At 47.2% G+C, this 63,486-nt stretch overlaps 1 protein-coding gene across 1 annotated transcript; it reads left to right on the top strand.

Annotated features, from left to right (window-relative positions):
- The first annotated feature begins 2,769 nt into the window (after window positions 1–2,769).
- CUNH1orf94 (chromosome unknown C1orf94 homolog) lies at window positions 2,770–38,890 on the top strand. Its single transcript, XM_024765318.1, has 7 exons — window positions 2,770–3,098; window positions 19,770–20,467; window positions 23,488–23,748; window positions 25,024–25,199; window positions 29,610–29,687; window positions 33,314–33,513; window positions 38,815–38,890. Exons 1-7 carry the CDS (start codon window positions 2,770–2,772, stop codon window positions 38,888–38,890), a joined length of 1,818 nt encoding a protein of 605 aa, XP_024621086.1.
- The last annotated feature ends 24,596 nt before the right edge of the window (window positions 38,891–63,486 follow it).

Below are 63,486 nucleotides of genomic sequence, written 5' to 3'. Positions count from 1 at the left end.
TATATATATATATATATATATATATATATATATCTTCTTTATCCATTCATCTGTTGATGGACACCTAGGATGCTTCCATATCTTGGCAATTGTAAATAATACTGCTATGAACATTAGGGTGCATGTATCTTTTTGAATTAGTGCTTTTGTGTTTTTGGATACATATCCAGGAGTGGAATTGCTGGGTCATATGGTAGTTCTACTTTTAGTTTTCTGAAACACCTCTATACTGTTTGCCACTTAAGTTTTTTGCAGACTCTTCTAGATACCTCAGCTCTGTGTTCCAAGAAACACACCCCTGTCTTTGTTCTCTATCCCTGGTGTATTTCGTGTTTTGTTTTGTTTCGCAATCCTTGGCCCCTGTTGCCTAGTCTCCTGCCGAAGGGGAGAAAGAACAGAAGGAATGAGTGAGCTGGCTAACTTTCCAGAATCCTGTGGCCTGGGTAGCACAGGGTCGTCGGTGTTCTGCTCTAAGCATAGGTGTTAGCCAACCAAATGCCAAGCAGCACAAACACTGAGTGACATTTTCAGAACTATTAATATTTCATCAGAAGTGATCACTTTGCCTTTAAATGCACTATCTTAAAAGGTTTTCTACATTCTTAACTATAATTTTATTCAGTCTAGGTCCTCAGAATTTTCCCCAAAGGAACACATCTTCAATTTTATAATGAAAATCAAAGGGGAATCAAGCTCGGATTTCAAAACTTAGAGTCAACATTTCCAGGAACTCAGGCCCTCTGTAAAGAGCAAGGTTGTGTATGGGGCACCTATGGTATGCCAGGCACTCCGTACAGTATGCCATGAATTCATCCAACACAGATTTATGAAGTGCCTACTATGTACCGGAAGTGTGATCTTCCTAATAATTTTAAACACCATTTTACTAAAAAGGACCCCTCTCGTCCTTCTGCTTCATCTCCAATGTTACCTTACCTACCCTAAGTGGCCTGCCTGCATGGTCATCTGATGCTGCCTCCTCTTCTCTCCCCATTGCCTCACTTTGTTGGTTAGTTTCCATCAGAGCCCTTATTTCATCTGTAATTATTACTTACTTACTTGCTCTGCTAGTTGGCAATCTATCTCCCTCCACGAGAGAATATAGGGTCCATGAGAACAGGGACCATGCCAGTTTCGTTCACCTTCATGCTTTCTCACTGTCCCGCAACTCACCAGCACAGATACTCATCAGTATCTGGGGAATGAATGAAGGATGGGAGAAGCGAAGACAGTTGTTAGGGTCACACAGCTAGTAAGGGGCAGTGTCAGGATTCAACCCTACATGTACAGGCTGCCATCTCGTCTTTTCGCGTCCAGGCTTCTTTCTTCTTTCCCGTCCGTCCTCTTGCTCATCCTTTACTGGGGAAACATTGGAGGAACAGCCATTGACTCCTGGGGCTAGAGAGCCCCGGGCAGACGGAGGTCCCATGTTGGTTCCGAGTTTAAGGAAGCCCCTCCAGTGTGGGGCGGAGCCCACTGAGCAGCAAACAGTTAGGTTAGTCCTTCTCTCTGCACCTCCGCCCACCCTGGGGACCGCTGAGCCCAGCGCTGGAGAAACCAGTCTGTATCAGTAGCCTGGGGTGCCTGGGTTTGAACCCCCGCTCCCCGCTTCCTAGTGGGCCTTGGACACACCCCTCTAGGACCTTGAGACTCGGTTTCCTCAAATGTAGAACAGTAATACATAACGATACTAAATTCAAGGCCGAGCGCTTGGCACATGGTAAGCGCCTGGTCAAAGGGCAGTTAGGGGTGAAATCAGTGATCCCCGGGCAGGGACCGGCAGGCGTCCAGGTGGGTACTGAGGAGCCCGCGGCGGGGCGAGCGGGGCAAGGTGCCCTTGACCTCTAATGGGGGAAAACGCTCTGGGGTCCTCTGGCCCCCGCCCCCACCCCACCGGAGGGCCTGGGGCACAGAACGAACGCAGGGCGCCCCGCGCACCGAGCCGTTGAGTTTCAAACCCAGCGAGGAATTCCAGCGCTGGATGGGAAGCGGGTGGGAGCCACCGGCACTGCAAATCGGCCCCAGCCCCCCGCGGAGACAGCACCCTTTTAAGGCTTTGGGACCCTTCCCCGGTCCACCCCGCAGCCCAGGGAAGGGACCGTGGCAGGTGTCTGCTGGGGGCGCCGGGACGGGCGCTGGGCACTCGGGACTGTTCCCGTGGGCAGTGGAGCGGCCAGGAGAGGGGGACTGGAGGGGGCGTTGGGGCGAGCAAGGCGGGGCTCGGCCGGGCGGGGGCCGTTGGCCCTCAGTGGGCGCAGGGTCCCTGGGAAGGCCCAGTGAGAAACCGATGGCGGGATCCCGGATCCCGGTGCCTAGCAGTGTGCCAGACCCTCACCAGATCATCCCCCAGGCTTAGCCAGTGATGATGAGCTGAGCCCCGGGCGCTGCCAGGAGTCAGGGGCCGGTGGCAACGGGAGAGTGCCAGGGACTGTGGGGAGAGCCAGCCCTCCCCTTCCAGCTGTTCCCAGATGTCATTCTGCCTGCCCAGGGACCTGGCTCCTGAGCTCAGGGGGATTCCACGGTTACTAAGCTACTGTATTTTATTGACTTTTAAATATTTTCTTCTAAGGGAGAAGGGGATGGGGGGCAAAAGTCAAGAAAGAACAAATAAAAACAAATCAAAATAAGTACCCCCTCCCCAAAAGAAAGCTGTCCTCCATCCATCACTTACACACAAATCGAAGGCCTCTGAGCATAGTCACCTTGCTGGACCGGCAGCTACACAGAACTGACCTCCTGCTGCCCCATCCTCATCTCCCTTTCTGGTGAATGAGGGGTGGTGGTAGACGGTCCCCCTGTCTTCGAGCCCTGGGTGGACAAAGGGGCTTCCGAAAAGAGAGGAAGAGGATGGCCAGCGGGAATGGTCTGGCTTCGTCCTCAGCCCTGGTGGCCAAGCGCCCCTCCGCCCTGGGCCCGTTCCCCAGGTACATCTGGATCCACCAGGACACACCCCAAGACAGCTTAGACAAGACTTGCCATGAAATCTGGAAGAGAGTTCAGGGCCTGCCCGAGGCCTTGCAGCCCAGGACCTCCAAGGAGCAGCTCTCTGCCCCCATGGCTGGCACCCCAAGAGACAATGGCCTCAGCTTCCAAGAAGAGTGAGTGTCCCCTTACGTGACCCAAGGGAGGGGGGAGGAGATGAGGTCTAACCCTCTGGGGGAGTGTTTTGACCTGTTGTTCAGTCTGGTTAAACCCTAAAGGCTGTGTACTTTTCCTCCACCCACCATGGTCCTCTGTCCAATAGAGCGTTGACTGGGATGCTGAAGTTACCTGAGTGAAGGGCCAGACCAGGGCTGTATTTCTGCTGCCTCTGTACCAGCCCACTCAGGGGACATTTCTTGTCTAAAGGCATTGGCAACTCCAAGGTAGATCTGAGGACCTTGAAAAACCACCCTAGCCAGGGCTGAAGGCTAGAAGTCCGTGGCTTTCCCCAGAGGCAACTAGAAGATCCTTCTCCCCTGCCGCCCTCAAAGGCTAGGCATTGGCACAGATGAGTCTGATGGTTTTAAACCACATCTGGGATTCCCTAATACAGGGAGCAGCTGTCCCATTCAGCCTGCATAGAAAGCCGCTGCGAGAGCGCACATCAAAATATTTACTGGGAAGGCGCTGACATATTCAGAGGACATAACAGAAAATTAAAGTGCAGGAAGATGGCTGTAAATAGCCCATTTCCTGGATGGGAAATCCTGTGTCTGGGAAACACAGAGCTAAAAGTTTCTCCACCAGGGCAAAGTTGGGTAGATGTTGTTGGGGACGGATATTAGAAAGGAGACGGAGGAACAGAGAAGACGAAAGGACCTCGTTAGGAAAAGTGAGTAAATCCGGCGAGTTATTAATGCCACCCTTGAGCACTTGTTTACTGCTTTGCATCTTCAAAGTGGGCTGCAAACATTAATTAATCCTCCCAGAGTCCCTATGAGGGAGGTATTCACATCCCCATTTTACAGATGGATTAAGTGTTAATAATTAAGTGCTAATTAAAGACTAAGTGATAATTAAGTGTTGCCTCTTCCAACACATGCTCCAGCTCAGCTCAGAGATGATCTGGAGTGGGGCAACCCTGCAGGCAATTATGAGCTGAGTCTGGTTTCAGGGATTTCTATGCAAGAGCTAAGAAAGGCAAAGCGTAACTGCTCCCCAGTTCTGCACTCCATGCTGACCCTTTTTGGGCTTATTTACTTGCTACACATGAAGGCGAAAGGCACTTTGGCTGTTATTGCCTCCCCTGCCCCCTGCTCAGCAGTGCACAGCTGGGACGGGAATGGCCTGTCTACAGCCAAAATCCTGCTGTCCTGCCCTCCGGTGGCACTGAGACCCTCTCCGCTGCCTACTGCCATCTGCTCTGGAACAGGGCCTTGGAGTGGGCCTGTGGGGCTCTGCTCAGCTCTCAATGGCCAGGGAGCTGATTGGCCACTTTGTGGACCAAGGGTCAGTGGCAATTTCCAGTAGATTGCACCCTCTCTGCCAGGTCACACGGAGTTAATGGAAACAGACTCTACTTCCAGTCTGCACTTGGCCGAAAACTGAACTGGCACACCTTTGGCCAGTCGCTTAACTCCATTTGGCCTTAATTTTCTCATCTGCAAATGGAGGATGATATGCCCTGCCTTGTCCATCTCAGAGCTGATAATGAGGATCGAATATAAGGGGGACAGGAAACTGAAAGCTACATTATTCCAGTGAGGCTGTCCCTAAATGCAATTCTCAGGGTTCAGGGGTTTTGGTTGCTGTTTTTGTTGCCTTCAATCTGGGGTTTTCACGTGATGCTCATAGACCTTAGGGTGCTTCAGGGGCAACCTGGAGTCAAGTGTCCTGGTTGCTGGGTCCCGATCCCCACATCAGCCAGAGCTGTTCCGCTTTTATGGGTTTTTACTTACAGAAGTTCTGAGTAAAGTCTGCATTTGAAAAAAGGGTTCTGCCATGAGAAAAGAGCTAGGAAACCATTGCCTTAGATGAATAAACGATATCATAATCGTGCAGATATCAACCAAGTAGAGCACAGTGAGCTGTTCTTGAAATAAAGGCAGCTGCAATGGTGGAATCAGATAACTCTGGTTGTAGATCGCATTTCAGCCCTGTGCCAGCTGTGGGATTTGTTTAATTAATGTGAGCTTCAGTTTCCTCATCTGCCAAGTGGAGATGATTGCTATGCATTTCGTCGGGTTGTTGGGACAATTAAATGGGATATTTAAACATTCCCGGTAATAACTAGGATTTGTAAAAATTCCGTGTAATAATGATGATGATGATTTCCTTAAGCCCTACAATTATTACATGAAGTGGGTACTATCTTAAACTCCCCCTCTTTTCACTGTTTGTTATGCAAATGTTCAAACACATAAAATAGTATAATGAATGTCTGTCAGTCAGCTTCATTAATTATTGACTTTGGGCCATTCTTGTTTCAATTCCTCCCTCCCCTATTTTTCAATCAGATCCTTTTTACAGGTGAGGTAACAGGTTTGGTGGGGTTCATTTCTTTGTCCGAGGTCCTACAGTTAGGAAGTGGTGGAGTTTCAGGAAACAAACCCAGGACCATCTTAGCCACTACGTGATAGAGTTAGCTGCCTTCTCCTAGAAATTAAAGCATCTTTTTGGAGACTCAAAATATTCGGCAGTCCCATGTTCTGAGTGATCACACATAGATAACAGATTTCAAATCCGGGGAGCTGTCCAGCATATATGTGGATGGCTTCAGGCCCACAAGATAACCTCTCAGCTAATCTGCCTACTGTTTAATTTTGTAAACCCAGTTTGGGTTTTGGAGATGCTAACTGCTATCAGGGCAGGTAGGTAAGTAAGCTCTAGAACACTTGTTAGCCAGATTTTTTTTGTTTTTTTGTTTTTTTTTACTTTGTCCCCATATATCATAGAAACCCAGACATTTCAAGTTTGAAAGGGATCTTGAAGGCTATCTTCTGCTGCTTGAATCCCTTCCTCGACATCCTTGCCAAGTGGTTATCCACTTGTACACTTTCTTAGATGCAGAGCTCACCACTTCCTAAGGTAGCTCCTTCCTTGGCTATGAACCCTGACTGTCCAAAACCCATTTTCTTCCTGTGCTGAAATCTGTCTCTATCAAACTAAGACCCATTGATCTGGAGTCTGCCCTTAGGGCTCCAAACCAAATCTATCCCCGCCTTCCTCTCAATAACCCTTTAGATATTAAAAGATGGCAAGAACACTCCTCCTAGGATTTCTTGTTTTCACAAGCTAAGTATCTCTGTTTTTCTAAGTTTCCCTTCGTGTACCAACTTGGTCAGTTTCTTGCCCACACTGCTGGTCCCTGGGGCAGTGCAGCAACCAGAACCAAGTACAGTAATCCAGGTGTGATCCAATCCAAGCAGGATGGATACTCCCCATCTATACTCTGTATTCCTGTTAATGGCAGTTAACACCACATTCACTTTTTGCCACAAGCCAACTTCAGCCTATGGACACATTTTGAGTTCATTCATTCATTCACTTATTCATTCAACAAGTATTTACTAAGCATCTACTATGTGCCTGGCTCTGTGCTAAGAGCTAGTGGGATAGAGCTGTAAACCAGATGAGATCCTGCCTTCCTAGAGCTTACATTCAAGTAGGGGAGAGAAACAGAAAATAAGTAAATAAAAGAGTATGATCACTGCAGAATGGGAAAAGAACTGGTATTCTAGTTGGAAGAAACCAATAATAAACACATAAAAATAAACCAAATAATTTCAGCTAGCAGAGAGTGCTCTGATGGAAATAAAACTGACTAAAGTACTAGGGGGACCTCCTTTAGACAGGGTGGTCAGGGAAGGACTCTCTGAGTAGAGGCGGTCATTTGAGCTGAGACCTGGATGCCAAGAAAGAGCCAGTCAGGTGAAGATCTAAGGAAAGATGTCCAGGCGGAAAGGAGAGAAACCACAGAGACTCTGAGATGTGAGTGGGCTTGGAGAGGGACAACGCGGCTGGGGTGTGGTGAGTGATGCGACGTGGCACAGGGTGACACCAGAGACAGTCAGGCAAGGTCTCAGAAGGCCTGGAGGACCACAGTAGGCAGTTCACATTTGATTCTCCATGCTATGGGAGACCTTTGGAGGTTTTTAGGTAGGGGGTGTAACACGATCACATTCACTAGGTTTTAAAGATGTCTCCAGCTGCTGTGTGGAGATGATTTGTTAGACAGGTGAGAGAGCAAGTTGGGAGACCTCTGGGAAGATGCTACAATAGTCCAGATGAGCACGATGGTGATGATGGCTAGACCAGAGTGATTGCAGTGAAAATGGAAAAAGTGGGGGATTCAGCGTGTTTTTTTTTTTAAGTCAGGAGATGTCACATTAAAGTCTCATTTTTTAAAAAAAAAATTATTACTTATTTATTTAATTTATTTATTTTTGGTTGCGTCGGGTCTTAGTTGCAGCACGCGGACTCTCTAGTTGAGGCGCGCGAGCTCAGTAGTTGTGGTGCATGGGCTTAGTTGCCCTGCAGCATGTGGAATCCTAGTTCCCTCACCGGGGATCGAACGCACGTCCCCTGCATTGGAAGGCGGATTCTTTACCACTGGACCACCAGGGAGGTTCCTTGGCATGTATTTTGAGAGGAGTCAAAAGAGCCTGAAGATGGTTTTGGGCACACAGATAGTGACATCACAGCTGAATTGAGGTTTTTGGCTTGAGCACTGGTTGGACGGTGGTGCATTTGTTGAGGTGGGGAAGAAATGGGGAGAAATGGGCTATGGGAGAGAAATCAGTAGTTCTGTCTAGTGTCAATTAAACTCCAGACCCTTGTTCAGTTACCTTTTAATTAGTCTTAAATTTGGGCTGAGAGAATTGTCGAAAGCCGCTTACTGACTCACATTCTAGGATTACCTATTCATTCAATCCCCCTGTTGCTAAAACTTCACAGCCTTAGAATGGGGGTTTTGGATTTGCTGTTGACTCCATTGCGCTGACTGTGAAATGGCATTTGTTCATTCCCTCATTTATGGATTCATTCAACAAGCATTCACAGTTGCCTTCTGGGTGGCGGGCCCTGTGCTGGGTCCCAGGGATACAGAGATAAGTAGGACAGAAGCCCATCTCTCTGAGAGCTCCCAGTCTAGTGGGTGGGACAGACACAGGTCCATGTGACAGCAGTGATGTTCAAAAAATATTTATTGTGCATGCCTGACAAAGTGTGAAAGCAATACAGTGGTGAAAAAGATGGGCACAGTCTCTGAGCTCCTACCTGGACCTTCAGTGTCTTGAGGAGGGCAGATCACGCATATTAGGATAAAAGTCGGGAAGAAGTGCCAGTGCTGTGGGAGCACAACGAGGGGACACGTGACCTGGGCTTGGAGCTCAGGGAAGGCTTTCTGGAGGAGGCTGGGGGAGGCGAGCTGGAAGGTCATCCTGAACCAGACCCAAGTAGGAGGATAAGTCTACAGAAAGAAAGGAAATCTATTTAAGCATTTAAAAAACAGAAATGATTTCCCGACTGGCAGCCTTCTGAGGTATTATCGGTAGCATGAAGGGAGAAGGCTGTTTTGCACTTGCTCCAGTAAATTTTCACTGTTTGCACCCATCGGCCGGCCCTCCAGGCAGGAGAGCCACTGGGACTCGGAACCCAACGTGCTGCCTTGTTTGAACTGTTCTCCCAACAAACCAGTCCTTTGTTGCTACAGTTATTAAAACAGTAAGAGAGCCACCTTTCCGCTCTCATCCAGCCCCACGCGGTTTCCTATCATCCCAGGGAGCTTCCCGTCCTTCCCTGCGCTTACAGGACTCTTTCTGGAGGCTTTCTTCTCAAGACCCAGCTCAGGAAAAAGGGGACGAATCCTGCTTTTTTGGAAAAGTTGCTTGGACTACATCCCCACTTTTATTTATTAAAAAATTTATTTTTTAAAAAACTTGAAACCTAGTGATGGGAGTGATGAAGACAAGACTCACACGTGGAAACTCGGACCGATGCCCTAGAGCAGAAGCCAGTTCTGGAGACCCTTGGAGTCTAATGCTCACTCCAGGCTAGCATTTGCTCCCCTTGGAGGGGTCAAACCCCTCTTTGAGAATCTGCGGGAAGCTACCATACACCATTTTGCCTGAAACACATCCTCACATCCCTTGACACTTTAGAATGTCAGAAAACCCCAGGCCCCGGGTTGGAATGCTTTTCTCATGGACACTTAAGTGTCCCCTTCCCTTAAGCTTCCCAGGGCTGGGTCTCAGCAACTACTATGACCCCAATCACATTGACATCAATGCATCCTCCATCCCGGTTGTCAAGTGAATTAGTGCACAAATAGTGCTGCAGACAGAGGTTCAAGGCCCTTGACCCTTCTCTCCTCCAGTCTCCTCACACGTCTGTCAGTCGCCTTCATGATGGTTTTTGATTCCCTGCTTCCTTGCAGGTCTCTCTTCTGCCATTTTCAGATCGTCTCCTCTTACTGTGCCTGGTTCCTTTCCCTCTTGGGTGTCCCTCGCCCTTTACCAGCTTCATCTCCCTGAAACACATCAACAGCACTGCTCAGCCATCTTCCACGGCTTCCTCATTGTCTTCTGAACCCCCTGACCTGGTCTTGAAAGAGTCTCTGCAGTTGGCCCTACCTACATCTCTAGGTGCACACCTGGCTGCTTTTCTCCAGACCCTCTGTAAACCAAGATGTGCCACAAGCAGGTGCACATTCCCTTACCTTTGCTCAGGTTATTTCACTACCAGGAATGCCTCTCTTCCACCTCTCTCTGTCTACTGAAATCTTCCCCATCCTTAAAGACCTGGAATTAGTGTATCATTCTGTAAATTTTTCACTGCTCACCCCATTTAACATTTCTCCTTCCTCCCTCTTCCACATTCCTTTTTTAAAATTTAAATAAACAATTATATCCCCTCTCTTTCCTAAGAGTTTAAAGGTGGCTCAGATAACAATAAAATAAGGAGTATCCCAGTATACTTCCTAGCTGTCACCAAGTTGCTCAAACTTTCTGTGCCCCATTCTCCTCACCTGAAAGATGGAAAAAGTCATAGTGACCAGCCTGAAGGACTATTGTGGAGGTTAATGAAAGAATGTGTGCAAAGTTCATACAGCAGCTGGCAGAAAATAAGGACTTCAAGTTCATCATCTTCGCCATCACCCTATTATCATTACTATCGAGGACAAAATGACAAGGGTTAAGTAATCAAGAATGGTATGGGGAGAGGAGACTTATATACCAGAAAAGCTAAGCTAAGGAAAAGTATTCAGTGGAGGCCAGCATGTTGCTTTGAGACTCTAGGCAGCTGGGGCAAAAAGTGGGAATATACCAGTTAGTTTCCGTAACTCATATCATCTAAGAAGAGAAAGCAGAAGAGGTCATCAGGAGAGATAAATCCTTCCTTAGCTCTGAGGACCCAATGGTAGGGGTCTTTATAGGTGGGTAATAGAAGGGAAGAGTCAGTTTATAACCAGCTCTTGTGTTGACCGTTGGCCAGAGGGGAGGAAACAAAGTCCCAGTGGGATGTGTCAACGCCACTCTGGCATAGGGTTTCTGATGGGGTGGTCATCTGGCGTGTATTGTACACTGCCGGTGGCGACAGTCTTTCTTCCCCCACCTGACCACGGCTTCTTAAGGGCAAGGGCTATGTCTTACTCACCATTGTCTCCCCAGCGCCCAGCCGAGTTCCTGGCACTCAGTGGCAATGCAGTGTGTATGAATGAATGAGTAAGTGAATGATGGATGAACCATAAAAATGCCACTGCAAGGAGAGTGAGGCCCAGAGGTTGCCAGGATCCAAACCAGACGTCACAATCATCAGAGGAAGCATCAAGTGACGTAGGGACGGGATATCAGGAAGCCAAGACATTGCAAGGTCTTTTCCTCCTTCTGCCTTAAGCTTAAGAAGGCAACTAACATTTTCTTGAGCACCTAATATGTGCCAGGCTCTGTATTTCAATTTTCTGTTTATCACATTGTCTTAGCAACCCTTCCCAGTTGATGGTCAATATTATTCCCATTTTACAGATGAGGAAGCTGGGGCTCAGAGAAGTTAGGCAACTTGCCCAGAGTCATCCAGCTTGGAGGGGGCAGAACAAGGATAGGGACCTGGTGAAGCTTTAAGACCAGAGCTCTTTCCCTACCCCAGGAGCCATTCAGAATAGCCCTTCCTCCTTTTGCTTAATACCGGGAGCCATGAGCAATGAAGGGAAGATGAATCATGATTAACATCCTACGTCCCGTGTCCCCCTTTTTAATTTAATTTTATGGTTTTGGGAGCCGTGTCACAGGTTGTAGGAGCCTGCAGAGATGGGCCACCGGTGGTTTGGTTTAATCCCCTTTTTAATATCTTTGTTGCAATGTTCTTTCCAATTCAGCTCCCAAGTCACATTTAAAAAATACCTCTTCCTTAGGGTAAGCCTCCTCTTATTAAACAGATTCAAATGAAAAGTTTTCAAGATAATTTGAACAATAAAAATCACTCTGTAGCTCCCAACCGAAGCTCCTTTATTGTTGTATTTATTCCTCAGTATTTCTTGTCTCATTCCCCAGCTCACTGAATCCTTCATCCCCCCAGACCTTCCAGTCCGAGGCTCAACCCCTGCCTGCCTCTGTGTACTCCTTTCTCTCCCCTCCAGACAGATGGAGGGTCAGGGAGGGGGCAGAGTGGGAGGTCTCACTTCCACCTGCCAATCTGTCTTAGAAGACTGTCTCCGCTGCCCTGAGGGACAGGCGGGGGTGGGGAGGGGAGCTGAAGTGTCTGAAGGGAAATTCACACCTGGATGTGTGTCCTCAAGTGCATCATTTGTACCAGAACTGCAGGCCTTGGGGCAGAGGGTGGAGGAGGGATCCTGGCTCAGAATGCAGATGTCTGGGCCCCATTTTTGACCAACTGAACTGCCATTTCCCCAGGAGTGCCCAGGGAATCGGCATTTGAAACAAGCACCACAGGAGATTCCTGTGCATATTTGTAGGAAGTTCTCTGATACTTTGGGGGTCAAAGATGATGGAACCTTAGGCTTCAAAGGGATACCGCTTTGAGAAAGAGGTGTTCCAAAAAAAGCATGAAGGAAGGAGATCGACCGTTTTTGTGCTCTAAGAGGATGCCAGGGACATTGTAAAAATGGACTCTACTCTGTGTGAAGGCCTTTGCTAAGAAATGAGATGAACTTCTAGCCCAGGCGTGGCATTCGGGCAGCTGAGGGATTTCAGTGTCCTCTCCCTTAACCCCGGGCGATGTCAGCATCCCCACGGTGCAGGTGACCGCAGTTTCAGCCACTTCCCGGCTTCCCACCCCCAGCCGGCCAGGCCCTGGGCTGTGAAGGGTCAGCGGGCCTCTGGGCACCGCACATCTCTCCGTCAGAGCCGCTAACATTTGCATAGCGCCCGTTACAGTTTACCAAGTGCTTTCACATTCATCATCTCACTTAATCCTCACGCAGCCTGGAAAGCGGAGGAGGGAGGGGGTGGGAATCAGAGTTTTCTGAAGGCCCGCTGCCCACCACACCCCCACCAGAGAAGGGCCAGCAGGTGGAACTCAGTGGCTTTCCAGGTACCTTTGGGACACAGGTGCACAGTCGCCTGGGATGGCGACTGAACCTGCAGTTTCTCTCAAATGCCCCTCCCCCCTCCCCCCCCAGACTGAAAACAGTTGGCCCAGTCCCCTCAGGCTGTGAGGTAGGGGAAGCCGCCCTCCTTCCCCCTTTCTTTCTTCCCGCTGGGTTTCTACAAAGCGATGGCGGCGGTGTGTGTCTGGGCGTATGTGCACGGTTGTGAGGTGTGTGGGCATGGCTGTGGTGTGTTTGCGTGTGTGGGTGTGTGCACGTCTGTGGTATGTGTGTGGGCATGGTTGTAGCATGTGTGTGTGTGCACACAGGTGTGTGTGGTTGTAGCACAGCTGTGTGCCTGGGTGTGTGTATGTGCATTGGTGTGTGTGTGTACATGGCTGTGCTTTATGTGTGTATGCGTGTGTATGTGTGCACAGCTGTGGTATGGGTGTGTGTGTGCACATATGGACTGGGATATGTGCACGTGCATGTACGTGACTGCTGTGTGTGCGCACATATGTTGGTGTGTATGTGTGTGCATGGTATGGTGTGTATACCCAGGGCAGTTCAGTGAATCCTAGCTCTGGAGGAGAGGAAAGATGAAGACACCAGGTAGCTTTGACAGAGGTGGCTGTGTCCCTTCCCTCCACGTTGGGCAGGGACCATCCTGGGTGCTGTGACATAAGCTCCAGGGGCATTGAAGTTGGGTCCCTGTTCCCCAAGCAGACAGGAAGACCCAGAAATGTCCACCAGCCTTGGTCAAGTGAGGATGGGGGCCAATCGGGGGACGATGACTTTAGCTTCTTCATTTAAAAACTGTATCTCTCTGTGCCCGTTAGCTTTTGATAAACAATAGTCCCTTGGTATCTACAGGGGATTGGTTTCAGAATGTCCATGGATATCAAAATCTGCGGATGCTCAAGTCCCTTACATAAAATGGCGTCGTATTTGCATGTAACCTACACACATCCTCCCGTATGCTTTAAATCATCTCCTGATTACTTATAATACCTCATACAATGTAAATGCTATGTAAAGAGTTGTACAGCACAATGTAAATGCTATGTAAGTAGTTACCAGTGTGCAGCAAATTCAAGTTTTGCTTTCTGGAACTTTCTGGAATTTTTTTCCCAGTATTTTCCATCCACAGTCGGTTGAAGCCACCAGTGTTGAAGCTTTGAATACGAAGGGCCGACAGTGTAACAAACCACATCAAAGTTTAGCAGCTCAGCACCACAGCTTCCTACTTAGCTCCCATTTCCGTAGTTGAGCAGTCTGGGCTGGGTTCCGCTGGGTGGTTCTTCTGGGAGAGGCTCGGGTGGGCTTGGCGGGACGTGCCTCGTGCCCACCCAGACATCTGCAGTGTCTGTCGTCACCCAGGTCTGGCTAGTCAGCTGAGGACCTTGAGGTTTTTCTCCATGGGATGTGTTATCCTCCAGCAGACTTTCCTGGGTTCGTCTATGTGGAGGTTGCTGAGTCCCAAGAGAAACAAGAGGTTAAGCCCTAATGCCCAAGCACTTTCCAAATCTCTGCTGAACCTTGGTTACTGAACCAAGGTGCGTGGGAACTACCATAGGGTCAAAACTGTAATTGGTCCTCACACCACCCCACTGGGGCTGTTGTGGGAATTAAAATGAGAGTTTTGCATGGGGACCATTTTGCACAGTGCCTAGCTGGTTAGGTCATTCTCCGTAGATGCTCATCCTTCTGATTTTGTGAACTAGAACCTGAGGTTTAGACATATTAGACAGCTTGCTTGAGGGCTGGCCTCCATCAAGCAGTGGGAATCCAGTTTCTGCCTCCTTGCAGGCGCTGAGCTTTTTAGCCGCTCTGCTCTGCTGCCCCACCCACGCAGACACGTGAAGTCGGCCTCACCCCCAGCCAGGAGGTCAGTCTCCCGATGGAGCCAGAGCCCTTCCCTTGCTTCGGTCTTCAACCACCCATGTTGCCTGGGCACCGGGCCTGGGTACCGTGTTTGTCATCAATCTGAAATGCCATAGTGGGAAGAAAATAGTTGTTTTGGTGTCCTCTTCCAGCACTAACAATTTTCTGCTTGCATTTTTCTGTTGTTTGGCTCAGATGAATAGCAGTTTTCATCTTTGCTCTGTGTTATCATGAACACAGAACTGCTGTCGGGGAGCTAACAGCATGCTTGCTTAGTCATTATTCTGGGAAGGGGTGCCAGCTAGTCAATAGCCTTTATTTTTATACGACTCTATACACTGCAAATGCAGAAATGATGTGTGGTGCCCGTGTACAGAGTCGTCATCAGACACCCATCGTTTCTGGAGGTGGGCAAAGCAGAGGTAGTGGCAGCAGCTGGAGCCCCAGCACCAATTCTGACTAGCTTCCTTTGTCAGCGCCCGGGAGTTGGGTTAACGGCCCTGAATGATTCACTGTGATAGAGTCTGTGGCAGATTTTACGCCTTTTACCAACTCAAAGCAGAAAGCAAATAGCACGGGAGAGGTGCCAGCATCGGCAAAACTTCTTAAGAAGAGAGGAAAAAAGATAGATACCAGGAAATGCAGGCGGGCAGGCTCGATGTGGAACCCAGCAAAGTTGTTGGGAGAGGGAAAAATCTGTGAGCCCCAAAGTGGTCGCTAAGAGTTGGGCGGGGTCTGTGTGGGTTCTGCTGTGGGACTGACTTACAGGGGTTGAGAGTTCTTAGGACGTTGCCAAGAAGGCTGGTCAGTGTCATCCGGTCAGCTCACAGGGGTGCCAGGCCCAAGGTGGGAGGGACATGAGATGGAAGGCCAGAAATAGAATCAAATCCAGGCAGGTTGCAACCATTGAAGGAGTTGGGCAGTCTTTGGCCACACAACTCTTGATTTCAAGAGTTTCAAGAAATGGACAAGGGTAAAGACAAGTTCATGGACCAGTTTATTCATTTATTCAACAAATCCTTACTGAGCTGGAGGTATGTGCCCAACACTGCTCGAGGTCCTGAGGCCTCCATGGTGAACAAGATACAGTCCCTGCCCTCAGGGAGGATGAGTTGTTGTAGGGAGTAAAGACATAAAAAGGTACTATATGATGGTGATAAACACTAGGAAGAAAATAAACAGATTGATGGAGCATAGAGTGCCTAGTAAGAGTCAGTCAAGGGATGACCTAGCATCCAAAGGAAGTGCAAAGGCCCTGGGGTTGGAATGAACTTGACATACCAAGGCATATTTATAAGACCAGAGTGGCCGGAAGAAGAGGAGTCAAAGCAGGAGGGGGTAACAGGGCCACTTTGTGGGGTGCCCTGCGGGGTCAGAAAGGAGTTTGGATTTTTAGTCTATGTGTAGTGAGAATTCACATAAGGGTTTAAGTGGGGCAATGGTTTGATGTAAGTTCTAAGAATGTCTTAGCTCTGCAGGCATGCAGTTTTCTAGAACAGAAAAGAGCAAACGAATCTTGTTTTCTTGGGGGTGGAGAGGGCAGTTAGGGGAGACCCTTGCTCAGAGACTTGTAATTGTGTGCTGAATCTTGATTGCAGCAAGGTATTTGATAAAGACTGTCTTGGAGAAGTGGAGATGGGATGATAGTAACTGGATTGATTTATTCCCCCAAAGTGTTGATCCAGGATTACTGTCAGAATGGGGGGAGGGGAGGGTTTCCAGCAAGGTGCCTAAGGCTCAGCCCTGGATCCCCTCCCCTTCAACATTTCTATCTATAAATTGGTGGGGGACCCAGAAGGCGTGCTCATGAGACATGCAGCTGACACAGAGCTGTCAGGGACAGCTAATGCCATGGATGACAGTCTCAGGATTCACCGTGATTGTACTCCACAAGCTGGAGTGATGGGATGATCCTAGCAATATCCCTGATCGCATTCAGATTGGGGAACAAAGCCCAGCCACGGAACAGGGGCCGGTGGACCTCCCTGGAGAACCATCCCTGGAAAAGAAGCCGGGTTGGGGTAGGAGGAGGTCAGGAAGTCAGCAGGACCTGGCAGCATCCTCACACCAGTCTCTTCACTTTCTCAGCGACAAGGTCCTTCGCCTCTTTCAGGCTCACTTTTCCCATCTGTAAAGTGAGAATGATATTGTCTATTGCCCAGGGACGTGGAGAGGATTAAATGCAAGCATATATATGGATGCCTAGCTTCCAGTCCGGCCTGTAGTGGATTCATGGCAGATGCAAAGGAAATAGGAGTTTGTAGAGGCTGTCTCGGGGAGGGCCGGGTGCTCCGGGCCAGCCTTTCAGGGACACATGGGGGACCCACAGCCAGGGTGGGCCCCTCTGTTCTTAGCACTGCCCTGCCCCTTCTGGGAATGCCAGCTTCCTAAGAGGCCCATTGACCCCCATGATGTGTCCGGAGGAGAATGACCGGGGAATATGAACAGGGGTTCACACTCAGCCCCTGCTGGGTCCTCTCTGCCAGCCTGGCTCCCGGGTGGGGGAGGAGTAGGAATATCCTCTCAGGTGCAGAGAAGGGACTGCCTGTGGGATGGCTTTTGGTACAGGGACCTCGGGCCCTGTGGGTCTTTTAGAAGCTGCTTTGACTTCTCCTTGGAGCTGATACTTTAAAGGATTCAGTGGTGAGACTTTTGTGTGTACGTCTATTATAGAACGTTTTTATTTTAGAAAAAAACAACAACGAGAAACCAAACACAGACAAAAATAGAACAACTAGTATGTGATGAACCCATGTACCCCTCACCCAGCCTTAGCCATGATCAACATAGGGCCAATCTTATTTTATCTATTCCCCCCCGCCCCCATCTTTTCCCTCCCCTTGCTAGATTAAGTTTAAAGCCAATCCCAGACATAATGTTACCTGTAAATACTTTAGTATGTATCTATAAGAGATAAGGACCCTTTTTGTTGTTGTTTAAATATAACCACAATACCATTATCCCAATTTTTAAAAATTAACCTAGTTGAGGAATTCCCCGGCTGTCAGCGGTTAGGACTGTGCCCTTTCACTGCCGAGCACCCGGGTTCGATCCCTGGTCAGGGAACTAAGATCCCGCAAGCCTGGCGCAGCATGGCCAAAAACAAAAAACAAAAAAATAACATAATTGTGGTGAGTCTTTCCAATTCAGAAGATCTGTTGGTACATAACTTGCTTTGCAAGTTTTGGGGCAGGCACAGGAGAGACAAAAAATGGTCCCTCAAGTATCTGGTTTCTGTGACTCGAGACTCCCCTGTTCCCTTTGAGGGTGATGATGAAGAGGGAGACAGGGGATCAATAACTCGGGGCCATGGATTGGCAGTCTCTTTATTCCAGGTGTTCCCAGGGACACGGCAGGAGAGGGGGGCCAATTTAGAGACCGAGTCTAGAGTGAGAAGGAGGAAAGGATAGGAATAGGAGAGAGGCCAGGGAAAGAGGGGGAGGACAGAGTGGACCGCCTTGCCTCATACACGGCTTTGATGGCCTCCGGGATCTTCCAGGGCCAGCCTGCTCCCACTCTGCCGCTCACAGCCACCGTGTACCCAGGGCGTCCTTGGTGCGTGTCCATGCTGAGCCTGCACAGGGGTTACTGCACCAAGCTCTCATCCCACCCAGCGTCTGGGCACTTGTAGTGTCATACCCATGTCACAGGTGTCATACCCTCATCACAGGGGAGTCCCTGAGTTTCCAGGATTTGACGTGAAATATGCAGAGGTGCCCGATGCCCGATTCTGACCTCGGTCTGTTTGGCTGGAGTCTGCTTTTCCTGGCAACTCTCTCAGCTGCCAGGCCTGGGGAGACCACATGGGGGACTGGTGGTCAGGAGGCATTGGTTGCCTCGGTTGTTAGAATAGTGACAAACTCCCAAGTTTTAAACTCTTCCGTGTGCTTCCCAAGTGCCCTGGCTACCCAAAACCTTTTCCAGGACCCTCTGGGCTTCATCAGGACCCAGCAACTAAGGGGTTAATATTCAGCACAGTAGGCAGTGGCTGGTCATCAGATGTGGAGACTGTCCCCGGTTCTATGTGTGATAACTGAGTCATTTTGTGCCTGCACTGCACGTGTGTGTGTGCGTGTGTGTGTCCACGTGCGTGTGCCCATACACAGAGCAGTACCAGGAAGGACCGTCCCTGCTGGGCGCATTCCCTACTCATTATTTTCGGGGCTGACTCCACCCACAGAATGGGTTGTCAGAGCAGGAATGTGTGCAGGGCCTCCCCAAAGCGCCACTCACAGGGAGCTTTAGTTTTTCCCTCTGCCTCTTTTTTGCCATTTTCACCACCTTCTACCAGTGGTAGAGCATTGAGCAGTTTCCAGAATGCTCTGTGTAGGCCACCTTATCCACTCTTCATGGGAACCCATCCAGGAGGGATAGCAGATGGTTCTAAGCTGGGTGACCATGGTCCTCCTGGGAGTGCCAGGGAGGAAGTTTCCCCCTTGCCAAGGAGGCTGGCGTGGCAGGCTGGGCCACAGGCCAAGCCAGCAGGATTGCTACCCTCTCCCATACCTGGAGAGAGCCAGCAACCAGGAGCCTAGAGTCCACGGGACCATCAGGCCCCATCAGGCTGGTGCTGGCCGTCAAGGGTCCAGGCTGGAGCTCCCGGGGTCTGAGGTCCAGGTAGAGGCCTGTGTTTAGATACAGGGAGATGCTTGTGAATCTGTTCAGGGATCAAGAAATTGTCAGTGCTCCCAGGAAGTGGGCCCCAGTCTGTGGTCTGGTCAGAGGGCCATGCCAGCCAAGGTGGACATGGGCATCCACGGAGCCACTGTGCAGATTTCAGGACCAGAGGCCCAGCCAGGCTGGCAGAAGTGTCGACATACTAGCTGACACTTGTATTGCCCTTACTGTGCCAGACATGGTCTGAAGTGTCTCTATGATATTCCTGTTCACCAAGAGAGGAGACCAAGGTGCTGAGCAAGGGGCCCAGGATCACATAGCTGGGAAGTGACAGAGCCGGGCTGTGAGGCCCTGAGGCCCCCTGCTCTCACTCAACCATCCTACGGTGCATCTGGGGGCTTCCTAAGACTCAGCCCCAGCACTCTGGACGCCACGCTCAGAGCTGTCGGCTCAGTGCTGTCCCCTTTGCTGCTGGTCTTTTATTGCTTCCGGTCCTGAGCATGACTGAACAGGGAGAGATGGACAGGAATTAAGGCTCAGCTCACTCAGCAAGATGTAGTATTGGGAGAGGACCCAGGCATCCCGATTCCCAGAACCAAGCTCTCGGTACCATGCCCACTGGTGTGGTGTAGAAACCCCCTGGAGTCCACTGATGGTCCATTTTCTCTCTTAAAAAGCAATAGGCTTCTCACACCTGGAGACGTGTTTCCTCCATCCCCTTTCCTAGGGGCCTGTGCCCTGCTGCACAGCCACCCTCAGGGAGCTGGCACTAAAACCATCTGTCTTTCTGATCTGTTTGCAGGCCTCTGGAACTCACCAGTGGCAGAGATGAGATCTCCTTGCTGGTGGAACAGGAGTTCTTGAGCCTCACCAAAGAGCACCTCATCCCAGTCACAGAGAGCTCCGGGGAGCTGAAGGCACCCGGCAGCTCCCTCGAGGGGCCCAGGCAGCCGGCTCCCTGCCTTCTTGTGCCTTCGCTGGTGGCGGGCAGCAGTGAACGCCCAGGAGCCTCCATCACTGCCGGTTACAAGCTCCTGGAGCCAAAGGTGGCAGTGCCCATTATCGGCAGCCGACAGGACTGCAGTTCCACCATGTCTACGGTCACGGGCACCCTGCGTACTGCCAAGGTCAAGAGTGCCAAGGGGACAGAGGACAGGGGCAACAGCCTGGGGACCTCCAACTCGGAGATCGGCAAGCTCCTGGCTCAGTTCCCACTGAAGTCCCCGGAAACGTCCAAGGCCCCCGACAACAAGACGGTGTTGGAGGAGAGCACGGCCATCAAGGACTTCCTGCAGAGCAGCATGTTCAGTGGCCCTGGACCCGGGGAGCCCGCGGAGCTGGGCCCATTCCTGCTGCCAACTCCCCCGCCTCCTCCAGCGCCTCCCGACAAGCTCGAAAAGCCCCCCAGACTCCCTGCTCAGAGGAAGCAGCTGCCAGTGTTTGCCAAGATCTGCTCCAAGCCCGAGGCTGACCCTGCCATGGAGGGGCACAAATTGATGGGTGAGTGGGGCTGGGGGCAGGGCTAGGGAATGGGCCCGCAGGGGAAAAAACAACTTACCGGGCTGCGTCAGGCACATGCAATGTCTTTGCGCAAAGTAGGACGACGTGGCCTCGCTGGTGAGCACAGTCCCCCGGTACAGGCTGTTTTCAGTCCCCACAGGCCTCCTCTGCTGGATGTCCGTATACAGGGCACAGCTCTTGTAAGCAGATACAGTGGCTCTGAATCCAATGTGGTTTGGGAAGAGGGAGAGGCCCATTGGGTAACTGACTGGGTTTTTTAATCCACAGGCACCCAGAGTACACTGAAGGAAACATTTATCCTCGCTGGGTCCAGGGTGAAAGTGCAGTGTGAGGACTTTAAGCTGGAGAGGAGGGAAATTTGATTGGCTTCTCATGAGGCTCCTGTTCCAACCATGAGGCTTGGTCCCCTCTCTGTGGGGCAGGAGGGTGAATGTGTAAACTCTCCGGGTGCAGAGCAGACTGCTGGCTGGCCCTTTAAAAAAGTGCATTCCCACTCCTGAATTGAGGAGTTCGCATCCTCCGCAGGAAATCCAGCCGCCTCCCAAGTTTCCCCCACCCCACTCCCAGGATTCTGCCTTTTGTGCCTGTTCCGATCCAGCCACTCAGACTGGATGGTTCCAAGAAGGCAGACTGATGGCAGGGGCCTTTGCCTGCTGTCAACAGTCACCAGGAGAAAACCAAAAGAAAAATTCCCCCCAAGCTGTGAGCATGGAAGGGTAATGGAGAGATGCCTGTGTTGGGAGGGCCCAGATCCATCTTCCTAAGAAAACGGGAACACGGTCACCCTAAAGAACATTCTGTGCTCTGGAGCATTGGAGGAAGGCCAAGAACTCTGAGCTGTGGACAGCACGCTGGACTCTGGGTCTTGGGCAGGCCTCTAGAAGCCCGAGGACTCTGGGGATGATGGGCTGTACATGCGAGAGGATGGAGGCCTACCTGGGAGAGGGGACATTCCTTCCACCTTCTTCTGCGGGAGAGAGGCGTGGATGTCTCTCTGTCGGACGAGGCTGCTGGGCTGGAGGCCGTCCTGTCCCCTCCACCCTCCCACCATTTGTGTGTGTATGTGTGTACAAGTGTGTGGGCAAAGGTGTGCCAAGGGGAGCTTTGCAGGTGTGAGCGTATTTGTTAGAGAAAATGCAGGGTGGGTGCATCTGATTGTGACCGTGTGTATGTGTTTGTGCGTGTCCATTCCCTGTGTGTAATTGTGTGCACGTGTGAGTGAGCCAAAGGAACGACAGGCGGGAATGTGTGTGGGTCTGTGTACACAGACGTTGGAAGAGGGAGCTTTGGAGATGAGTGAGGGGCATGTTTCAGGCAGCTGGGTATGTATGTGTGTGATGGTGGGTGTGGGGCCTCTGGGGAGGGGACTGGGGGCTACACTCACAACCAGACAAACTCTTGGAAGAGACTCTAGGGACGTGTTTTGATAAAAATGGCATTTTCTCCTAAATTGGCTCAGGCTAGAGCAGCTCGTTCCTTTGCTGGGATGGCACTAGGAGGTCAGGCCCTGTCCTGTCCAGACTCAGCCCCAAGGCCAGTGGGCTAATGGGGCCAAGAGTGGGTGGGATGACATCCACTCCCAACAGGTAGTACTGGGCACAGGTCCTCTGGTCCTGCCGCTACCAGAAAGATCCAAGGTGCCTGCTGTGTGTCCAGCGCCATTTCCCAGCCAAGCTCCATGGAGACCAGGACCTCCTGGCTGGGGAAGGTGTGACGATGTTGAGGACAAGGCCCTCTTCCCTGCTTCAACCAAGCAATGCCTTAAAAAATTTATATATGTATATAGATTATATATGTGCAGTTATATATATATATATACACACACACACACACACACACACACACATATATATATATATGTATTTTCCCCCCCATCATACTTAATTTTGTTGGAAGAAAGAGTTCCATTACTCAAAAGGAAATACGGGTGAAAACCACTGCTGTAGAGGATCCCATGATGGTCCAGACAGTGTCCTAGCACTAGGGGGACACTCGGTCTGTTTGGAGAAAGATCTGAGCCTGGCGCTGACCACATCCATTGCCTCACTGTGTCTCTCCAATGCTTCTGTGCCTTTGCCCACAGTCACCCACAGCCCCTGGTGTAAGGCCTTGCTGAAGACCCTCTTCCTTCTGGAAGCCCTCTGGTCCTCTCAGACAGAAGCTGTCTTAGCCACCTTCTTCTCCCACGGTGTCCCTCTGTCACCTCATGGTTCCCATCTGCCTTGTCCCAGAGCTATTTCTGGGTCTGTCTTTCTCTTCCTCCTTGTTTTGAGCTCCTGCAGGGCCAAGTCTGGCTCTGACTCACCGCAGTGTCCCCAGGACTCAGGTCAGAGGCTGGCGCTGACGAGAGTGCTAAATTGCCATGATGATTTAGCAAGAGGAGAGTCCGTGATGAGGGACCAGACGTGTGTTCTGTAGGAGTATGTGTCCCCCCACTAAGCCAGGTGCTCCCTGAAGGCAGGAACTGTGTCCAAGTCAGCTTTGTATCTGGGACCTTTGTATTCCAACCTATGGAGGGTTGGAAGGAAGGGAGGGAGAAAAGAGGGAGAAAGGAAAGAAAAACAGTAGAAATGAAGGAAAGGAAGGAAGAAGGGAGGGAGTCAGGGAAGGAGGGAGGAAGGAAGGAAAGAAAGAAAAGATAAGAAAAGAGAGGTAACTGGAAGGAAGGAGGTTTGAAAGGAAGGAAGGAAGAAAGGAATTATGGAAGGAAGGAAGAATGGGTAGATGGAAGGGAGGATGAGTGGGTAGATGGAAGGCAAGAAGATAAGAATGGATGAATGCATGCATGTGTGCGTGGGATGGGGAGACCATAATGGGCATTGGTCAGTGAAGCCTTCAGGGATTGAACTTGGGTTGAACTTGGCTGGGAGATAGAGCCCAGAGTGGTTGGGGCCTCAGATGTGCTCTGGAGGACCCATCACTTAGTCCACAAGACAGTGCTCCCCGCATCCAGCACTTGGCCTTCCAGAGTCATTGACTCAGTTTCCCTTCTGCTGTAGAACGGAACCCTGGCGCCAAGGAGCTGACCAAGGGTCAAGAGAGCCTCTTTCTCAGTCAGTGGTCCCAGAGACGGAAGGACACCTGTGGTAAGGAGGGTGGCAGTGACCCCATGGGCTCTACGTCCATGGTCCTGCCAGCCAAGAAGCCTGCCTGGCCGGCCAAGAAGAACCTGCTCTGTGAGTTCCTTGGGGCCACCAAGAACCCAAGCAGGCATCTGAAGCTTCGCAGCAAGGTGGAGGTGGACGGGCTGGAGCTGAAATGTAAGCTGACCCTGCCCAGAGGAAATCTGTAGAGGAAGGGATTTCAGAAACCCTCAGATGTCCCTGGAGTGGCTCTGCCATCAGAGGGCTGTCTCATCCATGGGCAAGTTACTGTCTTTCCCTAGTCCCATAAAATGGGGGAAATGACTTCCTGTGTCCCCTACAGGGAATACTATTGCTAGAGAAATGCAGTTGACTTTCAGGGGTCACATGGGCATTATCGGTGGTCCGTTTGAATATAGCCTTGACTCAGCATGTCTTATATCCCCTCAAGTGGCCCAAACCAAAGAAAAGTCCGTTCTTTGAGATTATTTCTCCATTGAGATTATTCATGTGCCGGCTTTCTCTCCCTTGTGCTTCTCCAACTGTTTTAGTGTAACTGCCTTTCCCCCTGAAAATGTGCCAATAAGGGGAAACTGACACCCCAGCTCAGACTGTATAAGCCCACAGAGCATATTGTACAAGGAAAGAATCCAGGATCCATATCCTAAAACAACTCAATCACATCTCATTCATTCAGACTAATTTTGGGTCCCATCATACTGAATTATGTAATATTTTAAAGTATTTTTTTTTTTTTTTGCGGTACGCGGGCCTCTCACTGTTGTGGCCTCTCCCGCTGCAGAGCACAGGCTCCCGACGCGCAGGCTCAGCAGCCATGGCTCACGGCCCCAGCCGCTCCGCAGCATGTGGGATCCTCCCAGACCGGGGCACGAACCCACGTCCCCTGCATCGGCAGGCGGACTCTCAACCACTGCGCCACCAGGGAAGCCCTAAAGTATTTTTAAAAAAATGATTCCAACATACATACAACAACCTGCACCAGGTCCTCACTGTTGCCAAGTACATGTCCTCAAGGGGTTGCTTTAATAATTTGATAAGAATGACTTCCAATGGCATAGCAATTGTTTATACCAAACCGGATTTTTCTAAAGCACTTGAAAGAATGTAGTTTTGTAAGTCGGTGAGATACAGCCCCAGCAATCTGGTTTGTTGCGTCGTCTTGCTAAACTGCCTCTTTACTAGTGAATGACGGAGAGATGCTCCCTGCCAGACCATGCTGGGATTTTCACCCCTTCCGAATTGGCAAGGTGTGAACTAACGATGTTTTCCTAGAGTTGGAAATGCATCCAAAAGTTGAAGAACCCTCTGGGAGCTTTTAAAAGACCTAACCTCTGAGAACATTAACCCCCTCAGGCAGTCATGGGGTGGAGGGCGTCCTGGCCCCTCCCTTCCTCAATCACAGAAACGCTCTACGTCTCCTGTGACTTACAGTTAACCCGCCTGTGACGGGGGCCGACAAGAACAACCTCGAGTACACAGGGAATGTGTTCACCCCATGCTTTGCCACCACCTTGACCTCAGCGACCCTGAACCAGCCGCTCTGGCTCAACCTGAACTATCCACTCCTGCCCGTGTTCACGAATCCCTCCACCTTCCCCCAGTACCAGGTGAGTGAGCGGATCCTGGGCCTGGCTCTCCGGTGGCCGTCCACGGAGGAGCCTTGGTTCAGGAAGCCTAATTCCCAAAGAGCCCTAGACTCGTTAGTTAATTTTTTCGTCGGGGCCACATCAGACCGACCACCCGGTACACGTGTGGACACGTGCTCGTGCATGTGCGTGTATATGTCTCATTTTCCTTTGTCTGAATTTCAGTTCACTCTGTACCGTGTCTTCCAGAGCTTGGCTGAGTTTGGGCCTGTGAAGTACTTGGGCTCCCAGGAGAGGATGATAGCATAGTCCTTGTTTCCCACCACCTCCTTTACAGTTGGATGACGTGTCCTAGGTTACTTGGGACAGTCCCAGTTTAGGTCTTTAGTCCCAGCATAATTATTAACTGCACCCCCTTTCACTCTCAGGTGTTCTGGTGCAGATGACAAATTATGTGGCCATTTTATTTCAACTACAACCCGGCTTCTACCGGCTAAGATGGCTTGACACACATTCTTGGTCTTGGGCTCATAGCTGAGGGGCCAGACACAATGGGATGGAGAAACGCTTGCAGGGTGGGAAATTTTACTCACAGACTTTTTTATTCAGGGAAAGTGTAGTTTCTTTAGTTTGTCTACTTAACTTAATCTCCCTCAAGAGCTGCCACCCACTGGGTAGATAGAAGAAAAAAATCAAATAAATGTTCACTCTGGTTTAAACCACAGTCTAAACCAAGAGCTTAAACAGTCCCTTTAGGTAGGCTCATCTCCTCCAGGAAAGGTGCTCAGTGTCTAAGATTTCTCAGTGTTCTGTCTCCTCCATGGCTCCTTTCCAGAATGGTGTGCAGGTGTATGAAAGGGCCAGGTTCCTGGGAACCTGCTACCCCAGCCTGGCCTGGCCAAGCCCGGAGAGGGCAGAGAGAAGGAAATCCACCTGAAAATCGACTCATCCTGTCTCTGTGCCCCTCCCCCTCCCCCTGATCCACCGGTCCCACGTGTCACCTCCTCCTTTACAACAGAGCGGCAAGCCTCACAGCTTAGACATCCTGCACAGAAGGTGGATCTTCTCTGTTCCACGTAAAGCCCCTCTAAGCTGGCCCACCAGGCTTAGCCCCTGATTTAAACAGGATTTAAACAGGAACTAAAGTAAAGGAGTTTAGCATGGTCTCTCTTTTCTTCTGCCAAGTTTTGTTTTCAAGCCTTTTCTTGTTTGCTAAACAGAGCAAATGGCCACACTCTCCTCACAGCCCACCACTGAGGTGAGACGTCATAAGGAGTCATGATCCACGGGAAAATCCGAGCGCGTCCCTCCCACGTCTGTGATATGTTGTCCTGGCAGAGGTCTCGAGAGAAATGCCCTGTCCACGTCCTCAATGATTCACCAACTCTTTCACTGATGTTCCTCCACCCTTGCTCACTCACTGTGCAGTCATTTATCACCTAGTCCCTGATGCGCTCATTTGTATTTATTTATTTCCTCATTCAGTTAAGTAATTAAAAAACAACAACAACAAAAACCCTTGCTTCACGCTGAGTATAGGCCTTGACTCAGGTGAGGTGATTCCAAGATGACTAGGAAGCTCGGCGTCCAGTACGAGTCAGGGACAAATCCAAAGCCAGCATGGTGCGCCCCCCACCCCTGAGAGAGAAACAATTGCATAATCTTATTTGGTATAAACCGATTCACTCTCAAATGCACCCACAGGGCTCACCATGTAAAGCTAATTTGCAATGGTCTGTTTTGTAAAGAGGGGCTAGTTTCTCTCTGCTACGTGAACTTCTTCTGACTTGACTTTTGGAGTGGGTGAGAGTTGGACGTATTTTTCCAGCATGAAGTCCTTTGTCTTTAGAGATGCTGATGTGTGAATCACAGGGCTGACTCTGAGCTTCCTGGGCCTCTGGGCAGAAGGGCCCTGGCTGGTAGGGCCCCTGGGTCCTATGCAGCAGCTTAGACACTGAATAGGCCCAGGTGAAGTTGGCTGTACACACGGACACTCCCAGGTGGTCACAAGGGACAGGGTAATTTACCTTCTCCCAGGTCCTCATGGTCTCATAATGCCATCAGGCTTCAAGTCGGCTAATCAAGAGGCCTGATATGATAAAAAGAAAGCAGGTTTTAGAATCGTCAGACTTGGGTTTAAGGGAATTGCGTTGCTTCCAAGCTGTGTGGTCTTGGGCAAGTTACTCAAATGCTCTGAGCCCTGGTCTCCTCACCTATGAAATGGCCTCATAATAATTACAGCAGCAGCAGCAAACACTTGAGTCAGTTGTCAGGTTAATGGAGTCCATGCACGGGAAAGGGCTTTGTAAAATCTCAAGTATGATATAGATATTGGTTATGATTACTTTTCAGCCCTGATCTTCCTAGGAAACAGTGTCAGGGAGCTCAGCAGACCTTGAGAAGGCACAGAGGAGAAATGGGGAACAGTCTATCCTAGCCTCTTTTCCTGCTCGGTGTTAAGAATAAAAATGAGGTCCCGAATCCAATTTACTCAGAGCTCCACTGTGGACGGACGCAGAGCCGTGGAAGACTCAGTCCCCAGCACATGGGAGCTCCGGGGGCTCCTGGGCTGCTTGACACAAAGGAACTCTGCTCCCAATTAGGGAGGGAGGGCACGTAGGAAGAGGCCGTGGCCTCAAGCAAAGAGGAATGAATGTGTGTTTACCCTCGCTTGTGATTTTACAGAATTGCAATTTGAACAACTAGAAATCTCCTCCAGGTCATACAGTGTGCCTCACACTGATGAATACAGCATCATCTCCTGAAAATCCACCCCAGGACAGAGCGGGGACAGGCGGGTCATGGATCCTAGGGGTAGCCTCACCTAGGCGGGCGTGGGGAGGACGGCGCCCTGGGGGGGTTGGCTGTGGAAAGCAGAGCTGAGCGCTGGTGGGGAGGGAGTGAAGCAGAGAAGGGACACTTAGAATGTGGCCTTGGAGCCCACTGGGGGCTGGGAACAGGCAGGGCGGCTCCATCCGGCTGACACCTCTGTCCCAGTTCAGGCCACGCCTGGGGTCACAGGCTGGTCGTGGTGGTGAGTGGGGCTGCCTTGGCAGCAGGGCTTGGAGGAAAGGCGAGCAGGTGCACTGGTTTCAGGTGAAGGGGTTGGTGGATGTGGGAAAGGCCCGGCCACGGTCAAGTGCAGGTGCACAGGGGAGAGCAAGGAGGGCCCTGAAAGGACGTGCTCTCTCGGGGACGTGGGGGATGGGCGCTGAGAGAGCTGGGGGGCTTCCCCAGGACCCCACACCAGGGATTCAGAGCCTTTCAGGAGGAGCCCATGGGCTCTGAGGAAGTCGTCAAGGGCAGCCTCAGCCATCAACACTTAGACGATTGGCACAAGCCGAGCCTGGGATGGAGGCAGCATCTTGGGGCATGGAATCTTCTGGAAAGACATGCGGTCTGGGCGGGGGTTGGGGTTTTGAACTGCATCTTAGGGGGTTCTTAGGGGGTAACTCTGGATTGGCAGATAGAAGCAGCCTGGGACTGGAGGGGTCATGGGCTGACCCCATCCACAGTGGCAGTTCTGCTGTGTGTGTGTGTGTGTGTGCGCGCACATGGACACTTAAGGCCACCCCGGACAGAGCTGTGAATAAAGTTTCTACTTCCCGTCGGGCTGAGCTGCCAGGCAGCCTCTTCAAGTGGTGGGAGTAGCAGGGGCAGGGGGTGACAGTGAGAGGTGGTGGCAGAATCCTTACTACGTGCTGCACTGTTCTGAGCCCTTTAGATGGATTAACTCATTTACCTTCACGTCAGTCTTCATCATCAGGTACAGACACAGGTGTACGTGTGGGCAGATAGAGGCACAGAAGCAGAGACCAAAACTAATACACCTAGGTTCATAGCTGCACATTTGTACACAGAAACACACAGCTGCAGACACAAATGGAAGCACACGTGCAGATGTGCTTAAATAAGCATGGAGGCAAGCTAGCACACACATGCACACAGACGTACACGGGTACTTCACGTCTTGGGGCAGGAATGGGGTTTGGGGAAAGGCACTTAGGACAGCAACAAAGATAATCTGGCTGCCTTCACAGGCTTTGCAGGCTTGAGCACACACAATTTTAGAGACAAGGGAAAAGGGGCTCCGAGAGGTGAAGTGACTTGCCCAAGGTCACACAGACACTAAGGGGCAGATCTGGAATCAAGAGGCAGGCGGGTTCCTAAAGCTCTTGCCTTAAATATTCACCAAAAAGCCTGTGAATCCTGCTAACCAGGGGCTTCCTGTGTGGTGTGAGGCGTGCTGCTGGCTCGACCTGACTCCAGCTGGACTAGGCAGCTGGTGGGTCTGGCCAGTAGTGTGGTGGGACGGACTTGAACGTGTCTGGAGGTCCAGGCAAGGGAGCTGGAAGCTGAGTTGAGTGGCTGCTGTTCTCTGGCTGGGAGCCCACCGCCCCACAGCACTGAGCCTCCCCCTTCTCTCCCCAGGGCCTGTACCCACAGCAGGCAGCCAGGATGCCCTACCAGCAGACCCTGCAACCCCAGCTGGGGTGTTACTCCCGACAGGTGAGTAGCTGACCTCCTCGCCTCTGTCTCAGCTCCGCAAAGGCCTTCAGGTCAGAAGGATGTCTGTTCCCTTGTCTTTGTCTAGCTGGTCACCAGCCACACTTTCTGGCCCTTGCTTGACCCCAGAGTACAGACAGAAACACCAGCATGCATGTGGACACAAACCAGTGTCCCCAGGTGATAATACTAGCTGGCACTTACAGAGCCCTTACTGTGTGCCAGCACCTTCTCTAAGGGCCTTACCCGCATTAATTTAACCTTCAGAACGACCCTATAATCTACCTTATAGATTAGAGATGAGGAAACTGAGAGAGATTAAATAATTTGTCCAAAGTTATCAAGTTAACACATAAGTTAGCTTTTACTGTGGCAACAAATGGCCTCAATGTCTCAGAGGCTTTCAGCAATAAAATATTTATTTTTTTACCCACGGGTCCACAGGCTGGCTGAGCAGTACTGGGATTGGGTTCAGGCCTGTTTCACGTGTCCCCCTTTTGGGCCTGTGCCGAAGATACAGTCACTTTTGCTCCTGCCATGCTGGATGGCGGAAGGGCTGAGCAGAAACACCCAATGTCTCTGAGGGGCTCAGCTCAGAGCTGGGACATGGTAATGTACACCTGCCTTCCACGGGCCAAAGCAAATCACATGGCCTGCCCAGCATCAGTGGGGCTGGGAGTCATATCCCTTCCATGTCAGTTTGTCAGTTAAAATACCAGACACCTAGCTAAATTTAAATTTCAGATAAATGGTGAATAATGTCTTAGCAGAGCTATGTCCCAAATACCACATGGACCATACTTATACTAAAAAAAAGAAAAACTTGCTGTTTATCTGAAATTCAAATTTAACTGGGTGTTATATATTTTTGTTGGCTGAACCTGTACCCTCTACTCCCATGCATAGGTCGGGGGTCAATATCTACTCGACAGTAGCACAATGGCAGATTGGGGGTTGACCGTGAGCCGCCTGGCTTCAGGGTCCATGTTCCCAATAACTGTGCCTTACTGCCTCTCGTATACAGACACACAGAAATACGGTATCAAAATAAAGCAGCAGAGACAAAAATACAAACACACACCCAGACACAAATAAAGGTGCAGTTATAGACGTGCATGCCAAGCTGCATGCGTGTGGGCCCACGCACACACACACAAAACAACACTTCCAGAGGTTTGGAGGATCTAGGGGCAGGGATGGGGGTGTGAGGAAAGGAGCTGAGGACCAGCCATATTCTCAGGCTGGCCTTGCAACCCCACAATCAGGTGGACAGATCAAACCCACACTCAAACCCGCGGACTCCTCCACCACTCCTCCCTCCCTGGGGAGCCCTACCCTTTCTCTGCAAACTGCACCTCTGACCTCTGAAGGATGTTAGAATGTTCCAGAAGGTAGAGAAGGGCCCATAAGTGTAGGTTACTTTCTTACGTGGGCCAGGACTGCTCTTTCAGCAGTAGGAGTTTTTGCGTCCTGCGATGATGAGGCAGTCAGGCTCACAGAATCTCAGTCTCACCCCCTCCACCCCACGAGCAGTGATTCCATCCACCTAGCTCCAAAGTGAATGCTTTTAGACAAAGTTATGTAAGTGCATATATTTGAAACAGTAATATAAAAACCTGGTACACAATTTTTAAAATCTTAGAGGCAATCACTGTGATTAGTTTCTTAGGTATCCTTCCAGTGATATCAATTTATACAAGCATTTTTATACAGATGTGGCATTCTGGGCACACCGCTCTATCATTGCTTTTGTCAGCAAAGAGGATTTCTTGGAGATGGTTCCAGAGCCCTATACCCAGCTCTGTTTTATGTGTTTTATCAGTGACATGTAGTTAGGATACAGTTTTGCATAAAGCTTGCATAAGCTCTAGGAACCATATCTTCTCTTTCATGTCAGTTTCCTCCCAGGTCCAAGACTGTCCCCTCACTGTGAAAACCAGGGTTTTTTTTTTTTTTTCTGCCACGCTGACCCTCTGGTGTCTGTCTTGGGAGGTGCCTTCCTGGGGTCTCTCTGTGAGCCCTTGGCACTTTCTGACCTTCAGCTCACCCTCTTGGGGATTTGGTGCCCATGTCCAGTGTCACCAGATCCTACCTGTCCACTGGGGGAAAGATGGGGAGGGCCAGGAGGGAGGGACTCAGGCTTCCAGAGGGAGCAGGCATAGCGGTGCAGTCCAGGGCCGTGGGCTCTGGGCTTGCCACGCTGGGGATTCTAACAAATCTCAGACGCTTGGAACACTTACTGAGCAAGTTGCTTAACTTCTCTGAACCTGTTTCCTCATCTCTAGAATGGAGATCCTCATGGTCCTACCTCACAGGGCTGTTTGGACTTTAAATGAGAGAATCCACATGAAGGGCCTGGCACACCCTTGGTATCACTTAATAAGCGCTAACCTTTGTCATCTTTTTAAATTAGATAAGGGTGTGCAGGGTGAGAAAGGGCAGTCAGTACGCCCAACCCCTGAGCAGCTTGGACTACAGACTTGCTATTAAAGTGGAAATCCAGAAATTTCCCGAGTTTTGACCGAAACACACAGGAGGATGGATGTCAGCTCCACACAAGACATTTGGAGCTGTCAGTAGTGGAATACAGCGCTCGCGATGTAATGAGCTCCCTGTCATTTTAGATATTCAAGCAGACACTTAGCAGTCTCTTCTTTCCTCCCTCCTCCTCTCTGTCTCTCTTTCTTGCACTTATCCATTTAACATATATTTATCGAGCAGCTACTGTGTGACAGGCATCGTCTCAGGGCCAAGGATAAATCAGTAAATAAAGACAGGTGGGCTTCCTGCCTCATCAGGGGCAACATAGTATGAGCCCTGCTTCTTGGTGGGGGTCTGATCCAGGTGGTCTCAAACCCAACGAGTTCCTACTTTTCTTAGGGTTTGAGCTCAATCGCAGTGCCCCCATTTGGCCTTTCTCCTCACTCACACCGCCCAGTACCATAACCACCAGCCACGTTTGGCTATTTACATTGAAATCAAAGCTAAGTAAAATTTGAAATTCAGTCCCACTAGCCGCATTTCAAGCGCTCAATAGCCACACTTGTGTCTGGTGGCTACCATATTGGGTGGTACAGACCCAGAAGATTTCCATCACCCGTCACAGGAATTTCCACTGGGCAGAGCTGTCTTGGACTTGGGGTCTGTTGAGATCCTGAGCTAGAAGCCAGGGATGTATACATCCCAACAACCTTTACTGAGATGGTAAAAGACTTAAAAATGAACCAGGGGCTTTTGAGATGGTTATTGGCTGAGGGTAAGGCAGGGGACAGAGAAGAGAATGGAAATAATATTCCTTTGCTATTTATTATGTGCCAGTCTCTCTACTTATTTCAGCGGACTCAGTCCCCATACAATGGAGATAGCATTTGCCCATTTTATGGATAAGGAAACTGAGACACAGATAAATTAAATAACTTACCAGTCTCACATATAGAAGCTGAGCCCTGTGCTTCTTCCCTGTCCAACACATTGCCTTCTACGCACCCCACAGTGACTGAGGGGCACAGGGGCTGAGGGGTGGGGCCTCAGGTTAGGGTCAGGGCTGGGGGACTGTGATGTTCAGTGGCAGCGGGCTCTGCTGGACCTCTGTCCTCTCCTCCAGCCCCTGTCTCCTCTCTGCCATGCAGGTGATGCCGTACAACAACCCACAGCAGATGGGACAGCAGATTTTCCACTCTTCCTACAACCCCCTGCTGAGCTACATCCCCTTCGTCCAGTCCAACTATCCGTACCCTCAGAGGACACCTCAGAAGCTGGCCAGAAATCCCCGAGACCCTTCCCCCATGGCAGGAGATGGGCTGCAGTACCCCTTCCCCCAGGCGTATGGGTGAGTCCTCAGCCCACACTGGAAATTCACCTCATATCCCGAAAGCTGCTGGAGAGGAGAGGTGGGCGCGCTGGGCCTCACTGCTGCTCTCTTGGTACATATATTCCTTGGCTGTGGGGAGGGCAGACCCTGTGCCTTGTGGGTCCCGGGTGGAGCTGATGTGGAGGTGAGCCTGATCTGGGCCTGGGGGAGGGCCCTTCGGCAGGCCCAGTCGGGGCTGGGGTCCTCAGCTTGGTGCGGAAATACAGCCGCATGGCCAGTAGTGGAGGAGCGCACCACCCATAGCAGGTGACAGGTAGTGGAGCGGGATGCATATGCCTTTCCCCATCTGCCTGGTTTCCAGCAGGCCACGGCCAGGTAATCTTACAGCTCTTTCCCCCACTTACTGCCTCCTGAGCTCCTTGCCAGGCTAATCCCTCCAACAGCCCAGTGAGTTCGCAACCGGCCCTGCTGAAGGGCCTCTCACTGTGTATCAGGCTGCTTACGCTTTTCCCCCAAAATACCCCAAACAGCGGAGGAGAGGAGCTTAGCAGCCAACAGCCAACACAGACTCAACATTTTAGCTGACAGTTCCATGCAAACTTCTCATGCCGGTCAGTGAGGAATTGGTGTTTGTTGTTTTAATGTAACATCGCACAGCTGGTCATTCCCACCCACCAAACCTTCTCTGCTGATGCTCTGCAAGGCGGGTGGTGCCGGGTCAGTTCTGAGAATCCAGGTGTCCCAGGCACATCCCGGGGAACGTGTGCTCCAGCTTGAGAACCTCCCTTTACAGGATTAGGACCAAACTCCCCAACCTGACATAGATTCCCTTCCTCCCCATCACAGCCCCTCACTGTAGTGTCTGTCAGCCGGGTGTCCTGGACTCGGACCCTTTCAATCAGTGTTTCCCATGAATGTCCTGATAGAGGGATAAATGCTGGAAAGAGGTTTCCAGAGTCAGGTCTGTTTGGGAAAAGAAAGGTAGAAACAAAGGTAAACAGATTTCTTAACTGTTGGAATTTGCAGATTATTTCATTTACTAGGGTTCATGGAGAACATTCAAGAAGCTGGTCGATAGTGTCATTTGAATATAAAACCATGACCCCTTATTTCTTTTTTTCTCTTTTTCTTTCCCTTCCTCCATCCCTCCCTCCCTCTCTTCTTTCCTTCCTTCCTTCCCTCCCTCCCTCCCTTCCTCCCTCCCTCCCTCCTTCCTCTCCTTTTTCCCCTTTTCTCGTAGAGCATATCATGATGTGTTCCTCCAACGCAGCCTGGAAAGTGCTGTGTCAGTTCACATAGTTATGGTGAATTTAGCCTGTGGGGCACCGTCCGTGAATAGGACATGGTTCATCCCTTCAGAGATGAGAGTGGATGAGAGGGGACACGATGATATTAATGCCGTGACAAAGTGAAGGCCATCCAAGTGTCCCGAGGACAGAGGGAGGATCCCTGCTGGGTGCGCAATGAGAGCTGCAGGATGGGGAGGGTCCAGTGAGCAGCGACTGGGGGAATAAGGCCCTCAGGTGGGAAGGTGCGTGGTGGGCTTGAGGCCTGCAAAATAAGGGCATCTGGTTGAGGTATTAGATTTATCCCTGAACAAGGTGGAAAATAGGAAAAGGGAGGCTGGACTTGGATTATTAAAGGCTCTGACTGGTAGGCCTGGGGATTCAATGCGGATTTGTGAACGTTGCAGTGAATTGATGGGCCGGAGGGGAGAGAAACGGGAGGGAAGAGAGGGCGTAGTCTGGAGGTGACTGCAGGGTCTGTAAGAGAGGTTCTCACCTCCCCGGAGGTGAGAGTAGATGAGACTGCAGAGGGAAGATAGCCTATCTGCAGGCCAGCAGACGTGCCCCTTGCACGCTGCGACTCTGGGCTCGAGGGAAGAGAGAGTTACTGCAGAAGCCAGAGCCTGCTGTCCTTGGGAGGCAGTGTGGTCCCAAGTTCTCAGCACTCAGCGGTCGGGTAAGCACTGATTGGGAACAGTGAGAGCCGAGGGTTGGGACCTGGTCTCTGGCTGTCTTCAGAGGGGCAGGAGCGGAAAGGAAGTGAGCAGGAGACTGAGGAAGGAGCAGCCTTAGAAGTGGGAGAGAGCCTGCAGCCAGCTGGGGACACCGTGGGCGAAGGAGGAGAGTGACGGGGAGTAGCGGCAGTCAGCGCCATGGAATGGTGGCCTGAGAGGGTGGAAAGACCGGGTAAGTGAGGTCGGAAAAGCGAGGCAAGGAGTGCAGGCCCGTGTCCCCCAAAGTGATGATTCGTTCATTCAAAAAACATTTGTTGCATCTTCTGCGTGCCCGGCACTGCTCTAGGCACTGGTTACTGGAGTGATCAAGACAAAGTGTTTACTTCTGTCATTCCAGGAGGAGAACTAGACAATACGGAAATAAAGAAGCATCACACATGTCAGGTGCAAGGGATAAGCGGGGAGGGAATAAGGGACCGCTCTGCAGCCGAGATCTGAATAAAACGAGAGGATGAGCCATGTGTATATATGGGTGATGAGCAGTCTGGGCAGAAAGAATAGGAAGTGCAGTGGCCCTGAGGTGGGAAATGTAGCTGGGGCACGGTGAGTGGAGGAGAGAGAGCGGGCAGAATTGAAATCGGAGAGGTGGCAGGGCCTGGGAGGCGAGGGAAGGAAGAGCGGCGGGAGGCCATGAATGTCCTAATTCTGTGTAAGGAAGATGGTGTTGATCGACATACGAAGAGTGGGCTGGCTGGTGAGAGCTGATGGAGGGGACCAGGATGGGAGCCTTTTTAGCCAGCCAAGCAAGAGGTGCTTGTGGCGTAGACTAGGGCAGTGACCATGGGAAAGAGGTAAGAGAAAAGATGTGGAGCATTTATTTGCTTGGTAGAACTGATGGGAATTGATGATGGTTGGACGTGGAATGAGGAAAAGAGGGGAGTCGAGCGTGAGTCCTAGGTTTTTGACTTGAGTGTCCAGATGATTGGCAGTGCCAAAATTCTAGAGTCCAGATGACGATAACAAGGTTCTGTTGATCAGGAGTTTGGTTTTGCTTGTGTGAAATTTGAGACGCCCGTTAGACACTTGCGTGGAACAGTTGATAGGCAGTGGGTGTCTGAGTCTGGGGCTCAGGGGAGAAGTGGTGGCTGATAATATAAATCTGGGAGTCATTAGCATATAAATGCTATTTAAAGGCACGGGATGGGATGAGATCGCCCGGGAGCACATGTACATAGATGTCCAACATGGGTCTCCAACATGTAGAGGGGTTGGGGAGATGGGGAGGCACCTGCAAAGGATCTAAAGGGTGGGAGGAAAAGCAGGAGAGTGTGGAGTCAGGGAGCCAGGAGAAGAGAGGGAGGGATGACAGTATGGCAAGAAAACCTGGGCACTGTAGGATGGAATGTAGGGAGCACTGGGCACAGGGGTGGAGTTGAGGTTTACCAGCTGTGCTGGATGGAACAAGGTCCAGGAGAGGCTGCCTGGGTCAGGGAGGGGTACAAGGGCGTAGGTGGAGAGTTTAGTCTGGGAGACCAGGGGCCTCAGTGCTTCCTCTGGGTCAGGAACCAAGAGACTAAACTGTATGAGGCGGGAGAGGAAGGAGTAGGTGGCCTCCGTGTTCTCAGGAAAGGAGGAGGGGGGCCCTTCCTGCCCTCTGCCAAGTCCGTTTGCCCACATCCATCAGGGCAGGATAACAATACCATGTATCTTCCAAAGAACAATAAATCTGAGAGTTAAAAAGAACGCAAATGATAATTACACTGGAATTATTACTGGACAGTGTAGAAACCGTCCCAGGCAAACCAGGACCGTTCACCATGCTCGTGAGGCATGTTAAACCCCTCTTCTTCCTCCAGGAAGCCTTCCTGGATAACTATAGTCCACATGGATTACCTCTTTTCCTGGCCCTCTAGTTTACATCCTGTCTAGACCATGCCCTTGGCAGTTGATCTGATCAGAATTTCTCCTCATGAAGGGCTCAGATGTGTGGGGTGTGGCAATCAGATACAAGGTGTGTCATGAGTAATTTGTTACAGGTAATTATTAAATACTCGAGTATGGGTTACAGCCTTTATTTTATACATGAGTAGAATTCAGAGTGTCCTTATGATAACATCACTTTTAATCGTTTCTTTTCCAATATGATTTTTGAAAAAGAGCAGAAGAGGTGGGGTTACCACAGACATTAATTGCTTATCGGGCACCTACCTGGTGCCAGGTCCTGGCCTGAGTGCTGAGTGTCAAATGGTGAACAAGTCCAGACAGCGTCCCTGCTCTCATGAAATTTATTTTTGTGAGAAGGGACTCAAACAACCCAAAGCCTCGCTTGTCCATGGCTGCTCACAGCGAGCAACATACCAGCTGAGGCATTACAAATTAGTGCACTGGTTTGTTCCCATTGCTTCTTCCCCTCCCCCCCTTTTTTTGTTTCATCAATTCATGGGAGGGCGCCACGAATGTGAGCATCTTCTGTAATATGCTTCCGCCCAGCTGAAAAGTGACTGAGAATCCCTGGATTAGACTCTATCTAGCTATTTGCTCTGTCGCAATTTGTCTTGAGCTCTGTTCCATTCCCTCGGAGTATCCTAGCAGATGGGGAAAGAAATTGCAGTAGGATCCCAAGTGTGAGTAAATGATTCCATCTGGAGAGGTTGGGGAAGGCTTCACAGAGGAGATGGCTTTTGAACTCTCTTTTGAAGTATGAATTAGCAGTGTGCCAGGGAGAAAAAGCAGATGAGTGTGTTTTCCTGCTCTCGGAGGGTGAGGCTCAAGTCTTCTCGGCACTTCCTTCCCTGAGGGTCTAGCAGAGTTCCAGGCAGTCAGGGATGCTTCAGTGCTTACTTGCCAGGTTGGTGTGAAATGCAGGGTCTGATCTAGCTTGGTGCTGAGAAGGGGATCAGGAACCCTGGGATTGTCCGGACTCTGAGATCTCACCCTAGGACGTGGCCATGAGCTCTCTGATGTTGTGGAATTTCCTGAGGGACACACAGGGTCCTCTAAGGCAGGTAGAGGGGCTACAGGCCCACAGGTAAGGTGCTTAGATCCAGACAGGCTCCTTAGTCTTTGGTCTTGGATATGGAGAGAGCATAGGCTGGGTGGAAATAGCCCCTACAGGCTGCCAGGGCCTTCCTGACCTAAGGAAGTGGCAGAAGAAACTCTTTATTGTCCTCCAATTGTATCATTTCAATATTTTATTTTCCCAGAGCCAAAACTTTTTACATTATTGCTAAAGCTTTCAGCTTTCAAGCCTGTCATGGTCTTCCCAGTCTTTGACAGCCCCAAAATTAATATACTACTTTCCCTAATATCTCTGCCGACATCAGGAATTCTATCACAACGTCATTTTCTTTCTCCTTCAGGTTTGGCTCGACATCCGGTGGGCCCCTGATGAACAGCCCCTATTTTCCCTCTAGTGGGAATGGCATACATTTTTAGATCTCCTTCTCATCTCCCTCCTCCTACCTTAGCCCTTGGAGCAGGGCTAAGGGCTCTGGAATTCTGGATTCTGCAACAGCTTGGTATGAAGTTTGGAAAGCCAAGGTTCCGACCAGGTCACAGACAGAAAACAGCGAGGCCAGGCGCATCCATGGACCAACACTCACACACACACACACACACACACACACACACACACACTCACACACACTCACACACACACACACAGCACAGACTGCACACACACCCCTCGGATTCATACTCACTTGCTCATCCACATATGCGTCTGTATTTAGCTAACATGAGTGATTTTTGTTTTTGTTGTTGTTGGTAAAATAGACATAAGACACTTAATTTAGAAAGTTTGTATTTTCTGATAAAAGTATGAGCTGCTTGAAATGAAGTGTGCCTGTTACTTTCTGTAATGTTCTGCGTGATCTTCACTGCTCCTGTTTCCCCCATGAGGCTCAAAGTTTACTGAGGACATGAAGAGACACCACGGGCTACAGTCCTCCAAATGCTGCTCTATAAATAAGGGATCCCAGGGATTATACACTTGAGGGCTTCTCTCTTCTCTTCTGTGATCCACTCACTTCTCAATAGCCCAGTTTATGCATCTCTGGAATTGATGTAGAGGAAGTACATCCTGCCCTGCCCTATCCAGGTGGCGGTTACAGAAAAAGTCTCTCTTGGACATGAGATGGGAAAAAGTGGCCTGAAAATCAATTCTAAAAATAAACCTGAATGTGATAGACTATAGCCAGTCATTGTAGATCAATGCCAAGCTAGAGGTCAATCTCAGAACTGCCCCCAATGGCACTGTCCCTGGATCATTCTCAATCAGCTTTTATCAGTGACTTTAAGGAGGACATTGAGAGCATCTTGATCACATTAATGGAGGACACAAATCTGGGAAGAGGAGATGGCCTGAGTCAGTGATACACATATACCGTAATTCTCCTACACCCATGGCAGGCATGATTAAGCAGCTGATCCCCTGAGCCTGGACAAAGTCACAGAATCATTCTCCCTAAGGTGGTCCCGGCAGACATTACTGATCAGGGACAGTCTATGAAATGAAACCCACGTGCTATCCTCTGGCAAACCATCATAAGATGAAATTTAACAGAGGTTTAATGTAAGGACCTCCTCTTGGGTCTAAAAAATGAGCCATGCACATACAGATGGACCAACATTGTCAGTTCTAAGTTGTTGTATTACCAGTCCTGTTACTCATATGGAAGCTCGGGCCCACCCTGGCTGAGGCCAGTGAGGGCTAGGTCTGGGGAACGTTAGCAGCCCCGTCCTGATTGCAGTGAGAGGCTAGGGCTCTGTACGTCACCAGTGTCTTGGGATGACCTCAAGTCCAGGGTTCACAAGAGCATTTCTCTTGCCTTCACAGTGTGACACAATTGGCCTTTCTTCCTGGGTCCCTGGAAACCAATTTCTCTCCCAAGTTCTCTTAGGACTTATGCCTTCTCCTTTCTCCATAGTCTAAGTCTAAGATTTCCCCCTGAGTTCTTCAGCCCCTTCCCCCAAGGCTCACCCCACTTCTAGCACATCGTGTTTCTTGTTGATATCCTTGGTTAACAGTCTAGACTCTCCACTGACTGAGAGACACTGGTTAGAAGTTCTCACCAATGCAGGAGCTCTTTTGTTCCCCAAAGGGCTTCCTCAGGTTGTACCTCTAGGTATTAACCCAGGCTGGACCATAGTTTACCACCCTCTCTGGATCTCAGAGTGCTTGGGGGCAGGAGAGAATAAGGGAGTTGCCCTTGGTCAGACAAGGGATCTTAGCCACTTTCCAACTCTGATGTTGGGCAGAGAATTTAACCTCTCTGAACCTCAGTTCTACTAATGGTAATGTTAATAGTTCTGAGGATTAAAGGATAATGTAGTCTTAATAGAGGCTTAATGTGTACTTCATGTACACTTGTGGTTTCAAGATGGTGAAGATGTTTCTGTCCCTTTTCTCTTGAAATTTACCCCCAAGTAAGAAGGAGAGTGAAAACATCTATACAGAGCTTCCCTGGTGGCGCAGTGGTTGAGAGTCCGCCTGCCGATGCAGGGGACACGGGTTCGTGCCCCGGTCCAAGAGGATCCCACATGCTGCGGAGCGGCTGGGCCCGTGAGCCATGGCCGCTGAGCCTGCGCGTCCGGAGCCTGTGCTCTGCAATGGGAGAGGCCACAACAGTGAGAGGCCCGCGTACAGCAAAAAAAACCCAAAAACAAAACATCTATACGAACTCCATTCTCAATGAAATTAGGAGAAGCCAGCAACTTCATCTGCTGCATAAAAGGGCAGAAGTGTGGTGGAGGAATGGTAATGCCTTAGCGGAGGAGGGGAAGAGCACGTTGAAATGTCTGCCAATCAACAAGAAGCAAACCATTTTTCCCTGCAGAACCTGAAGTTCTCAGGGGGTGCTGGATGCTGAGGATGGAAGATGGGACTGAAGAGAGATGAAAGCAAGGGGCTGTTATGAGAAGTAGCTCCTATCCTGGCCCCACAAAGCCAGGCGCCACAGACAGTTCTGTAGGAGATAGGAGGTACTTTCTCTGGAGGAACATACAGACCATGCATAAGGATTGTGGAGATGAGGGTACTGATGGAAAATGGGCATTAAGTGAAATACACATCCACACCCAAGGCCAGCAGCTAGACTTTACACAAGAGGCAGGAATTTGGAGGGTTCTCTGAAGAAAATGAAACGCCCCAAAGGCACTTGGAGGTACCAATGAAAATTACCCTACGATTATGCCCTTTCACAAAGAGCTTCCAATCAACTTTTAAAGACTTAATGTTTAATGGAAATGGACAATCTCCAACAAGAAAGACACAGATCAAAACAGAGGTAAGGGTGTTCGCTGGTGGCCTAATGGTTAGGATTCTGGGCTTTCACTGCTGTGGCCTGGGTTCAGTCCCTGGCCAGGGAACTGAGATCCTGCAAAGCCTCACAGCCTCACAGAAAACAAAGGTTAAAAAAGAACTAAAAAGAGCGTAACAGTCTCAGGGAGCTAAGAGAAGCCACTTTATTTTAAAAATAAGACAATATGCCTTATGATTATTTTTAAAAATCAGAACAGAAAAGTGCTTTTGAAATTAAACAGTGATAGCTGATTTAATTTTTTTCAGTGGAAAGGGTTGGAAGCTAACATGAAAGAGATCTTCTAGAAAGGAGAATTTTAAAAAGACACGGGGATGGATTATAGGCGATAAAAGGTAAAATGAGAAGCTCAGTCCAGGAGACCAAATATCTGGCTAATAGGAGTTCTAGGCAGAACAGTGAAAAGAGAGGGGAGGGAAATATCAATAGAAAAACGTAAGAAAATTCCCCAGTTTGAGTGGTCCAGACCCGTGCTCAGAGAAGTGAATGAAAAAGGTCTCCATCAAGGCATATCATTATGAAATTACAGCGTATCAGGGATAAAGGCAAGATTCTAAGGTTTTCAGAAAATCCCACTCAGATACAAGTGTTCATGAATGAGAATGGCATTAGATTTCTCAACAGTAACATTGGAACCTAGAAGATCCTGGGACAAAGCTGTCACAGCTTTGGGTGGAAATGGCTTTTAATGGAAAATTCAAAAACTAAACTCTTATCTGTGAAGGTAAAATGAAGATGTTTTCAGATGTGCAGAGTCTCAAAAAATTTGCCTCCTTGCACCTTTGTCAGGAAGCTCTGTGCCCCACGAAGACAAGAGGGTAAACCAAGACAGAAGACGTGGATATAGAAAATAGATATCATCAGTTGGGGGGAGGCCGAGGAAACTCTTGGGGTGATGAAGAAAGATCTTAGCTCAAGAACCATGAAGCAAAGCCTGAAAAGCCACTACCACCACCAGTCCAGAATAGAGCAGGAAGTTGGAGACCTCAGATAGGAGGTGTCTGGGGGCGGGGGGCGGGGGGCGGCTAAAGAAAAAGAAAATGATAGATCATTCTGACAGAGTTGACTGTGTGAAAAACTGTGTTGAGAACTGTTTTATAGTGGTTGGTGGGGGAGGGAAGATTTAGCTATAAATTCAAATAAGAAATGAAACAATTGTTATTAACTTGTCAGTGAACAATATTTATGTGATCATAATAGTAAAAAGCCCAAATATGGATTTAACCAAAATTAGTGTGATAAATATAGTGGGAGGATGGAGGTGAAGAAAGGGATATGAATAGAGCTAAAATCCTTTTATCATAATAGAAAATCAGTAGGTGAAATCCCAAATGGATGATTTGAGAGATAGCAGAATTCCCATAATTATCTGGAATTCTGGAGGTTAATCCCAGAGTTAAAGGGCCAAGAAAGTTGAAAGAGTTATCTATGAGAAGCAAGATTGGTTTGTGAGGGATGGAGGTGTGGGGTTCGCTGCCTTGTTTATGACTCTTTTAGCACTATTTGGTTTTTTTCTTTTTTTGAAGTACAGTTGATTTACATGTTGTGCCAATCTCTGCTGTGCAGCAAAGTGACTCAGTTATACACATACAGACATTCTTTTTTTAACATTCTTTTTCATTATGGTTTATCACAGGATAGTGAATATAGTTCCCTGTGCTCTACAGTAGGACCTTGTCATTTATCCATCCTATATAAGTTTGCATCTGCTAATCCCAAACTCCCAGTCCTTCCCTCCCCCACCTGCCTCCCTCTTGGCAACCACAAGCCTGATCTCTATGTCTGTGAGTCTGTTTCTGTTTTGCAGACAGGTTCATTTGTGCTATAGTTTAGATTCCACACGAGTGATACGGTATTTGTCTTTCTCTTTCTGACTTACTGCACTTAGTATGATAATCTCTAGTTACATCCATTTTGCTGCAAATGGCATCATTTCATTCTTTTTTTATGGCTGAGTAATATTCCATTGTATCTATGTACCACATCTTTATCCATTCACCTGTGGATGGACATTTAGGTTGTTTCCATGTTTTGGCTATTGTGAATAGCACTATTTGGCTTTGAAAATGTGTGTGTATTACTTTAATAAAAATAAGCATTCATTTTAAAAATGAGAAAGGGCATGCAGAACACCATCTAGTACGGTGCCTGGCACATAGCGGGTGTCAAAAGTGTTTGTTGAACTGTACTGAGCTGTATTCGGACACAGCTGGAGCTCACTGCCCAAGCCCCTGTCCCGGGATGTCTAAGAATGAGACTCTCAGAAGCCTGTATGGATTTTTTTCCCTAAGAAATTCCTTAGGAGGAAATTTAAGGGAGGGCTGGAGCTAAAGCCCCAAATCTTTTCAACACGTTGCACTTCCTGACCCTGTTCACCTCTCAGAGAATTCCAGAAACAGATAGAGGGTGGTGGGCACTGGGACTCAGAACTGGGATCCTGAAGCCTGGGAAGGGATTGAAAATCCCCATCTCTTCTCCATGTTCCTTCCAACCAACTCTCCCCTCCATTCAGCACACTCGCTTTGGAACTTATTCTTAGAGATAGAGTAATGAGCAAGACAGACATAGCGCCTGCATTTTATGCTGAGACATTAACTCGTAGTTACTACGAAAGGTGAGTTTATTAAGGGGATATGTGAGAGCAGGACACCCACCCCAGTTCAGACTGTCAGATGAATGACATCTGCTCTTTTAACTTCCCTGGACTCTGAAGCTAATTCTCATCTGATATGTTATCAAGTCCCACCCCCCCCACCCCCAGTCTCTTTCCTCAGAACATACTTTATTTGCAAATCTTAAAACTAATGATAATCTATGCGTGGTTTAAGTGACAGAACTGAGGAGTAGCAAACTTTTGGGTCCCAGAAATACTTAATAAAATAAAAGCAGCTACTAGTCATCGAGCACTTATGCTGGACCAGGCACCGTGCTGTAAACATCACCTTTATTATCTAATGTAGGGGCAGGACAGGAATAAAGATGCAAACGTAGAGAATGGACTTGAGGACACAGGGAGGGGGAAGGGTAAGCTGGGACGAAGTGAGGGAGTGGCATGGACTTTATATATATATATGTATATATATACTACCAAATGTAAAATAGATAGCTAGTGGGAAGCAGCCGCCTAGCACAGGGAGATCAGCTCAGGGCTTTGTGACCACCTAGAGAGGTGGGAGATAGGGAGACGCAAGAAGGAGGAGTTGTGGGGATATATGTATATGTATAGCTGATTCATTTTGTTATAAAGCAGAAACTAACACACCATTGTAAAGCAGTTATACTCCAATAAAGATGTTAAAAAAATAATAACATTCATAATAACCCTGTGAGATATATATATATATATATATATTTATTTATTTATTACACATGCAGAAACTAAGGTCCAGAGTGATTAAGTAACTTATTTAAGGTCAGGTGGTAAGTGACTCAAAATCAATATTCTTACCCCTTTTTCCTCCCACTTCCCTGTTTCTAGTAACACGGCCCAGAGTGAATGAACTTTGTTGAAACACACGTCACATGGTTAATGACTATTAAGTCTTCAGGCAACTAAGACCTCTAGGTCATTTTTCCAGCATTAAGCCACGGTGGAAGAAGTGGGAGGGGAAGTAGCCCTACAGAAAAGGGGTGTCATCTGGAGCAACTCCTCCCGGACTTCAAGTTCTCCTCCAAGGCTCCCTCCTTCAGTTCTGTGTTGTTCATTCCTCACTATGACAGGGATTTCCAGTAGGCATCAAATATACATTTCTCCCTTTCCCCCCTTGTAATAGAACTCCCCTTTTCAGATTGGCACGTGACCACCCAGAATAGGCTACCTAGTTCTGGCCAGATGGGATGTAGGCAGAAGTGTTATGTGTGATTTCTGGAGATCGGAGCTACATTATGAAGTTGGTGGAGCAAACAAGAGAGAAAGCTGAGCCTCTGGTGACCATGGTGGTGCCAGGCCAGCCCTGGAGTTCCTGTCCCTGGACTTTGTTGACATGAGAGGAAAGTAAACGTCTTTGAAAAGCTACTGTTATTTTGGGTTTCTTTCACACATAACCAAACCTAATCCTATGTGACATGCTCAAAAATGAAATAACACCATTCCTTCAAGAAGACCTTCTTCTTTCTACTACTAGACGTTCTCGAGATTCTCTAACATCATCCTTCCATCTACCAATCCATTTATCCATCCATCCATTCATCATTCCTCATCCATCCACCCATCCATCTTTCCATTTATTCATCACTTAGTAGACACTTATTGAATGCCTCTCTTGCACCAGGCATTGGATTAAGTCCTGAGTTACATAGTTGGACAATCTTATTCTCTGCCCTCACAGAGCTGCCTATAAAGAAAAGCTTTCAACAAGGAAGGTTTTCCTTCCATAACAATAGTGCCCAGCTGCTACTGAAAGAAAAGGAAAAAATTGGCTTAGTGAAGTCAGTCTCACCCATGAAACATATTTACCACTCACTTTACTTTACTGGGAGAGAAATAGGCCTAGAGAATGCAAGAGTGGCCTATCTACTTTTGGGGGATTGCATCTTTCTGTCAAATGAAAGGGGCCAAGTTCCCATTCTCAGTCAGGAGGAGACAGAACCACATTACTTACTTTAACAGAAATAATTTAATATAAATAAATCATTGTTAAATCTATATTGAAAAACTGACAGGGGAAAGAAAAAAAGAACTCCAAGGGTAACACAGAAGTAGCAACTGCAAAAAGCAGCTACCATCCAAAGAGAAGAGGGTGGAATTATTAAAATGTAGAGGCCTGGAGGAGGAGCCTTGAGGAGCTGAAGCTCAGACACGAGGATCTGGGGAACAGGAACTGTTTTATTGGTGTTGGTGTCTCTGGGCCCAGAAAAGGTGCTCCATGGGGGTAGGAGCCCAGACCTTTAAGAAGGAAGCATCAGACTACTGGTGTTGATATTCTAAGAAGGCACAGTTAGACTGGTTCTGCAAGTATTGGAAAACTAGTAAACTGACTGCAATCGCTGCTATTGAACAAAATTGTCATTGCTACAGTGATGCTGATCAGAATAGGAGCCAAACAGTAATGAACAAGTCCCTTCTTCCTCCTCCAGCCTTGGGTCTCCCTCCAGTGCCCCTTCTTGACAGAGCCAAACAGAGATCCAGCAGGCAAAGCAGAAATGTGGTTTGCAGAGTTTAAGGATTATTAGGAGTGGATTTGAAGCCAAGTAATGAAGGCCTAATAACTGGTACACACCTCCTGTTATGGACTGAATGTTTGTGTAACCACCCAATCCGTATGTTGAATCCCTAGTCTTCAATGTGAAGGTATTTGGAGATAAGGCCTTTGGGAGGTAATTAGGGTTAGATGCGATCAAGAGGGTGGGGCTCTTATGATGGGATTAGTGCCCTTAAAAGAAGAGACATCAGAGAGCTGGCTCTTCCTCTCCACATGCACACAAAGAAGAGGTCACGTGGTCATATGGCCAGATGGTGGCCCCCTACAAGCCAGGAGAAGAGGCCTCAGAATGAAACCTACTTGGCTGGCACCTTGACCTTGGAGGTCCCTGACTCTAGAACCATAAGAAATAAATTTCTGTTGTTCAAGCCACCTAGTTTATGTTTATTTGTTATGGCAGCCCCAGCAGACTAAGACATTCTGCAGTGACCTTGACATGGAAACTTTTCAAGGTTGGTGAAATGCTCTGAAGTTGTCAAATATGGAAGTGAGCACATCAAGAGTTATCTTCTGAGACTCACCTCAATCAGTTCTCCAGCACCCCAAGTCTTAGAGAAGAATGTGAAGGTCATCCCAGAGATGAAGCTTCCTTGGACAAGACATTTTTGCACAATGTTTCTCCAAATCTTCATTCTTCAGAAGTCACCCGTTGTCCTTCAGGAATCACCCCAGGAGGCAGGAGGGTTGGTTGGGGGTTGATCAGGAGCTATTAATCAACAGTCAAGTCGTCTTCTTTCGGCTTCATAAAGTCTCAAGGCTTAGCTTTAGCAGTTTATTAAATTACCAGAATGCCAAGAAAAATAGCTTTAATAACACATTTCTGTCTATGTATTATTTTTTTATAAGCAAGAGTGGAGAATAAAAAGGCTCCCTACCATTTAAAAAAGCATTTTTAAAATTAAAATGAGCATGTTAGAGGGATTATTTTTTAACTCAAAAAATAAGCCATTGATTCAGGATGTGATTACTCTTAGCCGAAATTTTATAGCTAAATCTTTGTTTGGTGTAAAGGAAGGAGGAGAAATAGTTTTCCTTGAGAGGTTTAAAAGTATATTCATTAGAACAGGTGGATGGGCAGTTCACTTTGTCCTCTAGTGTGGTTTAGTGTTACAAACACTGGTTTCAAGAATTATGATGTTAAAGAAGCTGAGATGGAACTGCCATCTAGGGGACCAGCTGGTCACCCAGATGGGGTCTCACGAGGGACACAGCTATGGTGAAGAGCCCACAGTTCAGACTCTGCTTCTGAGCTTTGCAAATTCAAGAACATTATCAGGGCCCTTATATCTGACCAAATTCCTAGGTTGATGTATAAACCCAACTAAAATTTATTTCTAATGAGACACCCCTCAGTAATTTTTGACAATCACTTACTGAGCTCCAGATATGAGACAGGCACCATGCTATGAATCCTAGATAAAATGGTAAACTAATTACAGTCCCTGCCCAAGCAGAAAGAGCTTATGGTGTGGGTGACAGGGAGAGTGGAAGATATAAATAAATATAACACAAGATGTTTTTTATAAGAGTAGAACATAGTTGTGGAGGTACAGATGATCAAAGTATTCATTTCCTATTGCTATGCAACAAATTACTCCAAAATGTAGTGGCTTAAAACAAAAACACTTATTATCTCAGTTTCTGTGGGTCAGGAACGTGGGCATGGTTTAGTTGAGTCCTCTGCTTTAGCGTCTCTTATAGGCTAAAATCCAAGTGTCTGCTGGGGCTGCAATCTCACCAGAAGGCTCAGCTGGGGAGGATCCACCCTCAAAGTGAGCATTCATGAATTTGTTGGCAAGATTCAATTCCTTGCAGGGTTTCCTTGGTTTCTTGCCACAGGGACCTTTCCATAGAGCATACCACAAAGACAGAAAGCAAGCAAGAAGGCAAGAAAGAGTACCAGCAAGTGTCCAGTTACCTAATCATGGAAGTGACAGCCTGTAATTTTGCCATATTCTATTCATTAGAAGTGAGTTACAAGGTTCAGCCCACACTCAAGAGGAAGGGAGTACATGAAGGCTAGGGAGCTTCCTGGAACAATGAAGCCAGAAAACAGAGTCATTAGTAGCAGTTCTAGAATCATTTGAGTTGAATTCAAAGCCTGTGTTCAAAACTCACAATCTCTTCCTAAGTCTCTTCTCTAAAACGGACGTGTTTTATTCAACATACGTTTATTGAATACCTACCATGTGCCAAGACCTGTTGAGAGATATGAGGATCAGCAATGAACAAAACCAGGTCCCTGCTCTGATGGGGTTTGCAGCATAGTGAGGGAAGGAATGAACCTTACTACTCTTATCAGAGGCATCTGAGTGGAGGGCAGCAAGGGAGTAAGATGCAGAGACCTGGAGAACAGAGCTTTCTAGGCAGAAGGAATTATAAAGGCAAGGAACAGTAATCGTACATATTTCATATGGTTGTTGTCAAATTAAATAAAACACATGTTATAACCAGGGGTGATAAGGCCATGCAGAAAAGTAAAACAGAGTGAGGGTTGAAGAGTGGGGAAGTGAGTTATTCTTATCCTATTTTCTTTTCTTTTGGTAAGCTTTATTTTTAAGTTATTTCAAATATATAGAAGTTGCAAGAATAGTTGACAAGAAGCTCCAGTATACCTTTCCCTCAGGACTCCTAACTGTTAACCTTTTACCGTTTTATTTTATATTATTATTATTTATTTTCAGAACAATTTGACAATAAGTTGCAGATATGGAGCCCCTTTTACCCCTAAATACTTCAATGTATATATTCTAAGAGCAAGCACATTTTCTTTACACAGCCACACAAGACAATTATCGAAATCAGGAAATTAATACATTATCTTTTTTGCAGACCTTATTACGTTTTTACCAGTTGTACCAATCATGCCCTTTATACTTAAAAAAAAAAAAAAGCTGCTTTCTCTGGTCCAGGATCCAAATCCAGGATCACATGTTCCATTTAGTTGTCATGTCTCTTTAACCTCCTTTAATTGGGAAGAGTTGCTCAGCTTTTCTTTGTCTTGACATTTTTGAAGAGTCCAGGCTAGTGATCCCTCCATTGGGGCCTATCTGGTAAGACAGGAAAACCATGGAAGTAACATATCCTTCTCAGTGCGTCATGTTAGGAGGCATATGCGGTAGCATTATTCCACTGCTGGTGATATTAACTCTGATCATTTAGATAAGGTGGTGTTTCCCAGCTTTCTCCATCATAATGGCTCTAATTTTTCCTTTATAATTAATAAGTATTTTGTGGGGAGATACTTTGAGCCTGTATAGCTATCCTGTTCCTCAGCAAAATTTTATCCACTAAGGCAGGAAACCACTGATGATTCTTGCCTGAATCAGTAACTAATACGATGGTTGCCAAATGGTGATGTTCTCATTCTGTCATTCCTTCTGCATTTATTAGTTGGTACTCTACGATGAACTATTTTCAGGTAGAGCCATCAGGGAAGGCATCTCTGAGGAGGTGACATTTGAATGGAAACCAGAAAGGAGTAAAGGAATGAACATGAAGATTATCTGGAAGAGTGTGAGGCAGAGGAAACTCTAAATGCAGAGAATAAAAATAATATGTACTTCATGTGGCTGTTGTGAAAAGTCAATACAAAACTATATGTAAAGGGTGGTGTACAGATTTTAGAAATAATTCCATAAAAAGAAACGACTATTGTTATCAAATAGTGACATCTAAGCTAAGAGATCCAAAAGGGAAGAGGGCCAGGGTAGTAAAGTTGAAGGGGAGCTAGGGGAGTCCAACTGCAGTGGGCAGAATTCTAAGATGATTCCCAAAGAACCCCATCCTTGTATAATCCCCTCTATCTCGAGGTGGGAGGAGCCTGTTTATAGGATGGGATAGTGCTTCCATGATTAGGTTATGTTACATGGCACAGCTGACTGAGAAAGGAAGCTTATCTTCAGTGAGCCTGACCTCATCACATGAGCCCTTCAAAGGGACAATGCTCTTCTTGAAGAAAGAGATCAAAGTCAGAGAGATTCGAAGCACACGAGGTGTTTGACGTGTGAGAAGTTCTCCATGGCTGGCTTTGAAGACAGAGTTGCCCATGTGACAGGGAGAGGAGAGTGGCCTCTTGGAGCTGAGTGTGACACCCTGAGTGCATAGCCAACAAGGAACTGAGCTCTGATAACCGCCTGAATGAGTTTGGAAGAAGACCCGTGAGGTCTGATGAGAATGCAGCCATCTGACACTTGGATTTCAGACTCGCGAGAACCTGAGCCGAGAGCCTGGACTTCTGACCTATGGAAATCACGAGATGATATAGGTGCCATCTTAAGTTGCGATGTGTGTGTTCATTTGTGATGCATCGATAGGACACTAACACACCTAGGGAACAAGGTTAAGGAAGATCTTGAAGAGAAAGAGGGCATGAGAACCCTGAGGAAAGAAAATAGCTCAGCTCAGCCAAAACACAGTGCTGGAAAAAGGAGTGGGGCTATAGAGGTAGGCAGTCTGTTCAAGCAGCCCAGGTGTTCACATCACTCTAGTTCCACATTTACTGAGGACCTTGGTGCCAGGTCTTGTGCCGAGACACGCTGGAGACCCAGAGATAAATAACACACGATGATGCTCTCGAGGAGCTCGCAGGCTGGTGGAGAAATCGACTCAGTGGGTCGTCAGAGGCATGGTGATTGGCCTCTCTCATGGAGATTTTGTTCACTCAGGTAACTCAGTGCCTAGAAGAGTGCCTTGTGCTTAGCCGGTGATAATAGCTCTTTGTTGAGTTGAATGGAATTAAAATGATACTTCACCTCAGCAGGTGATTTTCAACCAGGGACCAATGTCTGTAGACATTTTTCGTTGCCACAACTAGGGAGGTGCTACTGGCGCCTAGTGGGAAGAGGTCAGGGTTGCTGCTAAACATCCTGCAATGAACAGGACAGCCCTCCACAGCTAAGAATTACCTGGTCTAAAACAGTGCCAAGGCTGAGAAACCATGATCTAAACAATGGTGAGAGCTGATGAAACCTTTGCTCTTCCCAGCAGAAAACAATTCTCTAATGCTTGTTATTCTAAAGCCTGTATCCTCTCGCTTGGACAAGATAGGATCAACAGTGCAATTCCCCTTTGCTGGATCCTCTCAGGGCTTTGTGAAGTTCAGCGCCCTTCTGAAGTTCAGCTTCCTTCCACTGGCATTTCTTGCAATACTATCAATGTCATTGATTAGAATCCAGTGGACCTCTTGTGCTGTTATGCTCAATCCCCAGCTTTGATTTGGGAGGTACCAAGTGGTATACTGGTCAATATTTGACAACCAGCTCTCAAAAAGATACACATATACTGTACCTATGTACATACATTTATTAAAATTCTACTGATATAAAGGATGTGTTTCACACAATTTGCAAATAATTTAATATACAACACTAGTTATCATAAATTCCATAGGGCCAGTTGATTCTCATAGAACGCTTTTCATTCTCATAGAATGCTTTCATCGTGTCTATAGCCAACCTAAGGAAGCTTTGGTGAATGGGTGTAGTTCTGACATGAATACTGGCTGATATTTTCTTTTACATTAATGAGTGAGATGAAAGTGAAACCACAAAGGCATGCCAGAACACCATTCGTTCATCAACGATGTGAGCGACTGCTTTGCTGAACTAGATAATCATCTTCAAATACTGGAAGAATATTTCCTCAATTTTTATGCCATTCACAATGCAACATTTACAAACATGACAGGCTTTTACGTTTAATCTGCATTATTGACATTTTCTTCATCACTTTCGTAAGTCCAATCAACAGAACAATAAGTCAAGTCCTGATTTGTAGCATTTTCTGATTTACATGGGTGTAAATACTCCCACCGTGGCCGATGTCAAGCCATCGACGTGATGTCACTGAATTGGGAAGAGATCGTAATCGCACACCTTTATATGGTATTTCCACCATACAGGTATAATAGAAGTAAATAACCTTAAAAGAATAGATGGTAGTAAAATGCAAAATAATTGGGAAGTATATGAGTCCTGAGTATTTGTTATCTTTAATAAAATGTATTTAACTGTAGGTTTAGAGAATTGAATTTTTAACAATGTCTGTGCTTAACAACCGGTTCACAAAATTCCAGAAAATTTAACAGTTGACTTTTAGAAGCTGGTATGGGCTGGTTCTAGCAATATCTCTGCTTTACCTAGTTAGGGCCCTGTGCTGATTGTAAAGCTTCCTCTCTAATTAACACTTTAAACAGATGCACTCATGAAGAGTTATCTTATGTCTGAGTTCTGGGGATCATACACTGACCATACACACACAGTGTGAATGTAGTGACCACATAGGAGCCCATCCTGTCACCATTTCATGTCTGCCGGTCCTGTTGGCCTCATCAGCATAAGAAGAAGATATCTGACTTTTGTTTTAAACTGGTGGAGGCTCTTGGCTTTTCCTTGCCCAGCTTCCTGTGGGGTTCCCTTCCAGGCAGCAGTAGTGGTGAGCAGGACAGAGGAGGAAATGTGGCTTCCCAAATCCTTAATATATTAACACCAGCTGCCACATTCTTGCAGGAGAAACATGCAAGAAATTACCTCCTCAAGACAATTTCAAGGCTCAGTATATTCTTTTTTTTAACATCTTTATTGGGGTATAATTGCTTTACAATGGTGTGTTAATTTCTGCTGTATAACAAAGTGAATCAGCTATACATATACATGTATCCCCATAGCTCCTCCCTCTTGCGTCTCCCTCCCTCCCACCCTCCCTATCCCATCCATCTAGGTGGACACAAAGAACTGAGCTGATATCCGTGTGCTTTGTGGCTGCTTCCCAATAGCTATCTATTTTACATTTGGTAGTGTATATATGTCCATGCCTCTCTCTCGCTTTGTCACAGATCACCCTTCCCCCTCCCCATATCCTCAAGTCCATTCTCTAGTAGGTCTGTGTCTTTATTCCTGTCTTACCCCTAGGTTCTTCATGACATTTTTTTTTCTTAAATTCTATATATATGTGTTAGCATACGGTATTTGTCTTTCTCTTTCTGACTTACTTCACTCTGTATGACAGACTCTAGGTCTATCCACCTCATTACAAATAGCTCAATTTCGTTTCTTTTTATGGCTGAGTAATATTCCATTGTATATATGTGCCACATCTTCTTTATCCATTCATCCGATGATGGGCACTTAGGTTGTTTCCATCTCTGGGCTATTGTAAATAGAGCTGCAATGAACGTTTTGGTACATGACTCTTTCTGAATTATGGTTTTCTCAGGATATATGCCCAGTAGTGGGATTAAAGACCTAAATGTAAGGTCAGAAACTATCAGTATATTCTTTTATTGATCACCCCTCAGTGTCATCCCCATATGCTGTCATGTTTCATCCTCTCCCTAAACCCCTCCTATTTCCACCCAATTCCTCTTCAGGGTGGAGCTCACTTGACTTCTTGTTGTAGCGGCCCCATCTGAAGGAGGATTTTCCATTTCTGTTGTAGTTAGCAGGAGGGGCAGAGCAAGTGGAGTGGTGGCCACATTGTTAAGCCTTTGCTTTGAGGTCCTCTTTTCTACTTATTTGGAATCCAGCCATGTCTGTGGCTCACTTCACTCCTGTGGTATCAAGGAGGTAAACACAGCATCCTCTGAATTATCCTGCCTGTTTTGTCCAATGCCTTAGTGTACTCTTCATGTTTTCTTGAATTCCCTGTCTTAACAGATTTTAAAATTTTCCACCAGCTAAACACAAAACACAAATCATCCCTAAACATATTTAGTCACATAATTATACCTTAACCACTACCAAACCTCTTACTAAATGTATTCAATACACTTAATGCTTAATCTACAAATTCTCTTCTTCTAACGCAATGCATTTCCCTCTTAGCCAATTTTAGACATTAAGGACATTATTTGCTTTATGGAAAGTATTTATTTATGCTTTTTAACAAACTTGAGTGAGTGCCAGGCTCTGGGCTAATGGTTGGGGATGTATCAGTGAATAAGAAATACAGACCTGTTCCCTCCTCTTATGGAGCTTTTAGTCTGATGGAGGAGAATGACATTAAGCAAACACACACACAAATATGTAGAGTTAAAACGGTGAATAGTGCTTTAAGGGCAAAGAGTGGAGCCCTGTGATGAGGGGATATAGTTTGTACTGGGGGCTAGAGAAGGCATTCCCGAAGGATGAAAAGGAAACAGCGAGAGAAGTAGGGCAGAGTGCGGGGAAGAGGCCTCCAGGGAGAGGAAACCTCTTATTCAGGACCTTAGGAAAAATGAGAAATCTCCAAAGCAGGGATGGAGGAGGTGAGGAGAATGATGTTAGCTGTGAGGTGGGCTCAGGTAAGCCTTGCTGCAGCTTTTATTCGAACCTCAATAAGCCGTTGAAGTCTTAAGGCTGGGGAGTGAGCGTTCCAATCCACTTTCTAAAAAGAGCCCTCCAGATGAAGGGAAAGTGGATTGGGGAATTAGGGCAAAAGGAGAAGCAGAATGAGAGTTAGGAGGCGACTGTATTCGTCCAGAATGGAGGTAATGGTGGTGTGAGCTGTGGTGACTGCAGTGGGGAAGAATGGAAATGGGCAGATTTGAGGAAATATTTAGGAGGTGGAAATGACTGAATATGTGGGGGAAGCTGTCACGGGGAGGGGATGAGTGAACAGGAGGTGTACAGGATGGAGGCTGGCAGGAAGAGGGTTTGTTCATTGAAAAGACGGTGTAGGCACCAGCCTAGAAGGACAGTGTCTGACACAGAGGAGAGGCAGCTCTGCAGGAAGCAAGGAGAGAAACAAGATGACTTGAACTAATTCCTTTCATATCTCATTGGAAAGGACCAAGCAGACCAAGAGGCAATTTTCTGGTAATAAAGTGTGCTGTTTTGCCTCTCAATCCCTTCACTAGCCAACTAGTCCTCAATCTCACTCTCTTTGGCCATTCATTCAACAATTCTGACCAAGTTCAAACACTCCAAAACACTGCTGCTTAAAGCGTCAGGCAGGGAGCATTAGGTGTTTACCGGATGGCTGCAAGTAGCACGGAAAATGACTTTTCAATGCTATATGGATATGGCGTCACATCACATTGAATCACAGAGTGAGAAAGTCATTTCCTTTTCAATGCTTTCTTAGGCTTTTTGATTACATCAGGGAGAAAGGCTCAGTTTGGTGTCAGTATGTCTTTACACCTCTCTAAGACTTGATAATCTCTCTTTTTAACAAAGAGAGAACAAGGCCACAATCTCAAAGCATTTTAGCAGGCCACAGTCTCTCGTTGGAATTTAATAACATTGTTTTATTTTCACTGTAATAAAACGTTTACGATTACCTCCTATTTATGGTAAGTAATACTCGTTTTTCATTTATTTTAAAATAAGGCTGAGAGTACAAAAAGGGAGTGGTGATCATGCAATTTCAATAATAGCGCAAGTGGTACAGGAATATGGCAAGTATCAGGGAGGAGCACGGTGATCAAATTCTGGAAAACATGGCATGACAATGGAGTGACAATTTTTATTCCTGCATCTGCTTTCCCTTCTTAGGGCAACAGTTCTTGATTTGCTTTGGTGAATCATCTCGCCCCTACTCTCAGACCACCGTGCTCTCAGTAAAACTGATTTCATTCCTGGGTCCCAGGGAACAGCACTGGGTGTTCCATCACCTTGGCCAGTGATTGGCTTATAGACGGACACCTGACGCAAACCAGGCCAATCAGGCCCAGAGCTGGGATTTGAAACCAGGCAGTTTGGCTGCAGAGGTCATGCCCCAAACCACTGTACTCCCCTCTCTCCCAAATACTGTGGCTTTTGAGCTGAGAGCTGAATGATGAATAGCAGAGTTAAAGATAGCAGATGAGGGAGGAGGGGACAATGTGATGAGGCTACAGATGCCCTCAGGGACCAGACTGCAGATGCCTTGTAGACTTTGGTAAGAACCCCATTTTGTAAGCTCAAAATGGATTAAAGACCTAAATGTGAGGCCAGAAACTATCAAACTCTTAGAGGAAAACATAGGCAGAACACTCTATGACATAAACCACAGCAAGATCCTTTCTGACCCACCTCTTAGAGAAATGGAAATAAAAACAAAAATAAACAAATGGGACGTAACGAAACTTAAAAGCTTTTGCACAGCAAAGGAAACCATAAACAAGACCAAAAGACAGCCCTCAGAATGGGAGAAAATATTTGCAAATGAAGCCACTGACAAAGGATTAATTTCCAAAATTTACAAGCAGCTCATGCAGCTCAATAACAAAAAAACAAACAACCCAATCCAAAACTGGGCAGAAGACCTAAATAGACATTTCTCCAAAGAAGATATACAGACTGCCAACAAACACATGAAAGAACGCTCAACATCATTAATCGTTAGAGAAATGCAAATCAAAACTACAATGAGATATCATCTCACACCAGTCAGAATGGCCATCATCAAAAAATCTAGGAACAATAAATGCTGGAGAGGGTGTGGAGAAAAGGGAACACTCTTGCACTGCTGGTGGGAATGTGAATTGATACAGCCACTATGGAGAACAGTATGGAGGTTCCTTAAAACACTACAAATAGAACTACCATATGACCCGGCAATCCCACTACTGGAAATATACCCTGAGAAAACTATAATTCAAAAAATAAGAGAGATGGGAACATATGTATATGTATAACTGATTCACTTTGTTATAAAGCAGAAACTAACACACCATTGTAAAGCAATTATACCCCAATAAAGATGTTTAAAAAAAAAAAGAAAAAAAAAATGAATCCCATTTTGAACTCCATCCAAAGGGCAATGAGAAATCCTTTACTGATTTTAAGGAGGAGGGTGGCAGGCCTAGGTTTGTGTTTTTAAAGACCACTGTGGTTTTTGCATTGCACTTAGCATGGAGTCCAGCACCTAGTAAATGTGAGTATTAAATTGGAGCATGCCCAGTATGTGCAGCAGGGCTCAGTAAATGTGCATATCCACCCCCTTTGCCCTCTGCTTGTTCCTGAGGCTGCTTCTATCAGAAGGAGCCTCCAGCGAAAGTGGAGTCTTAAGTAGGACGTCGCCTTGCCCAAGGGCACTGAAGTTTAGATGGAGCCTGTTAGCTGAGGCCAAAGGCAGGAAGCAAAGGCGAGTGCTCTGTGTACTTTGAAACTTTCATAGTCGCTGAACTTTGACAGTTAAAAAAAAAAGGGACGGTGGAGTGAAGAGTTAATGAGGCAAATAGGAATTTAAAAAAAAAAAAAAAGGAAAGAAAGAAAAAGCAAAACCGGTGACTGATGGTTAAGGCAGGAAGTCTGACTTAACACGGGTTACTAGACTCAGGAGCGCTCCTTTTCTGGGTCATGGCCAAAAGGCAGACAACATGCTTCGCCTACAGGAAGCAAGGCTTGTCGGCTTGCCATCCCTGTCTGCACGTGGAAATGAATGCACAGCTACAGGAGGAAGATGAGAGTGTAATTTGGAGATAGAAGTAGTCAAAGGAATTCAACTGAGAAATAACATCCTGGCACAAACTTAAGACACAAAAATAAAATCAATTTCACAAGACCCAGAAAGCCTGATTCTTGTGAAGTGCCCTCATAGAATCTCAACAAGCTCAGGCATCTCCAGTCTCCTAACCCCTCCCACCACCATGCCTCTGCTCCAGCCTCCGTGGAAATTTGCAGTCTCTCCATCCCTCATCTGCCTTTGTCCAGGGTGGCCTGGGGCCATCAGTCCTGCTGCTGCCCCCTCCCCATCCTAGGCCCTCTGGGTCCAGAGGTCCACCAGACCCACCTCACTGAGTAAAGGCACCTCCCGTGTGCCACCCCACCCCTCCTGGCCTCTGACTGCCTGGAACTTGGACTGGCATCACCGTCTCCTCTGACACCTGGACTGTCTCCTGTGTCAGGGCAGTGTGGCTCAGTAGTTAAGCATAGCGTCTCAACCAGTATCTGGCGTTGGTCAGACAGACCTAGCGTTTTGAGAAGTGGCCAAGAGAGCAAGCTTTGGTGCCAGGTTGCCGGGGTCTAATTCCTAGCTTCCCCCACTTACCGCCATAAAAATAAAATTAGTGTGCTATCTTGGATAGGTTATCTCACATGTGTGAGCCTCAGTTTTCTCATCTGTAAAATGGGGATAAAAATGTTACCTACCTCTGGGAGCTGAGGGGTTTATGAAATGAATTCATACGTGTTAAGAACTGAGAACAGTTTTGGACACCTAGTAAGCATTCCGTGTATGTTAGATACTATTATTTGAATCCCCTCCCTACCAGGTGCCAGCTGTGAAACCTCGTGCACGTGATTTAGTCTGAGTTCCAGCTTCAACACTTACTTCCTTGTTCCCCTGCAGCCACGTATTCATTCCCATGAGCAAGCAGGAGTGGTTAACAGACAAGCCTTGTCCTCTAGGCTCAGGATGTTTTCTATTGGTTGGGCCATGACCCAGATAATGACTACTCACCTGTATTTAGTAACTTGTGTCATTCAGTCTCTTTTCTCCCTGAAGGATTTGTCAGGAGCTACACTTTTATACTTCATTCTTTTTGCCTCCTTCTGTCTCAAACTTTTGGTAAAGATTTCATGCCTGTTTTTTGTGTTTTTTTGAATGCAGAGTTCTGTGATTTCCAAATGCAAAGCCCAGGCCATCTCAAGAATGGGGTTAATCATAGGATTACAGGAGATATGGCAGACAGCCTGGATGATTGGCCTCGGCAACTATCAGAGCTGCAAATAGGGAGCCATCCTGGACTCCTTCCTTTCCTTCACCTCTGACATCCAGCTGGTCACTAAGTTCCATCAATTTGAACTTTTAAACATTTATAATTTTTTAAGACAATTTTTAAGAGCAGCAAACTTGCGAGGAAAGTACAAAGAGTTCTCATTTCCCCTCTACCCACTCATCATTATTAATGTCTCCCATCAGAGTGGTGCATTTGTTACAATTGATGAACCTACATTGACACATTGTAATCACCTAAAGTTCACTCTTGATGTTGTACGTTCTATGCACTTGGACAGATGTAGAATGACATGTATCCATCACTATGGTATCATTCAGAGAATTTTTACTGCCCTAAAAATCCTTGGTGCTCCACGTATCCATCCCTCCCCCAAACCCAAGTCTGACTTTTGAATGCCTCCTGAGTGTGCCTCTCTCTGCCATCTTCACCACCATCTGTCTAGTTCAGACCACCTGTATCTCTCATCCCATCGCTGCAAAAGTCCCCAGAGACTGATGGCTCTGTCTCCAATGGGACTTCCCTTCTGTAATCCATCCTGCCTCTGTGGTGGCCAATGTGACCATTCCAAAACAGAAACCTGACTCTGTCCTTCCCCTACTTAAAACTGTCTCATTTCTCCTCATTGCCTCAGAGGATGCCCAGCCTTCAATGAGGAGGATTACCACTCCCCACCTTTCACATCGAAAATGTTTCTAAACACCTCCCTGCACCTCAGCCCATGACAGAGATTGTACTTTTCGTCACTGTCAAAAGGGAAAATGCATAATGCCCAAGCATACTAGGACCATTAAGTGCATCTGAATTATAAAAATCATGGCAATATTTATTTACATCTAAAAATAGTAGCATATGTATTACAGTCTTTATTCATTCAACAGGCAATATTTGGTGCACATAAGAATTTGAGAACTCCTTCCACATAACTTTATGATTCTCCCCAAAGTTCTCTGGGGGCTCAAAGGATAAAAATAGTTGGCCTAGAACTTAAACTCTAAGCTCTTTTTCCCTCTAGCTCTCCTAAAAGGCTTTTGGGCACACTGTCTTCCCATGTACAGCCAAGCTCCAGTTGTGGGAATCTCTTTGTTTCTTCAGGACACCCCAGAACCTTCCACACCTTCTCAGAGGGTCTCTGCCTCCAACCTTCCCTCTGGCAAACCCCTACCCCTTTTAACCCCATCTCAAATGTCATCTCCTCTGACATTTTGCTACTCTTCCCTCTATACAAAACTCAATTAGCACCAAGCTTAGTGTGTTGGAATTGTATGTTGATATATCTTTTTCTCCCTTTATAAAGTTTTCATGGGAAGATACCTTGTTTGCTTCATCATCTTTGCACCTCATCCACTGACACAGCTCCTACAATTGGTAGTTGCTTGATAAATGTTGGACTAATGAGTGGAGGAAGGAACAGTCTCTAAAGAGATTTGATCTCATTGGTGCAGATGTGCTAATGGGAGAGAGCCAACAGGCTGTCCAAGGTAAAGGATGTGCATTTTGATAGAGCCCTGGAGGAGTAATAGATGTTGGGTCTGTCATGCCATCCAGGAGGATGGGTGGCACATGGCACCTTTGTATCAGAGGTGATTTTCTGATTGTGGCTTTAGAAGGGAACCTAGTGGACTGCTCATCATCTTATGGAGAATTTGCCCCTGAGATCCCAGCTGCCTCAGGATAAAATGAACACGTGCTGGTAGCCAGCACCTTCACCGTCCATTGCTTCCACTAGAAAAGTCCGCATGTGACAGGGATCTAACCTGTGTAGGATCTAATCTATTGTCTAACATCCTAGTATTCAGAGGAGATATTTGATGGAGAGAAGAGGCAGCTGATATTAGCAATATCCATGGATGATGGAAATGGCAGGGTGAAGGCTGTTTCCCCAGCCAGCTACAGCACTGCCTGCCACCCCAAAATTCAACTCCAACCTGGAAGCAGGATGGTAAGATCTATTCTGCTCAGGGTCCATAGATTCAGGGGTCTCAAGGGTCAAGAGGTCTGGGTTTAAGTTCCAGTTCTGCCATTGAAATGCTATGTGCTTTTAAAATTTTATATTCACAAATATTATATTCATACAAAAGAATAATTATAATGTATGTTTCCAAAGAAAAAGAATAAAAATCTACGTTACCATCATTCAGCATAAGTAGAATATTGCCAACACCTCTAGCTTTTTCTTCATGCCTCACTGCAAACCCATATTCCTTCCTAACCCTCCCAGAGGTTACCAGTTTATTGCATTTTACGTTTGTCATTCTCTTGCTTTTCTTTATAGTTCTCCCACATACATAAGCATGTAGATGATATATGTGTTTATGCACTTTAAATATGGACTCCAATCTGTTCTTTTTTTTTCAATCGATGTTATTCATTCACGTTGATGCTTTTAATAGTTCTTCATTCATACTGATGTATGAATATAATACAATTTTCCTGAAGTTGGGTCTTTGGGATGTTCCTAATTAATAGCTATTACGAATAAAGCTACTATGAACATTTAAGTATCAGTCTTTGTACAGGAAAATGTATTCAGGTCTCTTAGATAACTATGTAGAAGTGGAATTGCTACGTTTATGGAAAATATAGGTTTAACATTATAAGAATCTTCCGAACTGTTTTCCAAAATGGTTGTACCATTTTACATTCCCACCAGGAATCTATGAGAGCTCTGTTGTTGCATTTCCTTGTCAGCACTTAGCATTATCAGTCTTGTTAGTTTTAGCCATTCTAATGGATGTCTAGATGTATCTCATTGTGATTTTCATTTTTATTTTCCTGATGATTAATGACATTCAGCATTTTTTATGTACTTATTTTTCATTCATATATCTTCTTTGGAGAAGTGTCTGTTCAAATCATTTGCCCATTTTTTATTGTTTGTCTTTCTATTATTGAGTTGTAAGAATTCTTTATATGCTCTGTATAAAAACCCTTTGTCAGATACATACATGTGAATATCTTCTTTTAGTCTGATACTTGCTTTTAACTTTTTAATAACATCTTTGGAAGATCAGAGATTTTTAATATTTATGCAGACCCACTTGCCAATTTTGTTTTTATAGTTTGAATCTTTTGTGTCCTAAAAAATGTTTGCCATCCTTTAGATCATAAAGATTTTCCTCTAAAATTTTTATAGTTTTAGTTTTTATGTTAGATATATGATCTTTTTCAAGAAAATATTTGTGGGTGGGGTAAGGTAATGGTCAAGGTTCATTTTTTTTCTGTATGTCTATCCAATTGTACCAGCAACGTATGTTGAAAAGACTACCCTTTCACCATAGAATTACCTTGGAGTCTATGAAAGAATAATGCCCCTCCCCTCAAAAGAAGTTCATGTCCTAACCTAACATAAGAATATGTTAGGTGAATATGTTGCTAATAGGATGACCTTAAAATAGGGAGATTATCCCAGATTGCTTGGGTTGACTCAATGTAATCACAGAGGTCCTTAAAAATGGAAGAAGGAAGCAGAATAGAAGTTAGAGGCATGAAATGTGAAAAGTACTTGACCCACCACTGCTAAATTTGAAGATGGAGAAAGGGGCCACAACCCAAGGATTGAGGGCAGCCTCTAGTAGCTGGAAAAGGTAAGGAAACATTCTCCTCTAGATCTTCTAGAAGGAACAGAGCCTTGCTGACACGGTGACTTTTGCCCAGTGGGACCTGGGCCAGATTGCGAATTTACAGAACTCTAAAATAATAAAGTCATATTGTTTTAAGCCACCAAGTTGGTGGTAATTTGTTACAGCAGCAAAATGAAAAATTTTCATTTTTCAAATTCAAAATATTATGAAAAATTAATACAGTGCTATCAATTAACCATATATATGTGGGTCTATTGCCATACTATTCCACTGATCAATACATTTC

This window comes from Neophocaena asiaeorientalis, unplaced genomic scaffold, assembly GCF_003031525.2.
Source record: "Neophocaena asiaeorientalis asiaeorientalis breed wild unplaced genomic scaffold, Neophocaena_asiaeorientalis_V1.1 scaffold409, whole genome shotgun sequence".
NCBI classification, from domain to species: domain Eukaryota; kingdom Metazoa; phylum Chordata; class Mammalia; order Artiodactyla; family Phocoenidae; genus Neophocaena; species Neophocaena asiaeorientalis.
The sequence above is the reverse complement of the archived record's forward strand: the minus strand, read 5'-3'. Positions and strand labels throughout refer to the sequence as shown.

What these genes read in the sequence shown, in the direction of transcription:
- CUNH1orf94 (XM_024765318.1), top strand. Translation starts at nt 2,770, where the DNA reads ATGAGGGGTGGTGGTAGACGGTCCCCCTGTCTTCGAGCCCTGGGTGGA. An exon ending in GGCCTCAGCTTCCAAGAAGA is followed by an intron (nt 3,099 to 19,769) that starts GTGAGTGTCCCC and finishes ATCTGTTTGCAG; the next exon opens with GCCTCTGGAACTCACCAGTG. An exon ending in TGGGGTGTTACTCCCGACAG is followed by an intron (nt 29,688 to 33,313) that starts GTGAGTAGCTGA and finishes TCTGCCATGCAG; the next exon opens with GTGATGCCGTACAACAACCC.